Source organism: Neomonachus schauinslandi, chromosome 6 (assembly GCF_002201575.2).
Source record: "Neomonachus schauinslandi chromosome 6, ASM220157v2, whole genome shotgun sequence".
NCBI lineage: Eukaryota > Metazoa > Chordata > Mammalia > Carnivora > Phocidae > Neomonachus > Neomonachus schauinslandi.
The window spans coordinates 16,075,416-16,147,504 of NC_058408.1; the positions used below are offsets into that span (position 1 = coordinate 16,075,416).

At 36.9% G+C, this 72,089-nt stretch overlaps 1 protein-coding gene across 1 annotated transcript; it reads right to left on the bottom strand.

The window, feature by feature from the left end:
* Positions 1 to 40,032: 40,032 nt before the first annotated feature.
* On the bottom strand, positions 40,033 to 40,439 carry LOC110588141 (cytochrome c oxidase subunit NDUFA4-like). Its single transcript, XM_044916306.1, has one exon. It carries the CDS (start codon positions 40,437 to 40,439, stop codon positions 40,191 to 40,193), a length of 249 nt encoding a protein of 82 aa, XP_044772241.1. The 3' UTR covers positions 40,033 to 40,190.
* Positions 40,440 to 72,089: the final 31,650 nt, after the last annotated feature.

Below are 72,089 nucleotides of genomic sequence, written 5' to 3' on the forward strand. Positions count from 1 at the left end.
TCAATCCTCAGTAGTTGAACTCTTCCTCCCAGGTATCCTATGGTACCTGATGTTCCCAGTTCCTAAGCCACCTGAAAAATGTGTGTACAGGTTGAGTTGTTGCTTGGCTGCCTCTTCCCAGTCATCATTGATTTAGGGTTTGGCTTTATAGTTTTGTTTTGCTTTGCTTTATTTTTCCTGTCAGGTTAGTTAGAACTTGTATATTTCTTTTCATTTTCTAAAAGTTTGTTGGTGTTTATTCTTCTCTATTCCCTCCATCCTTGTGGGTTTATGTCTAGTTAAAAAAAATCTGTTTACTGTCGCTTAAGTGGGGTTTATAGAGGGAACAGATCAGATGCACAGTTAAATCTACCACCTGTATTCAGAAGCCCTTTCTTTGAACTTTTTGAAATCTGCCTTTCTAAAGCACAGAGTGCATTCCTGGTGAGACCCAGGTCTGCACCTGATGATCATAAACTCTGCAAGTGCATGTTCATCACATCCCAGAGTTCCTGTCATTTCCACTTCACAGGGTCAGTTTTCTGCGTTTGCTTGTCATTGTATCCATGGTTACGGTTCCCCTTGTTACTCAAACTTCAGAGATGATAAAAGAAATAAAAGGAAGTCATAGCATCTTTGTGCAACATATGCTGCCTTTTCTGGACAAAGGCTTGCTTCAGAAGGCAAGACAGAGGTGATTGGGGCGGGGGGGATAAAAGGAAATGGAAGAGTATAATTGATGCTGAGAGTGTCAAGAACCCTGTCCCCTGCCCCTAGCCAACAATTTTGCTGGTAAATGCTGACTAATGGTTTTCTTTGGGGCTTAATCTCAAAAAGTGCTTCTCACTGTCCAGAATTGAGTAATACATATTTAAACAATTATAAAGATATGTGGGTCTGCTTGTATCCAGATTATACTTGAGGTGAAACAAAAGTCCTTCCTTAATTCCCAAGACTTAGGAAAGGTACAGAACCTTATTTCCTTGAACCTTAAAAGAGGAAAACAATCCCAAAACATTAAAAATAAATTCTAATAGCATTTCCTCTACTACAGTACTCTTGTAACCCACACCTTCTCACTGGTGTGGAGCATGAAAGTCCATTGAGACTTGCATCCAACTCTGAGCTGTGCACGTGCCTCCCTCCTGCTGAGTCACAACATCAACAATACATGCTGGTCAACCCTCCAGGGCCTCTTAATATTCCTCCTTATCTTGTCCATTTTTTCCTAATGGACTCTCTTACCACTCTCCACACAGACTGTGAGCAAATTCCCCCAGTCCCAGTTTCTGTCACCACCAAGGCAAATTCACGCCTCTTGACCTCTTCCACTGCACAATCCCTCTTGTCTCAAGCCCCTCATGTTCTGCAGATAAGGATCCACCAGCATTCCAGAGCCCTTGTCCTATAAGGTCATAAGGACATTTCTTAGCCTACAAAGAAATCAGGCCCATGGATGCAGCAGGAGAATTAATGGCTTTGAAGTCAAGGTTTTTAGCTCGCTCCTGTAGGAGGAAGCATACTAGAAAATGCCCTTGAACAAGTCACTTCCCACTCCTGAACCTCAGTTTCTCAGTCTATACACAGGGGATGATACTTCTTTCTACAGAAGTTCTGAGATTTAGTAATAATATTAGTAAAACATGTAGCTCTTTGCTTAGCAAACATGGATGGTCAATTAATAATATCTAATGTAGGCATTTATAGATGCTAATATAAACTGAGAATTAATTATGATAAAATATTTTAAAGGCAAAGAGCCTCCATATGTTCAATAAACCAAATAGTAGGTAATATTTTTATTTCATCTTCATACGCTAAACTGGCAGACATTACATTTCAGTCTCTATGACCAATGTGTCGAATTGTTTGCCTTGTGAAATATGACTATGGTTTGAAAGTTACATGTGTCAAAGAACACATTCATTACTGCTAATGGAGTTCAAACTAAGTACCTTTTTAATGGTCAGGCTTGAAGCCTTTTCATTAGAAGATTTACTGTCTCATCAGTTGTAGAGTGAATAGCTGTGCATTGTTTTTGAATAACTAATAATGATAAACATCTTAGACAAAAATTTAGACAACCTAATGTGCCCAATAATGAGAAAAGATAATATTAGCATTTAACTTTAAAATGACCTTTTATTCTGTCACTAGCAGTTCATCACAGTTAAAATTCAATTCAATTCTTACTTGCCCATGGTGAAAATGTAACATAAAGAGCTATAAAGTGGACAGCCACAGTGGAGGAGTGGGGAGCAAAAAAGTCAGAGGGACATGTAGGTGCCTTAGAGAATTATATTGAATATTTTCTTATGTTGTTTTTTTAGTTATTAAGTAATTGAAAATGTTGACTAATCTGGAGGAAAGAAACCCTACATAGATTGAACACTTAACTGTATCTCATTCATGAGGATAAAAATCATAGTAAGACTCAGACCTTATCCATAAGAACACTCTATTTTTCCAGGTTCATTGAGAAATAATTGACACACATCACTGTGTGAGTTTAAGGTGTACAACATGATTGCTTGATTGACATGTGTTGTGAAATGATTACTACAATAGATTCAGCTAACATTCATCTTTTCATTTAGATACAATAAAAAGAAAAGAAAGAAATGAAATTGTCCTTATGATGAGAATTCTTAAGATTTACTCTCTTAAAAACTTCCCTGTATGTCATCCAGCTGTGTTAGTTGTAGTCATCACGTTGTACCTTACATCCCTAGTACTTATGTATCTTATAAACAGAAGTTTGTTACTTTTGGACATCCTTCCTTCAATTTCCCTTCCCTTACCCTCCTCCACCTCTGATAACACAAGTCTGATCTCATTTTCTATGAGTTTGTTTGGTTGGTCGGTTTGTCAGATGGTCAGTTGGTCAGTTGGTTGGTTGGTTGATTGATTTAAGATTCCAAATATAAGTGAGATAATACAGTATTTGTCTTTTTCTGTCTGACTTATTTCACTTGGCATAATGCCTTCAGGGACCATCATGTTGTCATGAATGGTAGGATTTCCTCATTTTTTAAGGCTGAATAATATTCCATATATATATACATATACATACCGTGACTGCTTTTTCCCTTCATCTATCAATGGACATTTAGGTTGTTTCCATGTCTTGGCTACAGAAAATCATGCTGTTTATGAATATAGGGATGCAGATATCTTTTTGAGCTTATGTTTTTGTTTCATTTGGATATATTACCAGACATGGAATTGCTGGATTATATGGTAGTTCTATTTTTAATTTTTTGAGAATCTTTCATCTTTTCCATCATACAGACAGTACACAAGGGTTCCTTTTTCTCTACATCTATGCCAGTATTTGTTATCTCCTATCTTTTTGATGATGGCCATTCTAATAGGTATGAAGTAATATCTTATCCTGGTTTTAATTTGCATTTTCCTAATAACTAATAATGTTGAGCAGCTTTTCATGTACCTATTGGACTTTCATAAATCCTTTTTTTTTTTTTTTTTCATATATCTTCTTTGGAGACATGTTTCTTTAGGCCTTTTACCCACTCTTTAATTGGGTTATCTGTTTTTTTGCCATTGAGTTGTATGAGTTCTTTATATATTTTGGATATTAATCCCTTATCAGATATATGATACAGAAAGTTATATATGATTTGCAAATATTTTTTTTCACAATCTGTAGATTGCTTTTTAACTTTGTTGATGGTTTCTTTTGCTGTGCGGAAGATTTTTAGTTTATTTTTTATTTTGTTGCTTGTGTTTTAGGTGTCATGCACAAAAAAATCATTACCAAGACCCATGTGAAGAAGCTTTATTCTTGTTTCCTTCTAGGATTTTCATGGTTTTAGGCCACACATTTAACATTTAAATTACATGTAACTTCTCTCTTTTCTCTTACTGCTCTTAAAATTTTTTCTTTGAATTTTGACAATTTAATTACAATGTGTCTCAGTGTAGTCCTATTTGGGTTCAACCTATTCAGGCTTTTTTTGATCTACTGGATCTGGATGTTCATTTATCTTTCTAACTTCAGGAAGTTTGCATCTACTATTGTTTTAAATATACTTTCTGTCCCTTTCTCTTTCTCTTCTCCTTCTGGGGTTCCCCAAATGAAAATATTGTTTCTTTTCATTGTGTCTCATAATTCCCATAAGCTTTCTTCATTTCTTTTTCACTCTCTTTTCTTTGCTGCTCTGAGTAATTTCCCATGTCCTATCCTCCAGGTCACTGATTCTTTCTTCTGCATGCTTACATTTACTTTTCAAACTATTGACTTCCTCGGTTCAGTTATTGTATTTTTCAACTCTAGGGTTTCTGTTTGTTTTCGATGGTTGCTATTTCCTTGTTGAACTTCTCATTTTGTTCATACATTGCTTTCCTAATTTTGTTTAGCTGTCTGTTTGTGCTTTTTTGTGGTTCACTAAACTTCCTTGAGGATTATTCTGAATTATTTTTTTGACAGTTTATATATCTCCATTCCTTTGGGGTCAGTTATTGGAGCTTTATTAGTTTCCTTTGTTGGTGTCATATTTATCTTATTTTTCATGATCCTTAATTCCTTATGTTGGTATCTGCGAATTGAATAATCAAGCTTCTCTTCCAGAATTTTATAAGTTTGCTGTAGCAGAGACAGTTCTTCATCCATCAGCTTAATTTTTGTTTCTCTGTGTGTCCCTTGATAAGTCCTTGGGCAGTTGGGGCCTGCTACTATGGTCTATTTTGGGGGAAGGCAACTGTTTGCGTTCTGAGGATGAGGATCGTGGTTGTGCCACTGGCTGAAAACAGTTGGGTGAGACTTGGTTCCCTACACCCGCGAGGCTCTAAAATGGGGTCCATGGTTGCCTGGCTTCTCTGGTCAGGCTTACTAGATGGTTGGGACTGGGTACTACATTCAGTAGTAGATGAGACTGTGAACTAGCTTTCCTGCCCTGGCAAAGCACAAAGGCAAAACCCAGGACCTTTACAGTTTTTTGCTTGTGAACCCAAATCAACCCAGAGTGTGCACTAAATTTGCTGGCCAGGTGAAGCCACCAGTTTTGCTCTGTGGATGAGGGAAGCCATGAACTGTACTCTCTGTTCAAGTGCCACTGTACATAGGGCGGTTGAACGATCTGTGAAGCTTCCCATGTGCTCTGGTTCGGGTCCCTGGTTGGACAAGCTGAAGGATGAATCAAGCGGCGAGCAGGGCTATGAATTAGGTTTCATTCTCAGGCGCAGTGGAGGAAGCAGCTTTAAAGCAAGTAAAGCTTTTTGTTGTCTTAATTCAAGCTGACCTATACTCTAAGTTTCCTGACTCAACAGGGCCACTGGTTTTGCTCTGCAAACTCTCAGCTCTGCCTGTCCAGATTCAGCTTGAGGGCTGCTGGGCTGCACAAATTCCAGGAGTTGTCTCCAGCCCTACTGGTCAGATGGGGCTGGAAAATGCTCTCCAAAGTGGGTGGGGCTATGTCTCAGATCCTTTGCCTAGGCTGGAAGGGGAGAGTCCTCTCTAGGCAATTCTAATTTCCCAAATATGCTTTCTGGTTGTGAGGGGAGGGGAGCTACCTTCAGCCTTAGCTATGAATTAATCCCCTGCCTGTGTATAACATGGGAACACTCCATGCCTGGTAATGGCTTTGCTCTGGGACTATCAGCTCTGCTCATCTGCTTCTCAGGTCAAGCACCTCTTGGGCTGCACAGCTTCTAGGAGTTGTTATTAACCCTTTTGGTCAGATGGTGCCGAAAGGCAGTCTCCACAGTGGGTGAGGGTTTGACTCACTGCCTTGCCTGGGCATGGGAAAACAGGGCTCTAGGGTCAGCCAAACTTCTTGTTTGAGGTTCTGAATCAGCCAGATCTGCCCTCTGCAGAGTTCTCTGAACAGAGTGCACCCTCAATGTGGTTCTACAGATGATCAAAACCTCTAATTAGAATTAATACTTGAGAAATGCTGATACAAATTTGGTCCGCTATGGTCTGTGTGATGGTTGTTGTGAGCCCCTCCCCCCTTCTTCACAGTCGGATTCCCCATGGTTGAGCCCAGCACATTCCATTGGGGCTAGTTGTTCTTTTTACCCACTGGAGGAAACTGAGGCTCAGGGGAGACCTCTCCTCGAGGTGTTGTGCTGCCTGGAGGAGGAGCACCGTGGTCATCATGTAGCCACTTCTCTTAACTTTCTATTACAGTCTGTCCTGGTCTCTGTGGTGCAGGAAGGGCTTCTGTCTCACCTCTGTGTTCTAGGATTCTCTCAGTGGTATCTTGTTCTCGAATCATGTCAGTTGTTCATCTTGTGAGTGGGGAATGAAGTCGGAATAACATATGTCATCATCTTGGTGATGTCACAAGAATTCATTTTTGGTGAAAGAGGGGATTGCAATGCAGGATGCCAGTGCAACAACAGAGGTGAGTTCCAGGTGCTTTGAGGGAATGAAAGAGGGAGGCAGAGCATTCAGGGAGGGTTTCATAATGATTCTGGAAGAATAACATTAAGAAAGCAATCAAATAAACTAATCTGGTAGAAAGCTATGTCAAAAATGTAAGTGGCAGTGAAGTATATGTTTTAAGAATTATCATTATGAATTGCTTTGAAACCGTTAAGAAAAACAACACTGCTGAAAAGGTTTTAGGGATAATAACAGCACACATTTTTATTGATTTCCATTTGACTGTTTCTGCTAGAGGTAATGTCAAACAAAAATTTGTTTCTATTTGGATTCATTGTTCTATCTATGGCTGCTTGGTGCTGCAAAGCTGAGCCAATGACTGGATAGCATTGGGGAAGTCCCCCTGACAGAAACTGTTCATCCCAAATGCTTTATTCTTCAAGCACCGCACTTTCTCCAAACCTGCATTTCCGTCATGTATCAAACACTTACTTAGTCCTTCTTTGTTTTTCTTTTTTTTTTTTTTAAGTCTAGCCCTATTTTTTTTCTCCTCTATGTTTTTTTCTCTCTTTGTTATACTTCTGTCTTTGATGTCTGCTTACCTCCTGCTTCTTGCTTCCAGGATAGACATCATGGGCAATGAACAGAAAGCCATACTGTGTCCTTCTGCTACACCCAACTAGATCTCCCAACTCCACTGTCCCAGCACTCTAGTGTCCCCCAGTTTGGGCTAAGGACCCTAAAAAAACAATTAATACTACCCACATTGTTGAAGGTGGGGAGGAGAGGTAGAACTTTACTTTTACCATTTAGGTGAAACTACAATCTCCCCAGGTCCCTCCCACCCATATATTCAACTCTTCTCCCTCATTGCACACTTTTCTTTTTCTCCCTTTTAGAATCACGGTAAAATATGCCTTTAAAGAAAATCAAAGTAAGATGATCGTCTTCTCACATACTGCTCCCTTTTTGCAGGTCCCCTGACATTAAAGCAAGTGTCAGCATCAATCCCTCCTTCTTGAATCATTGATTTTTTAATCTCATATTCTTTTACCCACAGCTACAAATTGCAGCTGTCACTCTGGTGTGGACAGGAGAAGAAAGGCTATTGTTTTAGTGAGTGAATTTGACGGTATGCAAAGAGATACCACAACTGAACTCTGCATCCAGCCAGAGATCAAATATTAGAGATTAAATATTAGACCTACCTATTCAGCTACATGCTAGCCATCTTAGTAAGAGGAAGATGCACAAAGCACACACACGCACTCTTATTCTATGTCTCTTCTTTTTTCTCTGTTTGTCTTTGTCTCTGGGTGTTCTCTGTTTCTCTCCATTATTTTCAACACTTTAATTCTTTAGTTTAGCTTATGTTTTGCCCAGAAGACATAAAACTTCTTTCAAGCATCACAACTATTGCATAAACAAAGCTGCCTTGAAGCTATTTGGTAGATATGTTTTTCATTTACTGAAGGCAGGGGGTGCTGTATGCAAAGAAATTAGCTTCTGTAACTAGGTAACATTTCCAAAGACAGACACCTGCAGACATTTATAGTGCCACATTATAGGACAGCTTTAAAATGTATCAGTTCACTCAGATGCTGCCAAATGTACTATGATGCATGTCCTTACCGAGATATACAGACAGCAAATGTCACACACATATTCTTCTCATCGAAGAAGCAATGTGTTGTAACTAATAATGATTTCTCTAAATCGCAGATTAATTGGTGTGCAATTAATTTGGCATATCCTAAATGTAGCAGAGTATCCTTCACCTGAGTTCATCTACAGCAATAAAACATTTTTGCAGATTATATTACTGGAATGCCCAGATAACATCCTTCTCAATAAAAACTCCAATCTTCCGCTGATCAGATAAATGAGAAGTTAGAGAAAATAACTAAACATCTCATTGTTTTTCCTTCCAAATAACTGACATATCTTGAATTTGTTTCCTCAAATGGTTAAGATTTTGAAATATCTCCCTATATAACTTGGAAATGGATAAAAGGATAAATAAGGTGCAGTGAACATGATTCACATGAATTACAAGTACTAAAGGTAAAAGGTAGTACAGAGTATTACATAATTTCAAAAGCTTCCTAAAAGAGCTAGAACTACAAACTTTGAAAGGTCAGTGAATATTGAAGTGTTTTGCCATAAGGATAAAAAGCCTCAAGGACAGGCAATTCGACTTGTTCAAAAAAAGGTATTATTTCTCTAAAACATTCACTTTTGATATTTTCCCATATTACAGTTATCTGCAGACTAAATTGTACAAGATAAACATGTAAGACACTTCAAAAACTTCTTTGCAGCAAGCAAAGCCCAACATCCAAAATGAATTATCCAAGATAAAGTATTCATTTCTGTGTTCAAGTCTTTCCAGGCATTCAGAAGATGCCATAGTAAATTTGAATGTTTGGTGAGACTAATAGAAAGTCAGATCAGTAAGAGTGAATCTCTAGGGCCAGTTTCTAGATTCTCAGATTCAACAATCTAAATGTGAGGCAGTATTTTTTTTTTAAGTTCAAAATGTCAAGTAATAAGATAATTAAAACCACCAAATATTAGTAATGATCCAATCAATTTATGTGAAGTCAGTGATGAATAGTAATTTGCGTTTACTGATGCTCTTTGTATTTGGAAGTTTCTCAGTATGGAACATTTGTAAAAGCTACTGTCATATTGAATACAAAACTGAGTCCACTTTAATACCTAGTAATAAATTAGTTGAATTGTTTGCTTGTCAAGGGGATAGCCTGCAGAGAGTAGAGCCACCCATCTGCTGACTCAATACTCCAGAAAATTAAGAAAAAAAAAGTAATAATGATAGCAGAGTAGTAAAGCAAGAGCAGAAAAAAATTAATATGTCTCATTTGTGATGACTATAGGCCAAGGTGTAAGGAAAGGATGCCATGATTGCTGCTGATTTTCATTCTTGGGAGCTTTGGACAGAAGTTCTAATTAAGATAAGTCAAGAAATACAATGTATTATAATATAATATAAGTCAAGATATATCAAGAAATATACATATATATTATTTAAAGATAAATTATATCTTTAAGATATTTACTCGTATGCCATAAGATACATTCCCCCCCCCCCCCGGGTAAGAGATGATTACTTGGGCTTACTTCATGAAATACTGTGTTCATTCCTTGGTGGCAGTAAAAAAAAGGGAAATGGAAAGATAAAGAAGACACATTCTATATCATCAAGAGTGTTTATAGTCCAAAGGAGGAAACCAAGAATCAATCAAATAATACAATTGCAGGGCAGAAGAAGAGAAAGGTCAGTTGCTGGATGTGAGTTGCTTAGAACAAATGCAATCTGGTGGGGGAAAAAAAAAACACACAGAGACTGAAATAAATTTCTAGGTTCAAATATTGGCTCAGCTTCTCACTAGCTCTGTGATCTTTGGGCTGTTCTTAATCCGTCTGAGCCATTTATCTCATCAATAACACAGAGATAAAACTGCCTTTCATTTTGTCATTAGGAGGATTAACATTAACAAGAAAGTGTATGTGAAAGTACTTGACTCATGTTAAACACACGAAATTGGTACTCCTCTCACAGTCTGTGCTCATTAAAGAGGGCACGTATTTCATGGAGCACTGGGTGTTATATGCAAACAATGAATTATGGAACACTACATCAAAAACTAATGATGTAATGTATGGTGATTAACATAACATAATAAAATTAAATTAAAAAAAAAAAAAAGACCAAATGCCAGTGTCCTGGGAAACTTCTGAGTCTGCTTCTGTGCTCAGAGGCAACAAAGCAGACGCTGATTGGCTCCCTTTCCTCTTCAGTCCTCCTCTGCCTTTTATGCTGGTTTAAAGGCAGAAGTCCATTACCTGGATGGGTGAGAGAGAGAGGTTTTAGTGGCCAGAGGGGGTCGAGAAAAACAAGATCTTGCTTAAATCTTAGCTTATCGGGGATATTTCAGTTGAGGGAATAAGTTGAGGGATACTTCAGAATGGCATAAATGAGCTCGGTTTAAAGAAACACGATTAAAAGTCAAACCAAATACCATATTGTTGAATTCCCAGCTGAATTAAGGCTCTTTAGTTTATTTCTCCCCAGATCTCATATGAGAAGCCTACAAGAGTGGGCAGGTGGTCTCAGTTGTGAGGAAAGAGCATCTATGGCAGCTGGGAATCAAAAAGAGCAGAAAGACCCTGACTTGCATAGGAAGAAAGATGTTCACATAAATTCATTCTTATAACCGGTATTTATCGGCCATTCACTGTTTTAGGTTCTGGAGATATAACAGTAAAAAAAAAAATAGATCTGCATTCATGAAACGTATTCTAATGGAAGGTCAGTCAAGAATCAAGGCAACACGTATGCTAGATGGTAATAAACGATAAGGAATAAAATCCGTGGGGAGAGGGAAACAGGCATGTCATTGGGGTATAAAATCTTAGGCTAACCAAGAGAGGCCCCAGGGATAGGTAACATTTGCGTAAAAGTGCAAAAGAGTTGAGGGAAAGCATTGTGAAGACACTTGGGGGAAGAGAATTTTAAGCAGAGAGAATAACACCTATAAAGCCCAGAAGTAGGAGCATGCACGGTTCCTGTTTGAGGAGGAGCAAGGGCATCAATGTTGATAGAATGAAGCAGGTGAAAGCGATGTAAACAGGAGATGTGGTTAGAGAGGTGGCAGCACAAGATCTGCTCTTGCCTTGGAGGCCAGCTCACTCCGGGTGAGACAGGGAGAGGGGCATGGGTAGCTTTATCAATCAGGCACTGTCACAACAATTCAGTGTAACAAATCCTTCCTAAATCTATTAGCTCAGCAACAATCATCTGTTCTCACTCAAGCATCTTTGGCTGGGTTGGTCAGTTGATCTAAGCTGGTCTCAAATGTGTTTCTTTCCAAGACAAAGAGCACAGGTCTGATCTGTGTCTCTCATGCTCCTCTGACCTATGAGCTTACCCCTCTCCCTGTTCTCCCCTCCAGGGTCATAAGGCATATTTAGCATCTCAAGTGTGAGAATAAACCAGTGAACTATGAAAAAAAAATTCTTTTCATAGTGATGCTAGAGGTACATGACAGGAGTTCAAATGCACAAGGACAGTTCAAGTTTCTGCTTGTGTTGCATCCACTAATATTTCATTGTCCAAAGCAAGTCACATGGTTGAGTCAAAGTCAAGAGGCTGGAGGATGCACTCTATCTCTAGTGGAAGAAATGTTAGGGTGCCTGGGTGGCTGAGTCGGTTAAACATCTGCCTTCAGCTCAGGTCATTGATCCCAGGGTCTTGGGATCGAGCCCGTCGCTGAGCAGGGAGCCTGCTTCTCCCTCTCCCACTCCCCCTGCTTTTGTTCACTCTCTCGCTGTCTTTCTCTCTGTGTCAAATAAATAAATAAAATCTTAAAAAAAAAAGAGAGAGAAGTCAGGGACATACAGTCAAGAAGAAACCTGTCTAAAGTTTAGTCACGACAAGAGGAATATTATGGCCATCTTGGTCACAGTCAAGTGCATGGACTCTGGCATGAGACCATCTAAGATAAATTCTGGCTCCTCTACTTCCTAACTTGTGCCTTTAGAGTGGTTACTTAACATTTTTGTGCCTCAGTTGTTTTTTCATTTATAAAATGGACATGATAATGTTCCAAACCCATAGGATTAGGTGAGGATTAAAGTAGTTAATATATATGTACAGCAGCATTCATTCAAGGACGATTCCTGGCATGTAGTAAGCAATAGCTATTATTATTAAGATCAAACTAACAGATTCTCCTAAGGAGTCAGAGATCAGGTATGAGAGGAAGAGAGGAATCAAAAATAACTTCAAAGTTTTTTTGTTCGTTTGTTTTTTGTTTTGTTTTGTTTTGATCTGAGCTACTGCATTGACGCTTACGGAGGTAGGGAAGGTGTAGGTACAGATTTTATTACACCGGAAGTGCTAAGTCCAAAAAAAAAAAGTTCAATTTTATGAGCATTCAGAGGAAGGATTAAATTAGGTAATGCCATTTCTCTTTCTTCCTTACAAAATATATATCATATACTGTATTTTAAGAGTTCTGAGTAGGATGTTAGGAAATTTTCATTTTAACTCCTTCCTTTACACTCCAAATAAGACATTGGTAGTCATAGGGAAAGAGTATTAATGATTGTCTTACTTAAAAAGAACAAAATGCCATGGAAACTACTAGAAAGAGTTTGGTTTTTAACCTGAACAGTATTTATTTGTGTCATTAAAGAATCACCCTTAGTTCAGAAAGCAAAGTATTTCCTTGAATAAATATACAACCTGCAAAATCTATGCCTTGTTTACCACAGTGTCTCCAGTTCCCAGTGCAATCCCTGCCACACAAGTGTGCTCAATAAATATTTATGGAATGAATGAAACCATAAACTGACACTTTAGGTTTAGAGTAGTTGTGTCCACATGAATATTGCTTTGTAATACTGTGAATTATTTGACTTGCAGCATTGTGCTATTCTGCTGGGCTGCAATTTGCCGACTGATAGATCAATATATTAAAATTCTCAACTTGAGGTTTTCATTAGCATTTTTAGATAAAGAACATGGCCAGCAGGGTAAATTTCATCCCAACACTTGATAGGATTACAACACAATAATTGTACAATTGATGACTACCGTAAAAATGATTACAAAATAACAATTGGGAATTCACTTCATATAGATCAGTTTTCCTAATGTGGTGGCTTCTTTTTTCTTTTGGTTAAGGATTAAATAATATGTTTTTGCATAAGACTTTCCTACTACTAAGGCTAATGGTTATTGGATTTATCTTTTGTATCCCTTCCATGCTCCCTCCCTTTCTTCTTTTCTTCCTCTAGTCCTTCCTTCTTTCACTCTTTCTTTCCTTTCTTCCATCATCTTTTTTTAGAGAGAAATTCTGATTTCTGAAATAAGACCCAGATATACAGAGTTGCCAACAGAGAAATATTTTTAAGATTCATAAAGTCAGAGTTGTATTGTGAATATTATTTGCTTATTTTATTATCATCCTGATTCATAAATTCTTGGAAGAAACATAGTTAAAACATTTCCTCAGAGAAAGAGAAGGAGATCCATAGGAGTCTGTTGCAAATGTGTTATTATCTAAAGTATTGAGTAATTGCCTTATGGTGGGATTCTTTAATCATTTGGGACTTTATTAGGCCAATAGTGATTCCGTACTCCATTTAACAGAAGAAATAATTCAGAGGAAAAAACCAAGAACAAATATGAACAAAGTTGAATTACTTAACACAATTACAATAATTATTTTTAGCACTTTTCTTGCTTAGTAGATGATAATTAAAGTACCGCATTTAAAGTCCCTTAAAACAAATATGCAGGGGCGCCTGGGTGGCTCAGTCATTAAGCATCTGCCTTCAGCTCAGGTCATGATCCCAGGGTCCTGGGATGGAGCCCCACATCGGGCTCCCTGCTCAGCGGAGAGCCTGCTTCTCCCTCTCCCACTCCCCCTGCTTGTGTTCCCTCTCTCGCTGTGTCTCTCTCTGTCAAATAAATAAAATCTTTAAAAAAAAATGCAGTTTATTTCATGACTAAGAGAAGAGAGATATTTTTAAAGAAACAGATATCAGATTTAATAATTCCCCCATAATATTAGCATAATTTCCTTTGTGTTTATTTCTCAAAAGCTTCTGCATGAACTGAAGTTTTGCATCCTAACTCATTTTTGATGCCTTTATCAGAGCTGTTTCACATCCATATCTGACTATGCTTTTACGGTAATATACGTCAGTGTTAAGTCATACACTCCTTCAGCCTCTTTGTTAAGTGGCTAATGATTTGTAAACAAACATTTAAAAGCTAATTAAGAAAACCTAAATTCTTGTGAAAAATTTTTCCCTAGTTTGATCCAATTTTTGTAAATTGAATCTGAGCAGGGTCCTCCGGTGGGCAATATTTTATTCCACAAGCATTTGTACAGTCTTCCAAGGGCCTCTGAGGAAAATGTCTTGAGGTATCTTCTGACGGAGTTGTGTGGGCTTGATTAGCAAGATCTATTCTAGGTCACAGTATCTGATGCCATTGTGTTTATTTAAGTTTGTGCTGAAAGCGTAAATTTGAGTTGAGGTCTGATATTGGTGGGCAAAGAAAAAATGAGAATGGATTATATATTTTTATCTTTTATGTGGTATTAAAAATTAGTGAACTTTTTATATATTGAAGAGGTTGGTAATAAAATAATATTTGTGATGAGCAAGGAAGGAATTTCTTTTGTAATTTTTTAACTTTATGAAAGATATATTAGAAAACACATAAGAAATGTACACAGTTATTTTCATTCTGTCTCCTATTATGTTCCATTGATTGCTTTTTTGTCTACCCAAAGATGGCATGCCTTATGAGGGCAGAAATTCTGTTTACCTGTCTTTCCTAATTAGCATTTTATTTCAGTTCTCTAGCTAACCTCTTTGACATCTCATTGCAACCCGGGCGTGAGTTAAAATATTTCAAATTGATTTTTATTATTTTCATATATGCAATTGAACAATTATATTAACATTCATTTCTCCTTCCTTATTATTTATTGCATATTCTTTAATATGCAAGTACTTACAAGATATACATTAAATTTCACTGTATTCTCCAATACACTGGTCAGTCTGGTGAGTTGAGAATTCTCATTCGTTGTCAAGATGGTTGCCATAGTATCATACAGCACCCATGAGTCAATAAACTATCATATTATAGTAAACCCTCCATTCCCACTACTCTTATCATTTATTTCCATGAGGATATTTGGTGGGAGTTGAGTGGTATAGGAAATCAATAGCCTTTTATTTTATTTTATTACCTTTTTATTTTATTTATTTATTTTTTTTTAGATTTTATTTATTTATTTGCGAGAGAGAGAATGAGAGACAGAGAGCGTGAGAGGGAGGAGGGTCAGAGGGAGAAGCAGACCCCCCGCTGAGCAGGGAGCCCAATGTGGGACTCGATCCCGGGACTCCAGGATCATGACCTGAGCCGAAGGCAGTCGCTTAACCGACTGAGCCACCCAGGCGCCCTATTTTATTACCTTTTTAAAACTTTAAAAAGTTTTTAAAGTTTTAAACTTTTTAAAAAGTTATATTTGGTTGCCTTAAAAAGTTACAGATTTTCTAAGATTTTTAAAACTCAGGTTTGATAAATGGGACATTATCCATTTGTGTGTATAACGATATCTAGATGTTTAGTTAATTAATATATTAAGATATTTTTCAGAGTAAAGAATTGCACCGTTAATGCTGTAGATGTGCTTTAGAGAACGAAGTAAGATTAAGATGCCTTGCCACACAAATTCAGTTGTTTACATCTACTGTAGCATGTGAAGACTGAAGTAATGCATTGACCTCCATGGGTCTTTAGGCACCAGGGAGAGTTTAACTGAGTATCATTATGTTATCATTAAAACATAAGCTAGTTTTACAGAGAAAAAGTGTTTCCCTTAAGAGGAAGATAAAACAGAAGTTTAATGCCTAGTTTGGCTGTTAGTACACAGGAAGTATACACAAATAATCAAATCTTACACATGTAATTCTTATATTTCAGTAGCATTGATTCTGAAGAACACAGTGGATTACATTGAAGTGTAGAAGTCTTTTATGCTTTCATTAATTAGTTTTCTTTTTAAATTCAACCCATTCCTTCTTTAATTTATTGAATGAAGAGCTGGGATTGTAGTTATGAACATACTTTTTATGTAACTCTTTAAATTTGTAAGTATTGTAAATATAAACTTTTCTCAATATTATTTGATTAATATGTAAGAAATCTGAAAATGGATGGTTATTAATCACAAGATTGCCAGAGTGGGGAAATGGATCAACCAACAAAGCCAAAGTATTTTTTAAATTTCTAAAAGTTTTTTTTTTTTCTTGATGATTGACTCTTACTTGACTAATGGAAACAATTGAAATAGAGGCAGATGACTAGGTAATGTGTTGTATGATAGATCATTTAAACCTCATATTCTTTTTTGGAGCTCAAATCCTTTGGCCATTATCTTGGCTGTCTAGTCTGGCTTTTTTAGACATGTGCTTTTAATGAAGCATTCAATTTAAAATGGGCTATAAACATAAGCATTACTGCTTTTCAGTGTATGTATGTTAATTTAACATATGACACGTTATCACCACAACATTTATGTTTCTTCACATATAACTAAGATTCCAGAGGAGGAAAATAGAAATAAAATGGTATTGGTATGTGGTCAAGCATCTTCAAAAAATACATGGGAAAATAAATTTTTTAAAACAATGGATTATTTTTAGATAAACAGAATACTTACTTTTACTCCGTACACATAAGGTACTAACAAAAGCAATTCTTTTTTTTTTTAAATCACATTTTAGAAGAGTGGAAGTTTAAGGTATGATTCTGAAGGGAAAGTTATTTCAAATTATGTTTCTAAAAGTATAATGAAAAGAAAGTAATCATTTAAAACATCAGGATAACCAAACTACCAGTTGTCTACTGTTGACTGGAGGCCTTACTGTTAACATAAACAGTTAATTAACACATGTTTTCTATGTTATATCTAGTATATATTCTTACAATAATACCTAATTTTTTCTTAATTTTTTCAGTATTTCTAGGCTGTGTGTTTCCTCTGACAGTTTTTCCAAATCGTTGCAAATGTCCAAAAAATTTTCCAATATATTTATTTTAAAAAATCTGTGTATAAGTAGACCTGTGCAGTTTAAACTTGTGTTGTTTGAGAGTCAACTGTATATACACTTATGTCTATGTAGATGTTTCTTGAATTTGGAATATGACTAGTTTTATCTAGTCAAAATATATTTTGAAGTCAGACATGGAATTGGGGATCGTTCTGAAAACCAGACTGAGAGAAATATAGTGACTTTATCAAACTCTCTTTAGGACCCATTCTGATAAGGAAGGTCTGTTTTGGCAGATTCATTCTTAGAAATATCCAACAATTTATGTGATATAAATGAGCATATAAATAGATATATTCATACTCACATGTATTATTTTCAAATTTTAGGTTTGGTTTTCCACTGTTGAGTTTTTTTTATGGCTTATGCAAGGTTAATTTGAACATGGAAAACAATATAATATCATTTGTTCTTGGGATCAATACTTTTTGAATAAAATAGCAGTTTAAGATCTAGGAAATTCCCTTGGTGTGGTGGTTTAAGTAATAGCCATCAGGAATGTAATGCAGATTTCTGTGACAAAGAAATAAATTACTTGAAGTCCCAGGACTCCATTCTTGAAAACCCTTACCCTCAAATCTCCAACTGATTTGCAATTATAGGATGAACAGTTGTAAGAATTCTGACTACTTAATTTTAAGAGATGAAATGAATGAAATAATATGAACCGTCAACAACTTTAGCTCAAAAGATGTATTTCCTTAAAACTAGTAGTTTCTGCCGAACACAGTTCTGAAGATAAGACTCAGACGTTTCTACTATTGCTCTTGAAATGCTACCTGTTTTTCTTCGATTGCTTCCAATTGTTAGCATTTCCCTCACATCAGTGTGCTGTCTGACCACATTTTAAAAGACCAAGGCGACAACTACACTGTATTCCTGTTGATCAGGCTTCTATTGATTAGATGGTTTGGGAAGAATGTTGAACTACAGGAAGTTTCTGCACTGTCAATCCCTAATTTGATTTACACAGTAACCATTTTGAGGACTAGAGTAGTTTTTTTATTTTATCAAGTTTCCAAAAGCTAAACTGTCCTTGCTCAAGAAACGTAATATCCGTCAGTTGGAATTTTTCTCTGGCTCAAGATTTCACTTATGTTATTTATTAACTATTACAATTTGAAGTAATAATAAACAGCCTGAACATTTCAAATATGGAATTTCCTAACAACTAGAAATTTATTAATTTGAAGGTAATGTTAGAGTGGATTAACATTATGTATGTGATCCTAAATCAGATATTGGAGGACCCAGTTGGAGCATCAATGAAATGAGTTAAATCCTAGCTTCCTACTCAGAGTTTATGTAAATACAGAATAAATATGAAAACTAACTCCACACAATGATCTGGTACTGTTTAAGAGAGCACTCTTCCATACTTCCTAGGACTCAAGAGTGATGGTCCACTGAAATGGTACACTGTGCCCCAAAGACATTGTATGAGAACAATAGTTCTGGCAAGAATCTGCTCCGGTTTTAGAGAACTTTTGCTAGGAATCAACCATATGTAAGTATCTTGTTTATTGAAAATGCTTGGAGCTGTATCAGGCTGTCCCTTTGTTATTTTTTTGCCATCTGTCAATTATATTAGTTTTATGCCCTGGCTTTATTTCATAAAACAATTTCACACTAAAGCAGATAGAACAAAGGGCAATTGTCATTGAATTTGGTTCCCCATTTAGTAATTTCCCTAGAAAACCTGGCTTATTATTTTATTAGAAATTAAATGATCATCCACCATTGATTTGATATAACTAGTCATATTCCAAATTCAAAATGTGTTTAGTTATTAACTTGTAATGTAAAATAACCTATATGTTATTGTTATGTTTATTTTTAATTGTGATCAAACCTATATATATATTATATATATATATATATATATATATATATATATATATATATATATATGCATGTGACAGACATCAACTGAGAAAGCATTCTTTAATTCTTTGGAAGAGCATTTAAATGCACTGGAAAATACATGCTAACTTCTTTGAAACAGAGTGTGGTAGGCAAAATAATCCCCTAAATGTCCACACTTGTGAAAATATTTCCTTACTTGGCAAAAGGGACTTTGCCCATGCGATTAAGAATGAGGACCTTTAGTTGGGGAGCTGATCCTGGATTCTCCAAGTAGGTCCAGTCTACTCATGCAACTGAGAAGCAGAGCACCTTTCCTAGCTTTGGTCAAAGTAAAGGATGTGGAAATGGGAGAAGATACAGAGAGCTGTAGTGGTGCCAGTTTGGAGAAGCAGGCTGCTCACCAAGAAACGTGGGTGGCCCCTGCAAGTTGAAAAAAGTGAGGAAACAGAATCTCACTGAGAGCCTCCAGAGGGTAACCAGCCTGGCTGACACCTTGATGTTAGCTTTATGAGACCTGTATCAGACTTCCCACCTGCAGAACTACATATATTTGCACAATATATTTGGGTTGTTTATTTCACCAAGATTGTGGTCATTCCTTCTGATGCAGTAGAAAATTTCTACAAGAATACTCGGTTTTAAAACTTACTGCCTTTCTGCTTCCACTCCTAAGTCTCTTATTATCAAAAGCGCTGTGTTTAATCAGGTTTTACAGTGCTGTATCTATCCACGTCACAGAAAACTTGTGACTTCCTAAATAAACTACTTGTGTATGTTTCATCAATCCTTCAAAACTTAGGGAGATGAAAAACACCTCTTTTCAGTTGTAGTTATGTTCTCTTTAATAACACTCTTGTTTTGGGACGCCTGGGTGGCTCAGTCGTTAAGCGTCTGCCTTCGGCTCAGGTCGTGGTCCCAGGGTCCTGGGATCGAGCCCCGCATCGGGCTCCCTGCTCGGCGGGAAGCCTGCTTCTCCCTCTCCCACTCCCCCTGCTTGTGTTCCCTCTCTCGCCGTGTCTCTCTCTGTCAAATAAATAAAATCTTTAAAAAATAAAATAAATAACACCCTTGTTTTTTCATTAAATGAAGAATACCATAACATCAGTGACAGACTCACTGATCCTTTAGATTTTCCCAGTAGTTATAAAAGGCTCCACCCATGATCTGAGTTTGCTGGGAAGAACTTTACCCTGAGACTTCTCGGTTAATACTTGACCTTCTTCCTCCAGATGAGACAGTCAGATAAAAACAGACTTGGAAATGCACTTACAACTTTTCATTTATTCTTCTTCCTTCTTTTCTCTTTCTGTAATGCCCTCTACTGTTCCCTTAGGAAGAAACAGTTTAGAAAAACAAAATTGATGCTACCAGTGTCCAGTACCCACCACCCAAAGCAACACAGGGTGAGAGTGTAGATATTTTTCAATGCCTAAGGTTGTTTCTAGAAACATCCCGAAACCCTCTTCGCTACCACTGTCAGTTCTACCTGGGTCGGAGACAATGGCCCACAGGTGGTTCATTCTGCAGCCATACAGATGGGCATTTTTAAATGCCTAGAATTCCTTTTCTTGCCTATATAACATTGATCCACCTAAGTCACTTAAATTGTTTCATTTTATTTCAAAGACAAAACAGAAGAAAGGGGTGAATTTTGTCTGACATTCATTTCATTGAATGGAAAACATCCATTTTTATGTGACTGATATCATCAAATTTAAGTCTGTAACCATGGACCTGTCTAGGTAGGGATATCCTTTTTGCAGAAATGAATGTTAAACTTTTAGCATATGCTTTCTCTAGATAATTATGAAAGTCTGTTCTCTTTTGAAAAGTTCTGAAATGACTTGCAGATAAATTTAAAATGCCAGCATTTTAGATTTCAAATACAGTTCAAATATTTGGTGTACTAGTAATTATGCAAATGATAAAAATCAATGCATGTCAAGAATTTGTGTCTGATTTCCTATCAGATAAGTCTGTCGTAAAATGTCATTACCAAAGCAGGGAAAGCTCTACTATGAGAAACAAAATTAATTTAAAAGTATCATGAGCTATTAAATTCTCTCTCTTTCTCTCTCTCTCTCACTCTCTCAGACACACACACACATACACACAAACACACACACACAAGGTTTTGGGGAAAATGTTTCAGATCTTTCCACGAACTAAATGTTGTGTTAACAAGACTGTTCAATGTGTTAAATGGCTGTCATCTATAATTAGTTCATATTGAGCAACAAGATAGGAGTTACATCAGGTGTTACATCAGGTGATACATCAGGTAAAGGACTGTGCTAAAGAAACTTAATGACAATTTCTATTGTGAGCAGCGATGTACGCTGAATACAGAAAGCCCAGCTTACAATCTTTTGCTAAAATGTTAACTTCATTTTCTCCTTCGCTTTTCCCAGAATGTGTGTGTTTTATCTGGAAAATGATACATGCTTTTAATTTTACCGACATGCTGCATTGATGCAATGCCATGTAATTGAGCATTTCTCATTGTTATTATGCTGCAGCACTTTAGGTGATGCATAGAAGCCAGCTTGTTTCCAAAATCCTCTGCTTCCTTATTTAGATTCTTGACATGGTGCTTCTGTTGCCAAATGCAAAACATATTGTACTGTCTTGTGAGTGGCTTTTTTTTTTTTTTTTGCCCTTGTTAATAAGGTCACTCAAATGTAGCATTGAAGAATTGTGAATTGTGCTTAATATCTTAACTAATGGCTAAAGGCAGAGAAATTGTTTTTAAAAAAACTGTCCTTTACATTACTCTAGCTTTTTAATTTTTTTTCTCTTTTTTAAAAATTGTTATTGGTTTTTATTCAACCAGGAAAATATTCCTATATTTTTATTCTTGCTTTTCTCATTTTAAAGCACTGTTGTTTTAAAAATAATGATATTTTACTACCAATTCTAGTCATAATATTCATAGCTCACACTTATATGGTACTTTTTATGGCCCACAAGCTATTCCAAGCAATTTCTATATATTAACTCAGCTTTCATAACAGTCTTTTCAGATATTACTATTATTATCCCCATTTCATAGGTGAGATTGAGGTGTAAAAAATAAGAAAAGCTTGCCCAGCTACTGAGTGATAAAACTTGGATTTGGACCCCAGGATTCTGGCTTTAGGCCCATGTTCCTAAACTCTATAGTAAACCTGTTAACGAAGTTTATTCGAACAAGATTGACAAAATTTATTGATCAAGAATGTTAATAATTGTTAAAGCATTTCTCTCTAGTGTTTATTTGAAAAAAAAATTCTAATAAGTAAATGCATTTTATATAAAATTTTGTGAAAATACTTTTTAAGTCTCTAAATAAAATCACGCATTTTCTTTTTATTCCTTACATACTTTTGTCGTATTCTAGTACTGTTTATTCTGCAGGTACTACTTTATCCCACAGACTCCATATTGTCTCTCAAGGAAGGTTATATTTGCTGAAATGTTACATGGTCTTAAACCAGATCAAAGTTCATATCAAATTTTCAGTGAAGTGAAATGTGTTTATCCTCTGGAGTCCCAAAGTTGGGTAAGCATCATGTCTACATTTATAAGTTTTCTGAAATTCTTTCAAAACTCTGGATGGACATCATCTAGGTTAGATGATTCACTTAACAGAGCTTATTTTTCACTATAGGAAAGATTTTAAATGGTAAAAATAAATTGGGAAAACTGTCATAATGCAGACAGTTTTCAGTTTCACTTAATGAACTGTGTTGGGCACTTGTACATAAGTGTTTACTGGAGCATGTCGGGATATCAGCTGTGGAATAAAAAGAAAACTGAGGCCACACGGTGACCTCACTGGTGTTCAGGGCAGGAACCGAAGTCAAAAAACAGTGGTGCAAAAGCTTTTCCCACCAAATACAGCCAGGCAGTTGGAGGCCCAGTACTCATATTAGTGCTGATATCATTTGGCGTGATTCAGCTACTCATCAAGGCTGAGACACCTCTATCTGAGCAAAGATAATGTCTCCAACTCTAATAGGTGGCAGTTATGGGCCTGGGACTATAGTATATGCTTAGAAGGTGATAAAAAAATACAAAAAAGCTGAGCATAATATTAGTGACCCAATGAAACGTTCTGCTATTTAGAACAAAGTGTGTACTGAAATATCCCATAGGATGATTAATCACAAATTGGAAGAGGGATAAGCAGACAAAATCACCCTGATGGAAGAGAAAGAGAATATGTGTCCTGTTCAGGTATCTTTTCTTCTCACCACCCAAACACCAAATCTTTACTTCTAACACCATCATCCTACTAAGTTCTAATAATCCAGAATATTGAGCTGAGGAGAAAAGAAATGTAAAATCAAAGGAGGTGGTCCAAAAATAACTTCTAAAGCAACATAACATTTTACACTATTAATAAGGGTCACAGGATTATGCTTGCATTCAAGACCTGGTTAAATGATTAACACTCGGCTTAGGAAAACGTATCGCTAAAATTTTTGGTGCTTAATTTATTATAATTTAAAAAATAAGCTAAACATATTTGAATTAAGATTAGATAGGCTTAAGAGAAATGCTACAAAATTGTTATGAATATAATATATATCTTTTTCCCCCCTAAAATAGGTTGCAGAGTATTGATTCATTTTTGGTGGGACACATCTTGTTGAAGACTACAGAGAAAAGGTCAGTTTTCTGCAAAATTGCTTTCATTATGTTGTCCCTGAAGGTACAAGGCAAGTTAATTTAAAATTGTAATTACATCTTCACACCAAATATATCTGGATTAAAAATAACAAGAAAGTTTTTTTTAGTTAAAATTTTAAACAAGTGAAATTAACTTAAATGTCATTAAGTCTGTCTGTTAAGTAAATATCCAACAGGAGCTAGGTTATATGAAGTTAAAATATAATACTTTTGAGATAGCTGTAAATTTAAAGAATTAAATTTAAATAATTTTAATGGAAATTCAATGTGAATATTTTTAAGGTTTATCGAGTTGTAATTAACATACAAATAATTGGACATGTTTAATGTATACGTTTTGATTAGTTTGGACAGATGCACACATCTGTGATACCATTACCACAATCAAAGTACTAAACATATCCATCCCTTCCAAAAATTCCCTTGTGTTCTCTTGTGGTTTTGTTGATAACTGTTGTTTAGTTTTGTTTTTGTGGTAAGAACATTTAACATGAAATCTACAATATTAGCAGAGTTTAAAGTGCACAATACCACATTATTAACATGGATACTATGTTGTACAGCAGAACTGTAGGACTTCTTTGTTTCATATAACTGAAACTCTATACTCATTGAGCAACAATGTCCCATTTATTGCAAATTATTTTCATAAAACTCAATGTCTATTTTTTTTAGTAGGCATACAATTGTGTTTATGGTGGAAATAATACTTGATTACTCAGTAGAACTCTACATCTCATTTTAATATATAATTGCTACTAAATAAATTATAATACCATGTTTTAGGTAATTTTCTCATTAGTAGATAGATCTACAGGAAAAAGAGAAAAATATCTGCTGGGTTCTATTATGTGCTAATATCTTAGGTTTGTTGTCTTATTTAGAGTAGAACCAGAAACCCAGTGAGGTTAAATAATTACCCAAACCACAAATGTACTAAATGGGTTTCTAGAAAAGATTTAAGTCTTCTCTAAGATTTAAGTCTGTCAGACTTCATATGTGACTTAGCCCCATGCCCTCCTGCGACAACATTTTTCCTCAGGTTGTTCCTGCTGGCTTGGGTCACCAGGGCCTCCTGCGTGCCAGCCTTGTTGCTATCAGCGCAAGATTTTGAACCCGTCACAAAGGAGAAGCTCCAACAAAGCCTCCAGGCAACACAGCTTCTGAAGCTAAAATGGACACAAGAACTCTATCTAGTCAACAGCAGTTACTTGGTCTGCATAGCTTGGTGAAGCAGCTCACAACTGGAGAACCAAGACTATCTATCTCCACAGTCAAACTGGACACTGAGACAGAAACTGCACCCACCTGTGTGTAACAGTGGGACTTTGCCATTTCACTGTCTCCATTAACATGACTTTACTTTTCAGGGACCCTTCTGCCCAGACAAATGGTTTGTTCATTTTATGTAATCACTTCTCAAAAGACTCACTTATTCCTCACTGGAAAATATTAATAGACACCAATGCTTCCAAGGTCACTTTTTGCAAAATTACTTTCATTATGTTGTCCCTGAAGATAAAGACAGATTAATTTAAAGTTGCAATTTAAGGGAAGCCTGGGTGGTGCTGTTGGTTAAGTGTCCAACTCTTGGTTTCAGCTCAGGTTGTAATCTCAGGGTCCTGAGATGGAGCCCTGCACTGAGCTCTGTGCTGAGTGCTCAGTCAGCTTAAAATTCTCTCTTCCTTTCCCTCTGCCCCTTCTCCTTTCCTGGAGAGAGGCTTGTTAAGGGGAAATATTTGGAGAGAAAGATCCATAATGCAAAGAAAATTCTGTATGAACTGGTACAAATCGAGAGGTGGTAGAACTTTGAGTGTTCATGTTAAATATTGAATATGTGAGGTCAGAGGCTGCTAAGTCTGAGACATTCAGTTTTGTACTAGGCCACATTTGGCTTGTGTAATGATGAAGAGTCTCCTTGACCAAACTTTGGTCAAGTTCTTCTGAGTTTTCTTTATGACAAGGCCTGACCTTGGGTTCCTGGGTTCTTCCTTATAGAATCCAGTTTTAGCAAGAATCCAGCTTAGTTAGTTTAAGTCAGAATCCCCACCTTTCCCTGAAACAAATAATACATTATATGTTAATAAGAAAACAAAAAAATCCCCACCCTTGATGATAACTGATTATCTCAACATCTGATAACTGATCACCTCAAATCACCCCCAGGTGATGTCTGATCACCCTGACTTGCCACTACCAATAATCCCATTAGGTCATTTAACTACAATTCCTCTTTCCCCTAATGTGTCTTCTTGGTAATTTTCCATCCTCCAACCTCCTCATCTTGTTCCCTGCCTGTAACTCCCACTTTTTCTTTTAGAAAATGGTCCCCTAGTTATTAAGTGAGATACTGGCACTCCTTATTTCTTGTATTTCTTTCCAGGTTGTAATCTGTTAATACCTTCCTAAATTGAAACTCCCCTTCAAACCTCTGTAAAAACAAAAACAACCGGTTTCTCCCCTTGTCCTTACCCCCATTTTTGCTTTAACATTCTTAGATTTTTTCCCCCTTGATTTATCGCTTGAAAAATTCCTGGCCACTTCCATAATGCCAATGACTATTCCTTTGTAAATTCTCCTGTGATCACTCGTTCATGTTTAAATTTTGCCCTATAAATCTGAAATGCATAAAAACAGTACAATAATTGATATCCAGTACTCACACCCAGAAGTTTACCTCTTATTCTTTTTCTATCAGTAGTTGTGTTCAAATTTATTGCTTAGTATAGCCTACCAAATTTCTGCAAAGAGATCAAATGGTAGCATTAAAATTCACCAATAATAAGAAGCGAACATAAACACCTCTCAAATTTGGATATAAATCTTCTCCCATTATCAAAATCCCTGGAAAAAATATAAACCCAAAATAATACCCTCTACCAATTTTAAAGTTTATAGCACCAAATTTAAAGTAAATTTTAAAACTTTTAAAAATTTTTAAAAAAAAAAAATTTTTTCCCTCTGTCAGCACAATGAAATAAAATATATTTTGAATGTCTTATTTGCAGTCTTAGCTAAAGGGGTTATGGACACCCAGGTGGAGTTGGGGATTCCTGTAGCAATATGAGCTGTCTTTCATGGAAACAGCCACCATTCTTTCAGGACCTCAGAAGATCTAGATCAATGTGAAATCACATGTCTCATTTCCAAGAGTGTTCAAAGAGTTGGAAGGACATATAAGATTATTATTATTATTATTTTTAAAGATTTTATTTATTTATTTGACAGAGAGAGACACAGTGACAGAGGGAACACAAGCAGGGGGAGTGGGAGAGGGAGAAGCAGGCTTCCCGCCGAGCAGGGAGCCCGATGTGGGACTCGATCCCAGGACCCTGGGATCATGACCTGAGCCGAAGGCAGATGCTTAACGACTGAGCCACCCAGGCACCCCGGACATATAAGATTATTAAATATTAAACTTTCTACCCCCTCACCAGTCAATAAATTTAGGAAACAAGATGATATCCAGTCCCTGGGAAAATAACTGTAGCAGAAATGCAGTGGTAGTTGAGGGAAGCAGGGAGGGAGGGACTGAAATCTTCTAGGTATCAGCTTTATCAAATGTTAGTCTGTGAGATCAGATATCAAGAAATTGAAAGAAAATATACAATTAGCAGAAATCTCCCACAAATCAGCTAAATTTTACCCTGCTTGGAGGAAATTGATCATACGTGGTAGTGGTGGTGATGATGGTGGCAAGTAAACAACATAAATTGCCATTCCATCGGGCGCCTGGGTGGCTCAGTTGGTTAAGCGACTGCCTTCGGCTCAGGTCATGATCCTGGAGTCCCGGGATCGAGTCCCGCATCGGGCTCCCTGCTCGGCAGGGAGTCTGCTTCTCCCTCTGACCCTCCCCCCTCTCATGCTCTCTGTCTCTCACTCTCTCTCTCTCAAATAAATAAATAAAATCTTTAAAAAAAAAAAAAAATTGCCATTCCATCAGAGTGACATGAACTATCACCAACTTCTTGCAAAGCTCAGATATCCAGTATAGTAGTTGCTATTGTCACTAGCTACTTTTCTTTATCACCCGCTATTCAAAACCTTTCATTTCCCTTTTTTGGAACCTCTTTCACTTAGCATAACATTTTTGAGGTTTATTCATTTTGCTGCATGTATCTTTAGTTCATCCCTTTTTATTATTGAGTAGTATTCCATCATATACCACATTTAGTTATCCATTTACCAGCTGATGGACATTTGGATTGTTTCCAGCTTGGGGCCATTTTAAATAACTGCTATGAATAGTTAAGTTCAAATCTTTGGGTGGACTTGTTTTCCTAATGGAATTATTGGGTCTTACAACTTTTTAAGAAACTAAAGAATTGTTTTTTCAAAGTAGTTATAACATTCTATGTTCTTAGTAGCAATGAAGGTTCCCATTTCCCTCCATCCTTACCAGTACCTGGGATGGAAAAGCATGTCTATTTTAGTGTTATAATAGTTATGTAGAGGGATCACACTGTGGTTTGAGCTTTCAATTCCTTAGTGAAAAATGATGTTTATGTTCTCTTTAAATGCATATTTGTCATTTGTCTATCTTATTAGGTGAAGTTTCTATTCACATTTTTTTTTTCATTATTTTATTATATTGTCTGTCCTCTAATGGTGATAGTTGAGTTGCAGAGTTTATTATATATTATGGATGCAAATCTTTTTTTTTTTTGAGATTTTATTTATTTGACAGAGAGAGACACAGCAAGAGAGGGAACACAAGCAGGCGGAGTGGGAGAGGGAGAAGCAGGCTTCCCGCAGAGCAGGGAGCCCGATGTGGGACTCGATCCCAGGACCCTGGGACCATGACCTGAGCTGAAGGCAGACGCCCAACAACTGAGCCACCCAGGCGCCCCTGGATACAAATCTTTTATCAAAAATGTATTTTGCAAATACTTTGTTCTTCTATTGCCTATCTTTTTTAGTTTAATGATGTCTTTTGAAAAGCAAAAGCAAGAAATTTAAATGTTTATGAAGTCTGTTTTATGTTATATTTTCTCTTAGGGCTTATGCTTGTTGTGTTATAGCCAAGGAAGCCTTTTCTATCCTAACGTTGCAAGAGTTATCTTCTATGTTTTTTCTAGAAGTTTCATAGTTTTGAACTTAAATTTAGGTCTATGATCCATTGTAAGTTATATGTGCGTGTGTTTGGTGTGAGGTAAGGGTTTGAGTGTATTCTTTCCTTTCTCTGCCATGTGGATTTCCAGTTGTTCTAGTGATGGGGGAACAGAAGGCAAGCTGAGGACAAAGCAGAAGGTGACACTCCCCCCATGGGATCTATGTGACATTCCTCAGGCACTCCTGGCTGCCCTAAAGGAAAAACAAATAGTCAACTTGTAGAGATTACAATTCTTTGAGACTCGAGTCTCCCTCAGTTACAAAAGTCTTAGCAATCTACAAGAACAAAGCATTTCTATCAATAACCTAGCTTCCAGAAGGGAATGTAAATACAACCCATCCACAGATACTTGAAGAGTGTAATGTTCCTCGAGGAAGTTCCCAATTATCTTAATGTTAATGCCTTACTAGAGGGAAAAACAACCTTAACTTGACAATGGCAAGGCCTCCAGGATCCTGTGAGTCTTCCTTAACATATGAAAGTACTGTCTGGAAACCTCCCTTTTCCTTACCTCCCCCAATCCCATAGTATATAATCAGCCACCCCTCACAACCCTGGGGCAGCAGCTCTCTCTGCCCACGGGTCCTGTCCCTGTGCTTTAATAAACCCCCATTTTGCACCAAAGACATCTCAAGAATTCTTTCTTGGTCATCAGCTCTAGACTCCACCCCACTGAACCTCACCTATATTCCAAAATCCCATCACTAGAACAATTTCTTTTTTTTTTTTTAAAGATTTTATTTATTTATTTGACAGAGAGAGACACAGCGAGAGCGGGAACACAAGCAGGGGGAAGGGGAGAGGGAGAAGCAGGCCTCCCGCGGAGCAGGGAGCCCAACGCGGGGCTCGATCCCAGGACCCTGGGATCATGACCTGAGCCGAAGGCAGACGCTTAACGACTGAGCCACCCAGGCGCCCCTAGAACAATTTCTTGAAAAACTATATTTTCCTTTTGAATTAGCTTGGCACTTTTGTTGAAAATCCATCTTATATGTAGATTCTGTTTGGACTCTCTTTTTGGCTTTGTTAATCTATATGTACATTTATGCCAATACTGTATTGTCTTGATGACTACACCTTTCAAATAAATCGTGAAATCAGGTAGTTTGTCTTCAACTTGTTCTTTTTCAAAATTGGGTCTTCTAGATTCTTTATATTTCTGGTCAGTTTATATTAAATATACACATATATGGCAAAAAAAACCCCCTGCATTTGGTGTTTGTAGTAACTTTATTCATAATTGCCAAAACTTGGAAAGAATCAAGATGTCCTTCAGTAGGTGAACGAATAAATAAACTGACACATCCAGACAATGGGATAATGTTTAGGTCTAAAAAGAAATGAGTACAAAACCAGGAAAAAATAAAGGAAACCTATGCATATTACTTTGGGTTTTTATGGAGGTTTCATTACACTGGCTTAAGTCACCTCATTAACATAACAAGGACAAGCTTATCACTCTCATCATTTAGGAAATTCCAAGGGTTTGGGGAACTCTGTGCCTGAAAAGGAGAAAGAAGCCAAATCCATATTTGTTATATAATTCACAATATCATATTTGCTTTATGAAGATCAAGATCAGATTATGTCAGCTCTAGATGTAAGGCCTGTGTTTTTCCTGTAGCTTGGCATCATGCTCAACTCAGACAATCCCAGGCTTAACACAGAACTGCAAGTATTTTCTGAGACTCATTAGATTGAGGATGAGCTAGTTATATGCAAGCACTATTAAACTTGGGAAAGCATTATCTTCCGTGTGGCCTAGATATTCAACTCAGGCTCAGCTGTTAAACTCAGAACCATAAAAATAAAACCAAATTGCAGAAGTACAGGACTCTGCAAATTTCTCATGTAACCTGAGTTAATACAGTGTCTCCAAAACTTAAAGCCTCTTGATCAAGACTCTGCCAGATGCCTTTATTCTCATTTTGCTCCCCAAATGTCCATCTTATAATTTCCATTTCTAGTGCACCAAATCTTAACACTTCCCTGAATTGAAACTGCTACTTTCACAAACTTCAGAATCTGCCCTCCTTCCTTGCTCCACTTTCCCAAAGGGGGAATTCATGCTTTAGTAAGTCTAACAGCATGGAAAAGCGAAGCAGAAAGCATGCATCTCAATAAGCATGTAGTCACATCCCAAAGAAAAAGAAAAAGGGCAGGAAGAGAATCATACTAATTTATTCCTTTCTGTATCAAGAGGAGCAATTGAGCTAGGCATGTTTTGCAAATGAAACTCTATATGGAAGAAGGCATTAGGTCTGGGAAAGAAGCATTTCCTAACCTAAATCCATAATCACATAAATTCTCAAAAATAATTTTACTCTTACTTCTCTTTTTGAAATGTTGCCAATCTTTGATTCTGGGGAAATCCTCCTATTGACATTTTCAGTTCTTGTTTTCAGCTTGGCAAATTTGCCAGGAAAATGAGCTTGTGAATATACTGATTCATTAACTGTATATATTTTTGTTTTTGCTGTGATAATGTTGTATTCTATAAAAGATGTTTAAACTGTGATTATTGTTAATTGCTAAGTGTGATGTAGGAAATGGCTGTGGTTCAGATCCATTGGCCAAGAAAGAATTCTTGAGAAGTCTTTTGGTGCATAAAGATGGTTTTATTAAAGCACGGGGACAGGATTTGAGGGCAGAAATTGCTGCACTGAGGTTGTGAGGAGTGACTGATTATATACTTTCAAGTTGGGAGAGAGTTAGGGATAACATAAGTCTCTAAGGAATTTTGGAAGCAAGGTTTCCAGGGGGCTAGCTATTGTTAGGAAAAGGTCATTTACTACTGTCTAATAAAATCTTAGTCATGATGATGAGGGAACAGAAGGCAAGCTGAGGACAAAGCAGAAGCTGACACCCCACAATCCCTCCCCACAGATGGGATATTTGTGACATTCCTCATGCACTCCTGGCTGCCCTAAAGCTAAGGAAAGGAAAAACAAATAGTTAAACTTACAGAGATCACAATCCTGCAAGACAGGAGTCTCCATCAGTTTACAAATGTCTTAGCAATCTACAAGAACAAAGCATTTCTATCAATGGTCTAGCTGCCAGAAGGAAATGTAGATACAATTAAATGTCCTTATAAACTGTAGCCCATTGACAGATACTTGAAGTGGGCAGAATGTAATGTTCCTCCAGGAAGCTCCCAACATTAATGTCTTGCTAGAGGGAAAAACAACATTAACTTGACAATGGCAAGGCCTCCAGTATCAGATGAATCTTCTTTAACATATGAAAATCCTTTTGAAATCTCCCTTTTCCTTACCGCCCCCCAACCCCAGAGTATATAATCAGCCACCCCTCACAACCCTGGGGCAGCAGCTCTTTCTGCCCACGGTCCTGTCCTGTGCTTTAATAAACCACCATTTTGCACCAAAGACATCTCAAGAATTCTTTCTTGGTCATCAGCTCTAGACTCCACCCCACTGAACCTCACCTATATTCCAAAACCCCATCAATGAAACCCTTCAGGTATATATTGGGGGGTCAAATGCTTGGGGGATGATTGCCAACATGTATTTTGGGGGGTAGAGACAAAGAAAGTTTGCAAAGGAATTTTTGTATGTTAAAGGAGACTTAGAGGATCCTGAGGGGGCCATGGCGGGGGGGGGGGGGTTATGATAATGTTAAGGTAAGATTGCCCTTTGCCCTTAGCAAAGTATTAACGTTGAGGTAGTTGAGGTCCTAGAAGAAGGTCACTCCACCTGTTTCAAGGACTGTGGGAAGTAAGGAAATTTCATTTTTTCTTTTGTCTTTGTTTCCCACATCAAGTGTAACCCAAATGTGTTCTTTTTTATCTTGACTGATGTTGTCAGTGTTGCTCAGTCCTTACATTACTCGTCTTCCAGTATTAGTTTGCTACAGTCATTGGAAACATGTTCCATTTTCCTCATGTACCCAGGTATTGAAATGCATACCTCAAGTGACTTTTTATTTCCTTGGAAGTCTTCACTCTTGCCCTTTTCCTCTCTACAGAGGAAGGTTATCTTTCTCTTTGTAAAGTCAACATTTCCATATGTATACATCTATGAAGGACAACCATTCTACTGTGCTAAATTTGTTTACAAGATTATACATTTCTTATGTAAGTGGCATTTAATTAGATAACCACATTCACTCCCTGTGAGTGGTGCTTGTTGCTGATGTTGTTTCTGTCTAAATATCCTGAAAATCTAGAGAACATTCAAATGTGCCCTAAAGATTTTTCTATTTTAAATATGTACATCTTCTATGCTGTTAGAGTAAGCTTTAATATATTTGAAATCTTGTCATAAAATAAGAATAAAATGAGAATTCTTGACAGTTCACAAAAAGCTTTGGTGGTTAATCATTTAGAACATGAAAAGGGCCACAGATTATTTTTCTTTTCATCCTCTCTGTTTCTTCTTTTTTTTTTTTTTTTAAAGATTTTATTAATTTATTTGACAGAGAGAGACACAGCGAGAGAAGGAACACAAGCAGGGGGAGTGGGAGAGGGAGGAGCAGGCTTCCCGCGGAGCTGGGAGCCCGATGCGGGGCTCGATCCCAGGACCCTGGGATCGTGACCTGAGCCGAAGGCAGACGCTTAACGACTGAGCCACCCAGGCGCCCCCATCCTCTCTGTTTCACTGTGGGTCCATTGTTCCCTGCCTTGTAAAAATGCTCAGTGGTTTTGATAATCACTTTCAACCATCTCTCCCTGCTGCAGTGGTTTCTTCTAAACATGCTCCTGGCAATCTGGAAACCTAAATACAATGCAAAGTTTTCATTATTCTTCAAGAGAGACTGCCTGAAAATGAAGCCAGCACCAAGGAAAGCAGAGCTCAGTTTTCGGGAGAATGGAGGTGGGAAGTGAGGGTCCTGTGGGTCCTGGCTAATGTGGTCAGTCAGACCTACGGCCATATTCTTTTTGTTATCTTTCCAGTTAATCCAGTGAATTAATAAGTTCACTATATTTGCTAAAACTAGCTTGAGTCAGTTTTCTGATACTTGCAAGTAAAGTGTGATGAAAACAAAATTGGTAGTGAGAGGAAATTTTTGCAGTTGAAAGCCCCCAAACTATGAAATCAATCGATCTAAGGTAGGGTGAATGGTTTCCCTCAAGCTGGGAAGTTAATCTTTTTTATGAGGAGCAAAACCACTGATTAGGCTGATACATGTTGTATGTCTAGAAAGAGACACTTGGTTGAGTAATGTCAGGAAGTAGGGCTATCCTGTATAACGTGACTGGTGTTTCTGCCACAAACATTTTCACCACAAACATTTTTGTTGCATAACTATTGGCTGTCAGACAATTTTGCTGTAAAAGATAAAATCACAAGAAAAGGGGGCTGTTCATTAAAAAAGACATAATGAAACATGATAAATGAATAATAAAATTAAAAGACTATTGCAAAATAAAAAAAAATATTTGTATACATTTAAATGCGTGTGGATTTATGGCAATACTGCATGAATAATAGGTTTTATTTTGTGGATTGTACCTAAGCACTTGTCTTCCCAGGCTTCACAGTACTATACATGTTTTTTGTTTGTTTATTTGTTTTTTGGCTTTTGTTTTTTTGTGTTTTTTTTCTTATTGATTTTTTTCCTCATTTAGCATCCCACTTTTTCTTTTTGCTGAAATTTCTTCCTCCATTAAGAGAGTTATCAGTTTCCAAATATGAGGATGCGTGCTTGTGACTGAGTTTTGTACTGTGTTGTGAAAGCCTTCTACACAGTAGTCTGTTTTTGGCATATGTCACATGTCCACTGATAGATGTTCCAAAGCCCTATGGGACATGTGAGTTCACACTCTATGCCCCTGTACAGACCGTAATGAGGTCTAAGCTTTATATACTATAGGAACAGAAGTACTAAGTCAACGGAGAAATGAAACTAAACTGTCAACCAGTTAATTTTTTTATTTTGTGGCCAATTGCCTTATGGCCCATTAGGGCAAAAATGTGGAAATGCTTACTGCAAAACTATCTAGAACTATTGTCTAATGCCTGCAGCCTAGAGTAAAGTATCGGGGTTGGGGCGGGGGGAGAGTGGGTTAAACTTTGGTCTCACTAGCCTGACTAAAAGAAGAGAGGTAAGAGAAAACAGTTTTTTTTAAAGATTTTATTTATTTGACAGAGAAAAACACAGCGAGAGCAAGAACAAAAGCAGGGGGAGTGGGAGAGGGAGAAGCAGGCTTCCCGCCAAGCAGGGAGCCTGATATGGGGCTCGATCCAGGACCTGGGATCATGACCTGAGCCGAAGGCAGACGCTTAATGCCTGAGCCACCCAGGCGTCCAAGAGAAAGCAGTTTCTGATGGCCATTCATCCATGATGACTGAGTCGGATAACTGCGCATAGTGGGAGGTTGCACTAGCAAGATCCTCTGCCCCTGGCCAGGTGGGGAGCAGGAAACAAATCAGGAATGCCACTGGGAAAGGAGGACGCTAGATTCTTTAGTTTTATGTGAAAACTTCCCACACTATATTCTCTTTCTGATCAAATTAATTGCCATTCATATGGTATAGATTCATCAACTGGGATTTAGCCTTATGGCATCAGGTAGAATACACATAGGGCATATTTTAGCCATTAATTTGGAGGCAGAGGCCTGAAGGGAGGCTATCAAAATACAGACCAAGGTTCTGCATAGAGAACCAAAGCGTGTTGCTAAGAGACAGAACTGCTGAATCCAGATTAATCAACTTTGAACAAGACCTTAGGTTTGGTTACTTGACTGGGGAGTAAAGAGAATGCAAACTTGCCGGCTTTTTATTGTGATATATATATATATATATATATATATATATATATACACTTTATATATATATATTTATTGTGATATATATATATATATTTATTGTGATATATATATATATATATATATATACACATAATTTTAACCAGGAAAACACCAAGCTAGCTGAGAAAATACTCATGATTGTTTACTCCTAAGGTTTGAAACCAACCCCACAAAAGGAGAGTGTTAAAGCAGAATAGCTGCCCAATTTCCCCTCGCACATGTAAATAGGAAGGCCAATAGAAGGGCAACTGTTCCAGCGAGGAGAATCAGGGGTAGTGAGATTGGTCAACCAAGGAAGTCATTTCACTGCCTTGGCAGGGAGTCTTTGCGTTCCATGTCCCAGAAGTACAATAGATGCCTTACGTGTTGTTTCTCTTTCTTTCCCTTTCTAAACTGGAGCTTTGTTGGATGCTTATCTGTTTTATGTCATCAGTGTGCAACCTTTAAATACGGTGCCCTTGTGCAGTGCACAAACTTTATAACTAAATAGTCTGGCATCAGTTATGACAATATGGTGCTGTCACATGGACATGAAAATTGGAAATCAGCCTGGATAGTGCTTTGGATATGTTAAATAGTTCGGTACAACAAAGTTACATGGAAAGGCTTATAACATCTTCTTTCCAGACAAATGAGATCACATTGGTAAGGACCTTGTGACTGTAATCTGAAGTTTGGACTCTACACAATAAGCAGGGGTGAGTCACTAAAGATTTTAAGATAGGAAGTCAGATAATCAGAGCTGTGATTCACAGAGAAGTGAGCTTACAATGAAAATAGAAGAAACTAGAATCAGTGACCATTGTTAAGGACTTGGGGTATTGAGGACAGTGTTGAAATACCCACAGGTTTTGCTTGTGTGGTGAATAGCATCTGTAGTGTTTATCTAACATTCATCTTGCTCAGGATTTTAATCCTTGATTCTCTACCAGAACAAAAGGGGTTTTTTTTAAGAGGAATTTTTAAAGACAGATACTATATATCCACAGAGTTTGTAAAAACATTTTATAAAATTTATTTAAAAGATAGAATGGAAGAAGACATATGAATATGATATAGTTACATATAAAAATAAGAGGAAATAATTTAAATTGAAACCTTGGTGATATGGACTTTGGTAGCAGAAAATTCAGAAAGGATAGAAAAACAAGTATCCTGGAATTGTCAGGTTTGAGATTTAACCCACTGTCAGACTTTACTCCACAATGTCAAGATTGCAGGCAGTCAACAAATGCACATGTAGCAGAGAGGGGTCGCCATGTCAAGGACAACTTACCAGGTCCTGCTTTCCCACATTGGATGTGTCTTTTTTGGTCAGCGTAGATGGGGTCTGTAGGTGTGACGTGGGGGATTTTTCTTACTGTAGAGAGTCTTTCAGCTGTTCTGTGTTACAACCCAGAGTTTTATGGCTTTCATAATATTCTCCAGGGAGCCCTACATCATCAACCCAGGGTTTTATTTACTCTAGGTAATCCTTAGCCAGAACCATCTTTCTAAGCACATTTTAAAAACAATGAATCTTTCTCTGAGCAAATCTCATTAGTTTCCTTACTTGAAAAAGTCCAACTGGCAAGGAAATTATGTTATCTGCCTCTTCTTCCCAGTACCTTTCCCGTCTCCCACCCAGGAATGACTGGATGCTGGCCTATTGCCTTTACTCCTTTTCCCCAGTAATATTTTAGAACCATTCTGAATTATACATGAAATAAAATGAGTTTTATGGTCAGGAAGTGTCCTACAATTATAGCAAACTGATACTGGGCATGAAAGAAGTTGTGAAGAACCAGGTGACACGAAAAGTAAGATGGCTTTTGTGGTTGGGAGTGAAGAGGAGGGTTTTTTTAATCCTGGGAGAACTGACTGAAGGCAACATAAGGAAGTAATCTCTAAGGAAGTAATCTCTTCACTTCAGTAGATTGACTGCAGCTTGATTGACTGTACTGAAGGTATTAGACAATTTTAGAATCATTATATAAATCAGCATGTCTCTCACATGTAAAAATGTTTTCTTTTAAATTGAATGTTTGCTTTCTTTTTCAAGAAAAAATTAAATATCTACATTCTGGGCAAGCATATAGTATGCTTTAAAACTGCTAGCAAATAGCCTACATAATTGGACAGCCCATTATCTTGATTATTATTATTACTTACCACAGATATAGCATTTGACTAAAATGGTATTCACTCAAAGTAACTGACAAGCATTAATTACTTAATGTGTTCATGTTCTCTATGGGTAAGTTAAATATAGTTGAATATACATGTGAGTATAAACACACACTGCCCCAGGATTAGTATGGAGTAAAAAGAAAGATTTGCTGCCGGTTGAATGTCTATATATAATAGTGTCTATAAAATTCCCAACAAATGGATATCAGTCTTCTTTTCAGAAATAATACTCTCAATGATAACACTTAAAATCACTCTTAGACTTGTTTTAGCATAAAAATATTTTAGTCAGGATGTTCTCTGCAGTTAAACTCCTGTGGTAATTTTTTCCAGTTTCATTGAGGTATAATTAACAAATACAAATTGTATATATGTAAAGTATACAATGTGGTTTCTTTAAAAAAAAAAAGAAAAGAAAGAAACTGCATTTTCTTAGAGCAGTTTTAGGTTCCTAGCAAGACTGAGGAGAAGATTTGGAGGTTTCTGCTGTACCCCTTTCCCCCACCCATAAATAGCCTCCCATGCTACCTACATCTCTTACCAGAGTGGTAAGTTTGTTACAGTTGATGAACCTACATTTTTGATTCAGTGTTGGTATTTCTGACACAATGTACCAAGTCAGCCATTCCATGTCACATATATATTCGTGATAGTTTGACTGAGTTAATTTTATCTTTTAACTGATCAACACTACATTAACTTTCTGATTTTTTATCTTTTATTACATTATTTATATTACGTTACATTATCTTTTACACTTTGTAAAGGATAATAGAAAATATGGCACTTTTCCTTCCATGCCTCACCTATTAGAAAAGTAGAGCTAGATAAGGAGTGAACCCTGCAGGCAACTAGAAAGGTGGGAACAAATCAGAGTGGTATGGCCAGTCCCGGAGGACAGGCTTTCATAATGTGGGAAGACAGGGTTTTGATAGGAATTAAGCTGTTCCATAATCTATTCCAATATACTCTGTTTTACTCCTGTGTTCTTTTAGGTACCTTTTGCTTTAAAGTGAGTCTTTTATTTTTTAATCCTAATTACAATTTGAAAAGCAGCCAGGCTTATTCTTTTTTTTTTTTTTTTAAGATTTTATTTATTTATTTGACAGAGAGAGACACAGCGAGAGAGGGAACACAAGCAGGGGGAGTGGGAGAGGGAGAAGCAGGCTTCCCGCGGAGCAGGGAGCCCGATGCGGCACTCGATCCCAGGACCCTGGGATCATGACCTGAGCCGAAGGCAGATGCTTAACCATCTGAGCCACCTAGGTGCCCCAGGCTATTCTTTTCTTTGAAAATCTGATGAGAAATATGGATCCTCTACCCAGATAATACACATACACACATAAGCACAGGATTTTAAGGACTTACCTATAATGTCCATCTGAAGACCACATGACTGTTTCAAAAAACAAATGTTAAGAATCCCTCTATTTTATAAAATATAAGAGAAAAGGGTTTACAATTTCATCTAATAGTAAGTAGATTAGAAAATTTATAGTTGAAATAATTATTCTTTAATGAGTTAGTTTATATACAATACCTCTTGCTTTTATAAAGTTTTAAAGATCTAAAACTTCGGGTGCCTGGGTGGCTCAGTTGGTTAAGCGACTGCCTTCGGCTCAGATCATGATCCTGGAGTCCCGGGATCAAGTCCCGCATCGAGCTCCCTGCTCGGCGGGGAGTCTGCTTCTCCCTCTGACCCTCCCCCTTCTCATGCTCTCTCTCTCTATCTCATTCTCTCTCTCAAATAAATAAAATCTTAAAAAAAAAAAGAAGGAAACTTAAAAAAAAGATCTAAAACTTCAATTCATGTGTACGAATCTACAATTTTTAAGTTTTCTACTAATATTCATATATCTGCTTATAAAAACTGGTAAATAATTTTGAGTCAGAATTCTTTCTGACTTCTTAAGTGAATTCTAATATTTTGTAACAATATAACCATCTTCATATCTCATTAAAAATTTTCTCACGGGGCGCCTGGCTGGCTCACTCGTTAAGCACCTGCCTTCGGCTCAGGTCATGATCCCAGGGTTCTGGGATCAAGCCCCGCATGGGGCTCCCTGCTCCGCGGGAAGCCTGCTTCTCCCTCTCCCACTCCCCCTGCTTGTGTTCCCTCTCTCACTGTGTCGGTCTCTGTCAAATAAATAAATAAAATTAAAACAACAACAACAACAACTGTGATTTAAAAAAAATAAAAATAAATAAAAATGTTCTCACATTTCTAAAGTATTATTAAGATCTTTGGGGAATTGACATGATTGAGAGCCAGTGTAATCTTCTCAGGTGAGGCTACAAATACAATAACAGCCTTTTCATGTCATGTATACATACATAGCTTAGATGCCCTAACTTTATAGAGTCTGTGATGGGTCTACTTTGCCTCTTATATGTTTGGCTTTCTTGAATTCCTTATTTAAAAGAACTACTTTTTTTTTTTTCAAGTTTCAGATATTTATTATTCAGTGTAAACCCCAACACAATACACCAACATGATTTCATGCATTTAGAGGGGAAATATTTCCTGGATAAGTGGAAAATTATGTGGATGGCTTCTGGAAGACCTTCATTCTAAGCAGCTTTATAGTGAAACATTTCATTTAGAAGTCTGGACCTTCTTTCTTCAGTTTGCTGTAATCTACATTCCCTGAGTAGAACTTGAATTGATCATTGGGTCCCAGTTTGTTCCAGGGTTCTGGGTTATTCTTCCTATCCCAACTGACATCTGGATTGAACAATGCCAGGCGCAAGACATACAGCGCTGCTCCAGTACCTCCTGCCCCAATAAATACGAAGAGGGGGATCAAGCTCGGATGCTTCTTGGCCTGACCCATGACCTGGTGTAACATAGTTGCTGCAGAGGCCTCCTGTCCAGGAGAAAAAAAACCAAAAGTGCAAGGCCCAGCACTAAGTAATCCCTACACCGAGGATGAATGGACGTCCAAAGTCACCCAGAACCTCCCACCTAAAAGTAAAAGAACTACTTTATAAATGACTGCTAGTCCTTCCTCTGAGCTGTGTGGTTATCAAAAGATACACCTACTGAAAAATCTGAATAGAAATACAAGAGTTTTTAAAGATATTGGTTAATATTGTGTGGCGGTATGAGAATGAGGAAAAGTATCTGACCCAGTTATCCCATTGTTGTGCAACAAGCCAACCCAAAACTAGTGGCTTTAAAAAACAATTTATTATTCCTCATGGTTCTGTGGTTTGGCTACTTTCAGTCTGGCATTTTTCACTTGGAGTCATTTGAGGAGTTGCAGGCAGATAACAGCTGGTACCAAGGTCATCTGAAGGATAGACTGGGATGATTACTGGCACTCCTTGTTGGCTTGTTGCTCAGCTAGAGCTTCCAACTGAGCACCTCCATATAGTCTCTCTGTAGGACTCCAAGGGAGTCCTCACAACCTGGGTAGTTGGAATTCTTACATGGAGTCTTAAGGTTCAAAGAGAAATGGTGGAAGCTTCCAGGGCTCTTATAAAGGCTAGGCCCAGAACTGGGATCGTGTCATTTTGCTATAGATAAAGGAAACCATGAAAGCCAACCCAGATTCCAGGGGAGGGAAATAAGACTCTACTCTTAGTGGGAGACGTAGCAAAAAATGTACTTGAATCTATCACAGTATTCATTGAGATAATCCCCAGACATAAGCAGGGTTAATGAGCTATATGAACAGGGTTATCTAATATATTTTCAATTGCTAATGTTGCTGTTATGTCCATAAGATAATACTTAATACCCAAATTTTTATTAGTCTACCAAACACATATAGAAAGGCTTTGAACAATTAGGGACAAGAGTATTAAAAGGAAGCATAAGTTGTTTCATATTTACCACACTGTATAATAATAATAATAATAAAAGAACAACATCTTATCTAAGAGATTGTGTCCAGGGCATTCAGATAATGAGAATAAACTGATGGTTACCAGAGGAGAGGTGGGTGCGGGGTGGGTAAAATAGGTGATGGGGATTAAGTAGTGTACTTGTGATGAGCCCCCAGTGTTGTATGGAAGTGTTGAATCACTATATTGTACACCTGAAATTTATATTACACTGTATATTAACTAACTGGAATTTAAACAAAAACTTAAAAAAAAAAGAATTTAGGAAAGGAAAAAAAAAAGATAATGAGAAGCAGCCCAATGAACATGATAGAGTTAGTATTACCTCTAAATCTTCATCATATAAAATCTTAATCACAATAAAAAATGTTTGAGTGTTCTGAAGTAAAGACTCCAGATTGGTCTTATTTATCCAATAGTTCCCAAACTTATTTCAACCTAGATTGTGTGCTTGCCTTCTCTCTCTCTCTTTCTCTCTTGTTCTCCTTAACAACTATTAATAGTTAACAGCATTGGTGTTTACTAGACACATTTTGGAAAATGCTTCATAGCAAAATATGATAGTGTGTTGAGTTGATAAAAAGGAAAAATATCTTTGGATTATAGCTCTCAAGGTAGATTAATGAAGGAGGTGAAACTCTAGTACAATCATTAATGAAACTTGTTTTAGAAGAGAGGAAAGAAAATTTTGTTAGAAAGAATATTAGAGATCATGCAGGCCAGGAGTTTTCATATTTTCAATGAAGCCCTAAGGTTTTTTTCTGAAGGTGTTTCAGAGAAGACCAGGAAGGGAAGTGGCTGTGCAAGCCAGTGGGAATCTAATATTTTGCCAAGCAACATCCAAAACAGCTCAGTTTATACTTCTTCTCTATGAGGAGTTAAATACAGATTTTACTTGAAATAGTAATGTTGATTAAAAGTTGAAGAGCAAAAGAGAGGAGAGGAAGGGAAGGAGGAGAGTTAATTCAAAGAGTTAGTGGCACAATCAGAAATCAAACAAAGATGCCCTGACTCTTAGACAGGATATTTTCAGTTTTCTATATCATCCCTGAGGAGGGGAAATCCTGAGACTAAGAAAGTTAGGTTGTGGTCAGGTTGTGAACAACCTTGAGTTCAGTATAAAAATTTTGTCATTATTCTTATAGGTTTTGAAAATTCCACAAATATTTCTTAGCAGAAAATTAGATTGCATTTTTAGAAGATAAAGCATGAGTAGTACAAGATAAAATTGAGGAGAAAAATATTGCATTTGAAAAGGAAAATATATGAAAAAAATTTGACTAGTTGCTTACTTAATTCTGACAAGAGGTGGTGAATTCTGACTCTATTAATTCCATGCTAATGGAAAGGAAAACAGAAAAACAATACATTGTCTACACTGAAGTTAAGAAACTTCCTTAATTTGGATGATTTTGATTTTTAATTCTGTATTAAAAATTTCTAACAATTTTAAGTCATAATTGTAGCAGTTTGGTTCAGTTACTAATATTTATGTATAAGCATCTTATCTCTAAGATGAGAGAATTTTTTGTTCTTTTATTTTTTTTATTTTTTAAAAGATTTTATTTATTTATTTGACACAGAGAGACATAGCGAGCGAGGGAACACAAGTGGGGGAGTGGGAGAGGGAGAAGCAGGCTCCCCGCCGAGCAGGGAGCCCGATGCAGGGCTCGATCCCAGGACCCTGGGATCATGACCTGAGCCGAAGGCAGACGCTTAATGACTGAGCCACCCAGGTGCCCCTGTTCTTTTATTTTAAAAAATAGCATTAAGACAAATTTTTTTCATCTTCTTAAACAACTTTGAGGTGGAATCAGCTGGTGTTATTGGATTGTTTACTGAAAAAGGAAATTAACAGTAGTTTAATACATTTAATTGTGTGGACAAAGGGCATCACCACAAGCCACTATCTGAAATACACCACTTAAATTGTCAATTGCAAGTTTTTGTAATTAAGCTAATTCTTCAAGCCCCACTAGGACAGACGTGTTTGTTTTATTTGCTATCTTTTTCCCAGTGTCTGTCATCTAGCAGATACTCAAGTAGTAGACACAGAATGAATTCTGTCATCTGGTAGACACTCAGAGTTATCTGTAGAATGAACACAAGGTAATACATGAAGCTACTTATTTTCATGTTGTTAAACATTTTGTATAATACACCATTACATTTTGAAAGTTTGTATAAAATTTACTCAACCCCAATAATACAAGTTCTGTGAATAGATATGATCAGATAAGACAAAAATGGGATTTTATATAGAAATGAACATGTTGTAATTGAAAATTACTTAGAAACTCTTCAAAGAAAATATGTATGTAATATACTGTTCAAGGTCATCACTCCTTTTCTGAGAACACATTCCTGTTCAGCCTAAATTAGTTCTTCCAATCAGACAAACTGATGAGGCAATTTTTACCACACTTAAATTTTCTGCACAACTATAAAGATGGAATAATGCATAATTAGAAAGCCTGGAAGAACATTGGTAAAGCCACATCTGATTTCTTTTATATTTTTTGTTTATCCTTCCTCCTCTCAGCTGAAAAAAAAAAAATTATCAAATTTATTTAATGCTTAAAATGAAATAATAATTTATTGTGAAGTAGGTCTTTAAGTCTCCCTAAGTAATTTCTCAAAATTGAGTGTAATTTGAATTTTTTTGAATAAATACACACTTTCTAATATTAGACATTAAAATCAGGGCAATTGTTTTCTGTAAGAAGAACCCATATCAGGACTTAGATAATTTCTCATAATCTTGGCTACGTAGGATCTGATTGCAAATAGCCCATCAGAAATTCTGATTAGCAGTTGTACATGTGTTTGATTAATAAAAGTGATAAAGTCATCATTAGTTCATAAATGCAGTTTGTTTCACAGAAAACTTCTCTTCCAAATGCATTGCTCATGGGGGGGCTGGAGTCTTTGTCTCTTAGGTGGCAAAAATATTGGGACCCAGTGAACTCAATCTGGTTAGAGGAATTAGTAGCTCTTTGATAGGGAGTGCGCTGAAGTAATTAATTTGCTTTTCCTTCAAGGTTTTTAAATATCCAACTTGATCTTTGTCCACCTGATTAACCAGTTAATTAAATTTTTATGTAAGTCTTCTGACCTAGTTAATTTGCGAGGAGCATACATTAATGGAGAATAACAGATGAAGTTCATCCTGACCCCTCTGTACAAATTGTTGCACCTCATCAGCTTCTACCAGAGGGAGCCCCTGCTTTTACTAACGTATGAGCCATTGTGGAGACAAATAAGCAAAAAGAGCAAACACTAAAACTGGGAGATATTTAGAGTCTGTAAGGTTCTATAGCAGAGTCAAGACACTGAAAGGAGAAGAGCAATGTTGGCAAAACTGACAAAACACAGTGCCCTTCAAGGGGAAAGCACTTAAATGTTTATTGAATAAACAGAATGGGCGAATGAATATATAAATGGCTTATGTGCCGTGTCAGCTTACTTTGTGGGTACCTTCCTCTATCCAAAGACTTACTTATTTTTTTTTTTACAATTGCAATGCTCTTTTTTTTTTAAAGATTTTACTTATTTGAGAGAGAAAGTGCAAGCATGAATTGGGGGAGGGGCAGGGGCAGAGGCAGAGGGAGAAGCAGACTTCCTGCGGAGCAGGGAGCCTGATGCGGGGCTCGATCCAAGGACCCTGGGATCACGACCTGAGCTGAAGGCAGATGCTTAACTGACTGAGCCACCCAGGTGCCGCTGCAATGCTCTTTTTAAATTTTTTTTTAAGATTTATATCTTTCTTTGGTGGGGGAAGGACAAAGGGAGAGGGAGAGAAAGAATCTCAAGTAGACTCCCCACTGAGTGCGGAGCCCAACATGGGGCTCAATCTCATGACTCTGAGATCAAGACCTGAGCCAAAATCAAGAGTCGGAAAGGTAACTGACTGTGTCACTCAGGGGCCCCTATAATTGCAATGCTCTTTTAAAGTCACTGATTTTAAGACTTTATTGGGCCTTATCTTTTGGAGGTGTATGATCTGAATAGTTTATTTTACTTTTTAAAAAAGATTTTATTTATTTATTTGACAGAGAGAGACACAGTGAGAGAGGGAACACAAGCAGGGGGAGTAGGAGAGGGAGAAGCATGCTCCCCCGCCAAGCAGGGAGCCCGATGTGGGGCTCGATCCCAGGACGCTGGGATCATGACTTGAGCCGAAAGGCTCAAGTTAAGCTTAAGCATAACGACTGAGCCACCTAGGCGCCCCTGACTGTATAGTTTAAAACTAAACTTGGAAGTGGCTGGAGGACAGTGGTGATTAGAGCAGGGGAGTCACTTGAATGCCTGAGAAAATGGGCAAAGGGATCAGAGAAGAGGCAGGGGATAGAAATAAGAAATTTTAAATTGCTTCTTAAGGTTAGGCCAACATTTAGGAACTGGCAATTAATTTTTCCTCCACCTTATCCTCTGTCTCCTCTCCCTTTTCTCACATCCCCCTCTTCTTCCTCTTTCTTCTCTCTAAAATTCAAGGTTCTTATTTCCCAGGCTACAAACCCAGGCTGGAATTATTTATTCTATACTTAAAATATGTTAATGGTTAAATATAGTTCAGAGACTTCAGACCCTATCATAATAGTTTCTTTGGGAAATGTTGCTTCATTACAAACTTTTTTTTTCTTTTTTTTTCTTTTAATAACTACAACAAAATCCCCAGGTTGGGAGCTACTTATATTTAACAGATCAATGGACTACCTATCTGCTTTACTTTTTTCCTCATTAAAATAAAAATCAAGGTGTTCTAGTAAATTCCTTTCACTTACTACCTCATTGATAGTTGTAACTCTCAAATACCTGTGAAGAAAACTAATGAGCTTCTGCAGAATACTAACACTGTGAATATCCTTGGAAACTAATGTTGTATTTAGCTTCAGGCGTGATGGATTGATGGAGTGCACTGTTGTACTTTGCAGTTTCAGAAAAATGATTTGTAAGAAGAAAAACAGGCGTCATTTTGTTTATGATTTATGGGCTTTGATCTTTAATCCTGAATTTTTATATCATTAGTCCTGAGAAAGGGATATTATAAGAGAGGTGCAATGAGATTTCAAATATTTTCATACGTATAAATCAGTTTATTATCCATACTTTCGTCATGGGCTTTATGATAGAGAACATAATCATGAGGGTGCACACAATCCTTAACCTTAGTATAATTTCTCAAATATATAAATGTGCTAAATTGCATAACTATATGTATATTCACATAGGTATAGATATGTGTGTGTGTGAAAAATCAATTAAAGTATAAGTAAAGATTACAATAGAGAAATAGTTTATTCAAATAAATTTAATGATTGAATACAAATAACCCATGTAGAAAATAAATTCTTTTTAATATGTGAGGTCACCTATGTTTTATAAAAGGGAAAGATTTTCAAGGACTTATTGACCTAAGTTCAGGAGAATTGCCTTTCTCCTTGCCAGGCCCCAAATAAATGAATAGGTTAGTTGTTACAAATGAATGAGTAAAAGGTCCAGAACTCTATAGAGACATCAGTCAGGAAGATTTTTCAAAAAAGTTCCCCCTTTTTTCCTCAAGATAACATTGAAAAATTATTAAACATTACCGACTATTTTTTTTAGTCTTCTAGTGTTCTTTCTCCTTGAACAGTTTCAAGCTAAGTTTCAAGCTAAGCTTGAAGCTCCATGTTAAGAGGCAAAATGTAGTTTGTCCTATGTTAAAGCCCCTGGAAACCACCTGATTTTTTCCGGGAGATGACGACTTCTTTTCCTCGAGGTGACTGGCTTCCTCCTCTACAGCCAAGATAACAGAGAATCATCAGAGGTTCAGCCAGAGAAGCAGAACCAGTAGGAGATATATATTAAAAGACTTATTGCAAGGAATTGGCTTAAGCATTGGTGGGGATTGACTGGGTATGTCCAAAACCCATAGGGCAGGTTGAAACTCTTGTGTATGGGCTGAAACTGCTGTCTGCATATGAAATCTCTTCTTTATCAGGGAAGACTTGGCAATGATTTTAAGGCATTCCATTGGATTGAATCAGGTCCACCCAGATTTTCTAAGGTAATCGCTGTGTCATGTTTGACTTATATAACATAAGCAAGTAAGGAATTATCTAGGATAATCTCACTTAAAGTTGATCGATTATGAACTGTAATTATATCCACAAAATACCTTCACAGCAATACCTGGATTAGTATTTGATTCAAAACCGCAGACTGTAGTTTAGCCAAATTGACACGTCTAAAGACTATCACATCACAGGAATGATATACAATTATAGCTTTTCCTTTCTCCTTTGGGGCACCCAATATCAAATGCTCTTATGAGTTGGTGCAGGATCAAGATTCTGAGAACATTTTTATGCTTTATGTTTTTTTTCCCCCCGTTACTATAACAGAGCCTTGTCTCACTATACTTCCCTAGTAACAATGCTGCCAATTCTATTTACTTACAAATGGAAAAAGCATTGCCAGGAATTTCTGGCACTGGCACAGAATGATTCAGATTGGAAATTTTACTGTTTAAGTTAGTTGGCAATTTTGTCATTTGGATTAAAATATAAAGTATAGGTTCATGGTTTAAGATGTTTTATACTCTATATAACAATTATTAAGGAGATGGAATATTACATGGATAGGGTAGAGATTAAATTAATGTGTTCACCTAACATACTATTATATCATAATATTCTTTAGTTTCGAATATGAGGATACAGTCTACAAAGAAAATAGAGGTTTGTTTTGGTTTTTTTTAAAGATTTTATTTGTTTATTTGACAGAGAGAGACACAGCGAGAGAGGGAACACAAGCAGGGAGAGTGGGAGAGGGAGAAGCAGGCTTCCCTCTGAGCAGGGGGCCCAATGCGGGGCTCGATCCCAGGACCCTGGGATCATGACCTGAGCCTAAGGCAGACGCTTAACGACTGACCTACCCGGACGCCCCGAAAATAAAGGTTTTGTTGGAATATTTCAATTAAAGACGCTTTTGGAAGAGAAATCAGTATTAAAATCATTTTGTAGGGAGAAACTTTTGTTATGGGCTCGGGTCCTTTTATGTCTTGAAATGTTTCTCCTCACGTCACTTGAAACAAAAGTCATTATGTTAAATTAGTCTCTAGTCAAGATATGAAATCTAAATTAGGAGGAAAACATCTTATCATTTTAGTCAGAGCAAAAATAGAGTCAAAACAATAAAGTCTTGAGAAACTGAGGATTCCTTAAGAATTAGAGAATACATGTTTACTCTGTTTTTCCCTCCTCTATTCAATTCCCTTTTGTTTGTTGTATGGCTACTGCATTAATCAGCAACTTTGTGAATATCTCTGAAGGAATCTGGGGTAAACCAACCATAAAGCAATTTGGTCTTTTAATTTTTTTTTCTAACATCATAGATTGCCTATACCCAAGCCAAATAATTCAAAATTTTGCATTAGTTTCCTATTTAGGATTAATTAGGTCTTGTCTTTTCATTTCTATATTATTTTATCACAGAGTGGGAGCATGCACATACCTAATAGCTGTTCTGTAAATATTTGTTGATTGATGACAGAGGCTGGTTAGAAGAATTTTAATGAATCATTAGTACATTAAATTAATAAATCATGACAACAATATTAATGTTGGCTTAGCTATTTCTAGACTCTGCTTTCATAAACAAATAGTTCGTTGGTAGCTTTGAGTTCACTGCTTTCTATATGTAATTAAACATAATATTCTGACCATATTAAAATAAAATATTCTCACAAAATATTTAAAATTTATCTTTCTATATGTATTTCTGTGTACTCATCAAAATATTACATTTGTTCAGGGAAAAATAAAATGTAACCTTAGCCCATTCATTTAGGACACATGCGCACTTGAATCTAATTTTTTACCTTGTGAGCATCACTTCTCCAATAACCAAGGAAAATGATTTATCACAACAAAGGGAGGTGTCAAAAGAGATGTTTTTTGTTGGGGCAGAAATGATTGTTTCCTAATTGACCAGCAATTTTGCTTCTCCAGCATTTCCCAATCATAGTTTTCCCTTCCTTATTTATTTGTTTGTTCAGTTGTTTGTTTGTTTCAAGTTTTTATTTGAATTCCAGTTAATAGTGTAGTGTAGTATTAGTTTCAGAAGTAGAATTTAGTGATTCATCACTTACATATAACACCCAGTGCTCATCACAAGTGCCCTCCTTAATGCCCATCACCCATTTAACTCATCCCCCCCACCCACCTCCCTTCCAGCAACCCTCAGTTTGTTCTCTATAATTAAGAGTTTGCTTTATGTTTTGTCTTTCTCTTTTCCCCCCAATGTTCGTCTTTCTTTTCTTAAATTCCACATATGCATATGAGTGAAATCATATATTTGTCTTTCTCTGACTGATTTATTTAGCTTAGCATAATACACTGTAGTTCCAGCCATGTTGTTGCAAATGACAAGATTTCATCCTTTTTTATGACTGAGTAATATTCCATTATATACATATGTATATAATATATATACCGCTTCTTTATGCATTCATCAGTTGATGGACATTTGGGCTCTTTCCATAATTTAGCTATTGTTGATATTGCTGCTATAAACATCAGGGCACATGTGTGCCTTCAAATCAGTGTTTTTGTAATTGCTGCATCATAGAGTAGTTCTATTTTTAGCTTTTTGAGAAACCTCCATACTTTTTTCCATAGTGGCTGCACCAGTTTGCATTCCTGCCAACAGTTTAGGAGGGTTCCCCTTTCTCCACATCCTTGCCAACATCTGTTGCTTCTGCATTGTTAATTTTAGCCATTCTGACTGTTGTGAGGTGATATCTCATTGTAGTTTTGTTTGCATTTCCCTGATGATGAGTGATGTTGAACATCTTGTCATGTGTCCATTAGCCATCTGGATGTCTTCCTTGGAAAGATGTCTGTTCATGTCTTCTGCCCATTACTTAACTGGAGTATTTGTTTTTTGGGTGTTGAGTTTGTTAAGTTTTTTATAGATTTTGGATACTAACCCTTTATCAGATATGTCATTTACAAATATCTTCTCCCATTCCATAGGTTGCCTTTTAGTTTTGTTGACTGTTACTTCCGCTGTGTAGAAGCTTTTATCTTGATGAAGTCCCAATAGTTTATTTTTGCTTTTGTTTCCCTTGTCTCCAGAGATGAATCTAATAAGAAATTCTGTAGCCAGTGTCAAAGAGGTTACTGCCTGTGTTCTCCTCTAGCATTTTGATAGTTTCCTGTCTTACATTTAGATTTTTTATCCATTTTAAATTTACTTTTGTATATGGTATAAGACAGTGGTCCAGTTTCATCCTTTTGCATATGGTCCAGTTTTCCCAACACCATTTGTTGAAGAGACTGTCTTTTTTCCACTGGATATTTTTTACTGCTTTGTCCATGATTTGTTGACCACATAGCTGTGGGTCCATTTTTGGGTTTTCTATTCTGTTCCATTGATCTATGTGTCTGTTTTTGTGCCAGTACCATACTGTCTTGATCATTACGGTTTTGTAATATATCTTGAGGTCCAGAATTGTGACGCCTCCAGCTTTGATTTTCTTTTTCCAAAATTGCTTTTGTTATTCAGGGTCTTTGTGGTTTGATACAAATTTTATGATTGTTTGTTCTAGCTCTGTGTAAAATGCTGGTAGTATTTTGATAGGGATTGCATTGAATGTGTAGATTGCCTTGGGTAGTATAGACATTTTAACAATGTTTGTTCTTCCAGTCCATGAGCATGGAACGTTTTTCCATTTCTTTGTGTCATCTTCAATTTCTTTCATCAGTGTTCTATAGTTTTTGGAGTACAAATCTTTTACCTCTTTGGTTAGGTTTATTCCTAAGTATCACGATTTTTGATGGAATTGTAAATGAGATTGATTCTTTGATTTCTCTTTCTGCTGCTTCATTATTGGTGTATAGAAATGCAACAGATTTCTGTACATTTATTTTGTATCCTGTGACTTCACTGAATTTGTGTATCAGTTCTAGCAAATTTTTGGTAGAATCAGGTTTTCTACATAGAGTATCATGTCATCTATGAATAGTGAAAGTTTGACTTCTTCCTTACTGATTTGGGTGATGCCTTTTATTTCTTTTTGTTGTGTGATTGCTGAGGCTAGGACTTCTAGTACTATGTTAAATAACAGTGGTAAGAGTGGACATCTCTGTCTTGTTCCTGAACATAGAAGAAAAGCTCTGTTTTTCCCCATTCCCCATTCTCAAAAAGAATGTGTATTCTGCTGCTTTAGGATGAAATGTTCTAAATATTTCTGTTAAGTCCATCTGGTCCAATGTGTCATGCAAAACCATTGTTTCCTTGTTGATTTTCTGCTTAGGTGATCTGTCCATTGGTGTAAGTGGGGTGTAAAGTCCCCTCCCTTCCCTATTTATGATTTATAAAAGGCAAACATGAGAAAGCATTTTTTTTCTCAGAACACATTTTTTAAATCTTTTATTATTTTTTTCATTTTTTGTAAAACATAGATTTGTTCCATCTTTTACATAACCAAAAATATAGCCAGCAATGGTTTAATTGTACATCATTAATTTAGTGTTTGAAAAAGACACTGACATTAGCCTTTAGATAGCTTTTGGCACTTCTTGAGAATGGTGTTGTGTATACTGCTGAAGAATCACAGACCTGCCCTATTTTCCCTGTGGCTGCTTTCTGCAACAGCATGTGACTGCACACCTAAAGACAGCTGGGTGGGTCCACAGGACAACAGAGTCAAAAACCATGAATTTCTGATTAACCATATTTACTGTGCTCCTCTTGTGTATCTTGTCATGGGGTTAAGAAAGAGATGGTCCTTTGGAAATTACAAACTTGTGAGATAGGCAGTCATTCAACAAGTAATTGTAGAAAGAAAATAGAGCTAGGGAACAATGAGGTAACAGTAGAAATGGAAGAATGGAATGTGAAGAGCAGAGAGCCTAGGACTGAATCCTAAGAATTTCCAATGTTTAGAATAAGAGGAATCTGCAAAGGGGACGGAGAAAACAGCAAAGAAATTCCAGGGAAAAAAATTTTCAGGAAAACAATGGCGGGGGGGAGGGAAGATTTTTTTTTTTGAGAAGAAAAAAAGTGGATAATTGAGCCAAATAGGACTGAAAGCCGGAGAACAGAACACCAGGCTGCCATATTGTTTCCTAAACTATTGCTCCTCTATTCTTGATGTTGTGAGGTTTGGTGCTCCTACATTTGTGTTACTCCATTTCTGCCAACAAGTTGGTGGTGTTAAGAGCGATGCCAATGGAGTGCTTTGCCTTGAACCCAGGTTGAAGCAGTCTGAGAGCACAAAGAGCAGAGCCCTACTCTTAGGCAGGGCATGTTATGAGTTGTTTAGGTTTTTGGCTTTGTGCCTTCTCTCACGCTGTGAGGGCCACTGTACTGTTGAATGAGCAAGCATGGCTCTGCATTTCAGAGGAGTTACCTCCCCCAGGAGAGCCCTTAAGCTCTGGGATGTATGAGCTGGTGGAAAAGTGTTCCAGCAATTCTTCAGACACAAGTTTGAAAAGTGTTCCCTTTACTTCTCAGAAGGTCCCATAATGGTGACCATGACACCATGCCCTTTTGTTGAACTTTTTTCCTTTCCTGCTCACTGACTGCCATTTCCTGAAATCACCTCTCAAATAAACAGTCTGCATCTGCTTCAAACTCAGCTATCATGGGAACCCAAGTTAACACTTGCTGGCTGTCAAAGGAAGATTTAGAGATTCAAGGAATTGTGTTGTTCATTTATTTGTTTTAAGATGGAAAAATTATAAATGCATACAAAGTCCAGAATGATCCAGGAGTTCAAAGAGAGTGAATTCAAATTAGACAAAGAATATAGTCAACAGAGCGAGTAACCTTGAAAAGTAAAAAGTGATAGAATTCATGATACTGAGTGATTACCTTAAATGAGAAGAGGGACACATACGTTCACACACAAAGGGGGGGAAATGGGTGTGGATTAATGTTAATCTTGTAGAGTTTATGATGAGGCTGCATGGCGTTTTTTCTGATGGCTTCTGTATTACCCATGAGATCCATTCACTTGTATTCAACATGCACTTACTGAGTGCCCACTACAAGCCAGAAACTATGCTAAGTACTTGATCCAGAGAACAAGGTAGTGACCACTCTCTCAGAAAAATAAATAAATAAATAAATAAATAAATAAATAAATAAATAAATAAATAAAAGGAAAGGCATTTTTAAATGAATTTTAAACGTTTATTTATTTAAAAAAATTTTTTACAGTCTTGGGCGCCTGGGTGGCTCAGTTGGTTAAGCGACTGCCTTCGGCTCAGGTCATGATCCTGGAGTCCCGGGATCGAGTCCCGCATCGGGCTCCCTGCTCGGCAGGGAGTCTGCTTCTCCCTCTGACCCTCCTCCCTCTCATGCTCTCTGTCTCTCATTCTCTCCATCTCAAATAAATAAATAAAATCTTTTTAAAAAAAATAAAATAAAAAAATAAAAAAATTTTTACAGTCTTAAGAGAATCTGGACAGCGTTCTGCTTATTGTTTCTTTGAGTTTTATTTAATAAATGTGCAGCAATCAAAGTGGAATTTAAGTATGTATCTTTGGAAGTTTATATTATATCATTATTCAAGAAAATTACAAAAATGAAGAAAAGCAGAATTCAGAAAAAATCTACCTGTGACTTCACTGAGATAATTATTCTCATTTTTCATTTATCTTCTCCCAGTTTTGAATGCACAGATTTAAACATATAGTTATATTATTCACATACATATGTAGTTTATTTTATTCACTTAACATACTTATTTTTCTGTAATTTCACAATCTTTACAAAATAATTTTGGTTACTATATTTAGAATATGAATACACTATAAGGTACTTAACCATTCCCATCTTTATAACATGTAGATTTTCTCCATACCATTTGAATGTAATTTAATACCATTCAAATGTAATTTTTGAATAAGTATTAGATTCATATGGCTCAAAATCCAAAAGATTCATAAGACTAGAATAGCTTGAGCAAACTGGCACCTTTGGTCGCCTTCTATATAGCAGGGGGTCTCTGCTCAGCAATATTAGATTTATTTCCTTGATTGCTTATAGTCTGGTTTCTCGAAGACCTCAGGAAAAGTCCAGCTGAGTGAATGAAAAGAAAATGTTAAGATACTATGTAGAGCTAAATCCACCCAAACCATCCTTCCATACTGACAAGGACTTAGCACCTATGGCCCACCCTGAGTGGGTATGAATTAGTGTTTGCTCGCCTTTTGCCAGTCTTAATTACATTGCTTTGGTTTTGTAGGCTGCCAATAGTTCTAGAACAGCTTTTCCCTTTTTCTGTTGAGGGACTTCCGCCAAGCTTGTACAAAGGGAAACTGAAAGCTTCAAGGAAAAACCCATGGTGAGCAGGGGTAGCTTCTAGGACCCTGAGATTACAACTTTTGGTTTTCTGTTATACGTCAATGAAAACTAGAAAGAGGTGGGGTGACAGATGCCTTGGCTATATATTGTAATTATTCTTTATTGTTGTTTAGCATTATATTTATGGATCATAGATAAGAGAAATTTGGTTTGGTTTATAACATTTGGTTTATAACATTTCATAATATATAAAGGGTAACAACATTCAATTAGCCTAATGTATTAAAGGCAACTTCAGCAAACATTTTGAGACCAGTATGTTTAAACAAAGTTTTCATTTAATTATTTTTATCTTTATTTTATATTCATGCATAATTCATAGAAGACATTAGAAATCATGGCTTTAAGGGTCTGCCTGACATGATTCAGATATTAGCAAATGTCTATTTGAAAGACATTGATCAACTAAATCCAAATATTTTAAGTATCTGAAAAGTTAAATTGGAAACTGAAAAGCTAGTCTCGTCTCATGTCTCACTAAGATGCCCAAGCATTGGATTCTTTAATGTGGAATGATTTCCCAGAACTCTCCTGAGCTCTCAACTTTAGGCAGTCTACCACATCTAAATGTTATAATCAATTCATAGATGAACTCTTAAAGAAAACGAATGTTCCCAAATTCCATAAAGATGGACAGTGCTCCTAAAAGGATGACATATATTTTGTGATGGAGCAAGATTTCTTATCTGTCCTGGGAGCCATTGACTGCAGACACATTACTATTCAAGCAGTGGTAGTTAATGATTTAATCCTTATTAATAGGAGAAAAGATTCCATTTGTTTAATATGCAGGTTATTTGTGATGCTAAATGCAATGTAATTGATGTAATTTAAAAGTTCCAGGGATAATGTCATGATTAATTCATCTGTAAACAATCTGGCTGAAATGTGGGTAAGAACATTTATGACAACAATTATCATTTAAAAATATAATGTGGTATGAAAGATGAATGTCTTACAGGGCATTTTGCATTTGCTGTAAGGTCTTAAGAGCTGTAATTCGGCATGATTCATTGTCTCTGTGTGAAAGAAACATGAGGGCCGCATAACTAGCTTCGTGTCTTTGGGCTGAATGAGGTTTTAGACTTTTCATGAAAGAGGTTACTGAGCATATTTCAAGGGTCAATTTCTTGAGAGTTTTGCTGCCCCTATGCAACTATTCATTCGCCAAATCACTTATTCATCCATTCAATAAATATCATCGAGTGCCTTTTAAAGGACAAGTGCCTTAGAAGGGACTGAGGATATGTATACATATTAATATTACAGTGTTTCTGCCATCAAAGACATCTAAAGTATTAAGAAGATAGTTTCAGTAAAATGCAATTAATATGCCAAGGCATACATAAAATGGATACTTCAGGGGCAATGAGAGAGGGCATTTCATCCAAGCTTAGGGAATAAGCTGGAGGAATTTATATGTGTCTTACTTAAACTTACTTAAAACTGCATCTTACTTACAGGATGCAAGTAAGGTCTAGGAAAATTTACTCCAGGCAGGGAAGATGGCATGTGAAAGCATGACTTTTAAAAACAAAACAAAGTAAAACTGCTCCTTTGTGAGAATATGCAGAGCTGTTAGAAGGTAATATGAACAGCAAGGGATATTTGTGGAGTGAGATTGGAGGGATGGAAAGATGCTACAATGTGGAGGGCCACGTGGGCTCTATTACAGAATTTAGACCTCATTGCATAGATTGTGGAGAATCATGGCAACACTATTATTTTAGATAGATCACCTTAGGGATTTGAAAGGGACCAGACTAGAAGCACAGAGAGCCTGGTTAGGGTTCTGTTGATGTAATCTGACGAAGAGATTACGAGGGTGTGATTACCATTGGACCATGGCTGAAACTTGAGTGTGAATGGGACAATTCAGCATAAACTTGCTCTTGCAGAAGCATAGTCAAATGAGGATTATGTAGGGGACCCAGAGAGAAGAGCCTGCAAAAATGACAAAGAAGAACTGGTGAGAAAAACTTGGAAAATTAGCAGTGTTGTCATAAAATCCAAGGAACAATCGAGCAACATGCAATGATGTTATAAGAATAAGAAAAGTGGCTTTAACAATGATGTTATCATCAGTGACTTTGGAAGAGTAGTTTCAGTGCATACTATGGGCAGAACACAAATTTCAGTGGGTAAAATAATGGATGGAGCTGGGAGTTCAGGAAAGGGAGGTGGCGTATTGATAGTTGTGTCTCTGAGAGCATATAGCCTGGATACCAAATCCTCTGATTCCCCAACTTGCCATTGACCACGACCTATGTTGCAGGTGAATATATGCACAAAGGACAAAACATAGTCCAATGGCTACTATTATTGGCTAAAGCTTTTACCTCAAACTCCAGTGTAGTCTTCTATTGAAATACGCTGAGTTAATGTGGCAAACTTTTCAAATGCAGGGCTGCATGCAAACTGGGTCAATGAAGGAGGGAAAAAGGGGGCATTAACTTCAGGGGCTGCACATGTAAAGAAAAAATAAAAGTGGAATAGGGTCACACATCAACAGAATAGTCCACGCAGGTGGGTTCTTTGGGGTGTGGGTGGGTTAGAGGATGTCTATTTTATATAACAAGTGTAATACTGCCTAAGCTCTTTTAAAATATTAACTGTTTAAATGTTTTTAGAATTTGATGAGAAAAAATCATTATAGATGTGTAAGCAGAAAGACAGAGTAAGTAAATTGCCCAAGGTCACACTGTTGTGAGTAGAAGAGTAAGGATTTAAACTCAGCAGTCTGGCTTCAGAGTCCCTGCTCATCCATGCTCTAAATATGCTGTATTGTATAGTTTCTTGGATTTACCAATAAGGGCATAGAGTAATGATTTGAAGATATCATTTGAAAACTTCTGGATTCAATCTCACCTAATAATAACTAAAGAAGTCCTTATATTCAGAACTGTAGAAATATGACAATGGTTTAATTATGAAACTCATATCATGTAAGGATTCTAATACCATTTATATATAATAAAAATAACATACAGGTACACTTATACTGAAATTTATTCATTGGTATTCTTAGCTTTGAGTTTCTAAAATATATCATCTTCAAGAATGAGAAATCCAGGACTGTAAGAGAATGCAAATGTTTTGGAATGGGCATTATGAAAAATAAGACAATGAGATGGGGATTCAACTGGAGACTAGTAAAAGGCATGTTAATCAGCTACAAAGCCTGACTGAGTCTGAATAGCATACATTGGCAGTGAACCAACTGGTTTGGCTTTATGACTTGACTTTCACTAGCAGCAATCAATAGAGCAGGAAGATATGTGTCAGGGGTTGGGGAAACAAATGATCCTGTCTGCTCAGGGTTACTGAAGGGAAATGTGGTAAGGCAGATGGAAAAGAGAGCAGTTGGATTTTTAGGAATATATATTTACATAGTTCTGTACAGTTCAGTAATAATCCAGATAAATTGCCCTGGCCAGATGGTTGGTTTATCCAGCCATGCTCTGTACCTTTTTGTATGCAAATGAAATGTCTACATATCAAGAGAGCTTTGGGGAGAGTCCAAATTGAAGCCACCAATTCAACCTAAAAGGTGATAAATTTAGGACCCAGAGAGTAGAATATTGGAGGTTGACAATATTGTTTCCTGATATGTCCTAGTGATTTAATTTTAATAAATGAATGGGGGAACTCACTGATCACCTAACTGTTCTCTAATAGATGTATTGTGTCATCTTTTGTAGAAGTCTGTTGCAGAAGAGGCCAATAAAACTAAAATGTTCTTTAATTTTTGGTATATTCAAACTGTTTCAATTTCAGTTTTCCAAAAACTAATCACTGGGAGAAATTTAAGAAGCCCCTAAGTGGTTAAGAAATTGCAAATTCTCACAATAGCCTTGTGGAAATGCCTGTTGGATTCAAGTTGGGGAGGAAAGCAGAAAGGAAGAGAGGCCTGGAGTCATGATGAAACCAATGGCATCCATTTCACCCAAAGACCCTACCGCCCTCAATAACTATGTTCTTTATCAAGTTATTCTCCCTCCTCCCCAACCCCCCTTGGATTGGGGGTGTGACTCTCATAGGTTGGCCCGTGCCTACCTCCCTTAGAAGAGCTGGAAAATCAAATACTGCTATTGATAATTTAGGATTGGGAAAGTGTGTTACTGAGCTACTTAGGATTAGGGACTAAAGCAAAATTTGAAGGAGAGAGAGATACGGCAAAGTAGCATAAATTATGGGTAAGCAAAGGATTCCTCTTTGAAGAAAGAGGAGTCTAGAGCAGTGCTGTCAGAAAGAAAAATTTTAGCACTCAAGACTTGAAAATGCAGCAGCTTTGAGAGATGGTGAGATCTAACAGAAACAATGGCAGATGAATGTTAAGTCATGTTCTACTGATGTCAACTTATTCTTCCTAAAGGTCATGAAAATGATGGGTCAGAGGCAAGGATGGAGAGCGCCTTGCTGTTTCATTTAGAAAATCATCCAGAGGGAAAGCCCATTGGAGGTTGACCAAGCCCAACAATGAGGATTTCGAGACTATGGTGTATGGAGAGTGTGGCAGCGTTAGGGCAAAAGGCTGTTGAGCCACAAAACCAGATGAAGCAGTGATAATATAATACAACCTACTAACGCACTGAGTGTCAGGTACAGGCAAAGCATTAGATTGTGTCTGTTCTAGATTTTATGGTTCAACTGGAAGATATTTTGTCCGTTTGTTTTGCTATTTGGGGTAACAAGGAACATTTATAAATAAGATCGAAGAAGACTCCATTGGGAATAGAGTCTGCAGAAATAACACAATTTATGTCCAGAGAGAATTTTGCGCAAGAGGACTGCCTACTTAACGAGTGTTATTTTGTGGTTAGCACTTTGAATTTCCACAGGGACCAGACAGATATTCCAAGGCCAGAAGTGCGGCTGAATATAAATAGGCTCTCCAAATTAAAAATAATCTCCACTTGGTGGCAGCACCTTATGATTTTTATTTAACACTAGTCTTTAAATATGTTTGTAGCGTGTTTAATTATCTGAATTAAAACGTTTTTAATAATCTGAAATCTTAAGAATTTGACATACAAATTGTTTTTTTTTAAGATTTATTTATTTATTTTAGAGATAAAAAGAGAGTGCAAGGGGGAGGGGCTGAGGGGGAGGGAGAATTAGAGAGTCTGAAGCAGACACTGTACTGAGCTTAGAGCCCTAGGTGGGGCTCGATCACATGACCCTGAGATCACCACCCTGAGATCACGACCTGAGCTGAAACTAAGAAACTAATTGACTGCACCATCCACGTGCCCCAAATTGATATTTTCAACATGTGGATATCTTAGAGAATCATTTACTGCAGTTTCCTTCTTTTATAGATGAATCTGTGCCCAGGACCAGCAGATGTTGCATCCTATACAAAAGCTCCTGACCAGCCAATCTATGTGCTCCAGCATTGGCTACCCAGAGAAAGAACATTCTTTTTAAAAAACTGATCATTCAGGGGTGCCTGGGTGGCTCAGTCGGTTAAGCATCCGACTCTTGATTTTCACTCAGGTCACAATCACAGGGTTGTGAAATTGAGCCCTCCATTGGGCTCTGCACTCAGGGGGCAGTCTGCTTGAGATTCTCTGTCTCTGCCTCTCCCCACTGTGTGCACTCTCTCTCTCAAATAAATAAATCTTAAAAAAAAAAAAAAACAACCCTGATCTTTCAAAAGAGAACATATTTATGAAATTTGTTCCAAGGTGTGTATAAGCCTATGGTTGACCAACATCTCTCACCCTGTTAGCCTAGGCAGAATGAAAATGCTAGACGATAATTTTCCAATCCACAGTGTTTACTCAAGTATCACACTGGTGTATTTTTTTTTAAAGATTTTATTTATTTATTTGAGAGAGAGAGAATGAGAGACAGAGAGCATGAGAGGGAGGAGGGTCAGAGGGAGAAGCAGACTCCCTGCCGAGCAGGGAGCCCGATGCGGGACTCGATCCCGGGACTCCAGGATCATGACCTGAGCTGAAGGCAGTCGCTTAACCAACTGAGCCACCCAGGTGCCCTCACACTGGTGTATTTTTGACATAAAGTCACTTGATTTGATTAATAGCTCTCTCCAACATACCATATACCACGTGATGGCAGGGGCGATGTATTTTATTCCAGTTGTATGAACTGCAGATCATAATAGGCTCTGGCAGATAGTAGATTCTATAAGAATATGTTTGAGTAAATATATAAGCACAAAATATTTTCTGTGATGACATATCCAGTATTCATACATAAAAAGCTAACATACCCTCTTTCACTAGGCTTAAGGAAAACTTCCAGTGAATAGTTCTTCAGAAGGACACAAGGAAAAAAGAAAGAGGTAACCAAATTAAAGTCTTAGACATACCAAAAATGAGTGATAACAAAGAATGTAGGTAGTGAGAAGCTGTGCTAACTGGTTTCCAAATGAGGTAAAGAATATCATGCCGGGAACACACTGTATCTCAAAGGGTAAAACAATAACATCAAAGCTCGCTCTTCTGCATTACAAATGCCATTTGCATTTCAATGATACTACACTCCAAAGAATATGTTCTACTAAGTTTGTTAGATAAGCCATATGTGTTCTGTTTCAAATCATATAGTAATAAAAGTGATCTAGTTCTTTGATAGATTTGCATAATTCCCTAACTGGACTTCCACTGATTCCCCTTAAGAAATGTATATAGACTTTATGAAAAATAGAGTTTCTAAAATCCAACTTCCTAGTGGATTGTGTTATTACTTTACAGAAAAATAATTTCTAGCTGTTTTCTTGTTATTTTCAGTAGTCTTTCCAGTTCCTTTATATATCTATCCTAAAAAGTTCAATTTTCTCAAGCTCCTTAAAAATTGTTCATGCCTTTCTACTCATTTTCACTTGTTAAGCTTGACCCAGTTTTCTCTTGGTCTCATATTTTTACCTTTTTACCTTTATTCCATCTCTCCCCTCTCCAACCTCCCCAAATAAATTTTATTTTCAGGTCATCATACATCTATCTGTTTTCCCATCAAACAGCTTTTTCATGAAACTCAGGAGGAACATTGAAGGGTGGCAGGCATTATTTTTTCCTAGGACACAAAGTATCTAACAAAGATTAATTCTTCTTATCAAATGAATTAAGTTATATTTTAGTGACATTTTAAATTAGAGCACAGGTTATGATTGCAATCCCAGAAATGTTCCAATTCTCTGTTTAAATTTATGTATTAATTCATTTATTCATTTTTTTCAGTATACCACAGGGGTTGTGCATCTCTTTTACATTATACTGCTCCTAATTTTCTTTCTGGTGGGCCTGAGGCATTCATCTTTCCAGCAGTGTGATCAGGAGATTAAGACTGTTACAAAGAAATGTAAAGACAAAGAATTGCCATTCTAAGTAGAATTTTGCAATAGGTAACACGTTAAAGATTTCACTAAAGAATGCCAAGAACCAAACCCAGAGATCTCAGATCAAGATGTTTCTTCTTTAATGCAAAGATTTTACCCCTCCCATCAATAAGCATTAGGCTTAAGACAGATTTGCTGTGCTAAGGAGTGAGGAGGATGGAGAAGAGGAAGAGAATGTTTGAAACTCTCTCTGTGGAGCTGAGGGATTTTGAAAAGAATGAGAGAGGCAATAAAAGAGGCAGAAAATCAGAACAATGGGTCCTCTCTCCAAGTCAAATGGGTTAGAAAGGCAATCTGGAAATGCCAAGGATGGGCGCTCTTGACCAGAATAGTGTTTGGGACTCTGGGAGGGGTATGTGCCTCCACAAGCTGATGCTATGACATCTTGAGGGTGGCATAAGAGGGGGACCATAATGGCACAGTCACAAAGAGGGCTGACACTGAGTATCCTGAGTCACTCTTCCTTTCTATGCATCATGGAGAAAGCCTCATGTTCTAAGAAGGGACTTGGAAGGTGGCTGAGTGGAGAGAGGGCAGGTTTACCATGTGGCCCACTTTGTTGAGGGCTTGGTGATTCTGTAGATGGATGACCTAGACCAGAGGCTCCATGGAGGATATTATAGAGACAGAGAGAGATCTACAGCGTAAACAGGAGTCAAAATGAGGTCAATTCAGCCATTGATCACTACTAGACCCTAACCAAGTCACCCTGTGAGTTAAATCATCCTCCCAAATGAGCCAGTTACCTTGCTGACATGTTTAGTGATGATTAAGAGGACAAAGGTACTGAGTGAGGATTAAAGGAGTAAGAGAGCTCTGTGTAAACTCTAGAATGACTCTGGTCCACAGCCACAAGGACATACTAACCTAACATACCTTGTGGGTAAGAGAAAGAAGATCAAAGAAACTGAAAGTCTAAACAACTCTCTTAAAAACACTAGAAAAGACTTAATTGTTTAAACTAAGTTTTAAGTCAATTTTAAATTCTTTCCCAGAATGGAATTTAATTTGAGGTAAGAGGTGGAGAGCATCTAAGTAGCTCTATGAGAACTCTGCCACAAATACTGTGTCACAGTGGGCAAGTCATTTCAATACTGTATCAATTCACATTTTCATTTGGAAAAATACATGAATTGGGCTATATAAATTTTTAAGGTATTTTCCCAGTTGAACGAATCTATATGTATGTGTAGTCTGTCCTTTTTATATAGAAGACACCAATGTCCTATTGTTTTAATTTTTTTAATGAAGGAATTAAACTGATGTATTGAGCTGGCCTCTTTCAGCCATGCTTGTGACCAAAGTCATCAATTTTGAAGACAACTAACCAAATCAAGGAATGTTAGGTTACAGCTGTAAAATAGAAAGAGATGTCCAGTCTATAGAAATTGAACCTGTCACTGTGCTGATTAGTAAGACGCTCTAGCCAACTTTAAACTAATATTTCTCAGGGGCAGATTCATGAGTCCCTCATCACCTCCCCATGCTCACCATGCCCAGCACAGCTCCAGCTGGGTCACAGAAAATGTTCTTCCCAGAATATACAGTCCTTTATTTAAATCCATAATTTTCTACATGCTGTTTCCATTAAAATTTTTTTCTTACCTTCCTGATCATATTCCCCTCTTGCTTAACATTTGACAATTTGGTAAATTCCTAATTTTCCTTCTGAATTTACCATAAAATCTACAGTCTTTGTGACATTTCTGGACTCCCTTGGCCTGGCTATCTCCATAGCTAAGACTTCTTCAGCTGTTGTTCCTGACTTCTAGAATCTGTCTTTGTTGCCACATATGTGCATTCCAAAATATTAATGGGTTCCCCTACTCATCTGAATTCTGGGGAGCTTAAACCATATTGCATTCTAAAATATTATCATCAGATAATATCTGTCCCCAACTCTGACCACAAACACAAGTGTACTAACCTATGACCTTCTTGAGGTCAGAAATGGCACCTTAGTCATCCTGTACTGGCTACTATTCCTGGTTTCTTGAGGTGTGGAGTAAATGTTTTACACATAACTGGATAGCTCTTGGTCAGCATTCAGACCTCCTCTTACAGTTGGATACTCCTTGTTCATTGCCTTTCCGTGTGTTCTCTTTAATTTACCCATGCACCGGGGCACCTGGGTGGCTCAGTCTGTTAAGCGACTGTCTTCGGCTCAGGTCATGATCCTGGAGTCCCGGGATCGAGTCCCGCATCGGGCTCCATGCTCAGCGGGGAGCCTGCTTCTCCCTCTCCCACTCCCCCCTCTCATGTACTCTCTCTCATTCTTGCTCTCTCAAATAAATCTTAAAAAAAAAAAATTTACCCATGCACCCCCTTGAATTCTAATTTCTCACTTTCAAAGCAATCCTTCCTATTGAACATTAAAGGTGCATTCCATTAAAAACATTTTTAGACAGTTTGTAGACATGGTCCGTAATAGAGGTCAACATTAAATAAATGCCAGAAAATGTTAGAAAATTACATTGTAAGTTATTTGTGACCAGGTGTTTTTTTTTTTTTTTTTAATTTTGCTCTAAGGTAGTCATGCACAGGTGAATATTACTTTCTTATTCTAAGTAGCAAAATTTAATGATTTCATCATGTTCACAACTATAATGTGCTGTAGTTTTAAATTTTAAATAGGAAAAAGGGGGGCAAGATACACAAATCTTGAGTGTGCAAAACTTTACTTCCATAACCGAACCAAGGATAGAACATAAGTCAGTTTTATTCCTCACCTGGGAAAGCTAATATTACTTCCTCTGTATCCACTTTTGTTATATTCAGTAGAATAAGTAATAAGAAAGTGACTCTATTTGTAAAGGAGAATGGTCCAGAAAACCTTAAACAGAAATTTCAAATAACATGGTAGTTACAAGCTGAGTGACTTATTTGTCATGGAATCAATAAAGCTGTATGTGAGAGGTGATGGCAGAAAACTAGACAACAATTGTAAAATACAGCAATAGAAATACACCTGGAAATGCTAAGAAATGAATTTGAAACCTATTTCATTGCTTGAATGGAGTCTGTGTTCTGAATGATAAGAGAACGTTCCATTGTGTATTCTCTATCTGAATGATCTTTTGTAATTTAAACCACAAGAATATCATGTGAAACTGCCCAGCAGAGATTATGTTATGCACTATGTGTATTCTGAAACAGGCCATGGGCTTAGAATTAGTGAGGTAATTGATAAATACAAAGCTTCAGCATGACACATAATTTAATTTTCAAATGCTGAAACGGAAACCCGGCATCTCAGAGATGCACTGCTATTTTAGCGGGTGTTTTTTTTTTTGGCATCACAGTGCGATTACAGATAGAGATGTGATTCTTTTCCTTCAAATTAAATAACTTCCTGATGCTATTTTCTGAGAGATGCTGTTTTCTGACAAAGTCACTTTGTGCATGGCCACTTTAGGAATGAGCATTGTGGTGGTGCCTCAAATCCTGTAGGCAGTTGATTTCCTTCCCAATTTATTTTGAGCAGCAGTTTTGTATTTAACCCCAGGGTGAAATCTAGATTTCCACATATGAAGAAGATCCCACAAGTTTGTAATGAGTAAAGGCACTTGAAATTTGTAACAAATCAGAGAGGGATAAAGGTCACCGCTTCATATTACAACTTTCCAAAGCAACTCCTTAGTTTGTCAAATGTAAATAGGAAAACCTGTCTCCATATCCATACTGTCTTTTTATGTTGATTAAGGAATAAGAAGTCTGACAGCATTCTCTCTCTTTCTATCAGGGAAAAGACTTAAAGGAAGCTGCATGCAGTATAACTATAATTGCGTAGTTTCAATATATACTCATATACATATCTACATATGCATGTGCATAGTATATGCATGTATGGGCACACACACACACACACACACACTTCTCAGTCCACTCCAATCTTCACAGTCAAATGTTTTTTGAGAGTTGGAAAACAGGTACAGCCATCAAAATTGGAATTCGGGAAAGATGAAAGCACAGATGTAACATTAAAAGCCCTTGCTCTATATTCTATACCATCTGTGACATAGTTTTGCTAATTCAGTATATAATAGCACATCTGTGTTACATATATGTATATACATCTTTTTAAGTTTCTTCATTACATTTTTGATCATTTTTAATACAGTGATAAAAGGTGGTTTCATAAGTAATATTTTTTTCATGTGAAATTATTGACAAACCATCATGAAAATAAATGTTTATAATGGGAGAAGAGAGCATTACATTGTAGGTGTCATCATTAATGATGCTTGCCTTAAGCGATGGCTCGGACAATGAATATGTGACAAATTAAAGTCAGCCATGAATATGTGGGGGTTTATTCTAGTATCATTCAATATTAGTACCTTTGTCAATGTAATTAATCACATCTCTAAGACAAAGAAGAAAACTCATAACTCCACCTCCAAATGGGAAAGGGATTTGTAAATGTTGACATTTATTCCTTATTTTTAAGATATTTCTTTAATTTTGAAAGTCAGTAGTTGGATCTCTCCTTTACTGGGACTTCTTTCTTCACTCTATGCCTTCAATTGTACATCCTGCCAGTACTAACTCTTGAAAACCTCTCAAACCTGCCCATCTTTCCGGCTCCACTGCTGCTTAGCTTTGTCTTCCATTATCTCTCACCTAGACTATTAAAATCACCTCCTAATTCTTCCTCCTGCTGTTTTTCTCATTCCCTTTCGACAGTGCTGTCATAGTAATCTTTCTAAAATGCAGCTCTTATTTATTTCCCTACTTAAAAAAATTCAGGGTTTCTCAGCACCTGTTGAAGAAATAGACCTGCTACACCTCCCATGTTCTGGTTTCTACCAACCACCCAGCTTGCACCTTCTACCTTTGTCCCATGCACAGTAAAAGTTCTGACTTTGCTCAGCCAGTTTTCTGAATGTCAGCCCTCTCATAGCTTGTGACACTTTTCATGTGTTGTAACTGTGGTTTGGAATGCTTTCCCTACTATATTCATCCTCAGAGAATCAAGATTTAATGAGAGCATCAACTCCTTTGAGAAGTCTATTCACATCTCCGGTGAGAACCTTCTCCATGATTTCACAGTTTCCTCTTTTAGTCAGTTATCTAGCACCTTTCATAGTATGAGGCATGGTGGTTATATCTCCTTGAGAGAGGAATTATATTTCATTCAGTTTTGTATCCTCGGAACCTGCACTCTGTCTAGGAAATAATAGGCACGTGCTAAGTATATGTAGAAAGAATCAACTTTTTTTTTTCTTGAAACGTTATAGAATGTTCACTATAAGGATCCATGGGAATAAGAGCACCACCTAGGAATATAGTATGCTGTTTAGAGCTTCAGTTTGTGGACATATTTCCTAGGTTTCCCAGATTTTCTATCTAAAATTCAGAACATTACCCTTTTGGGTTCCTAAGTGTATACTCTGAAACTACATAGGAAAAGTCCCTAGTGTCACTTTAATCCCTGGTGCTGTTTATTTCAATCAAGATATGCCTTAAAGGAGCTCGTGGGTGGCTCAGTCGGTTGAACAGATGACTCTTTTTTTTTTTTTTAAGATTTTATTTACTTATTTGACAGAGAGAGACACAGCGAGAGGGGGAACATAAGCAGGGGGAGTGGGAGAGGGAGAAGTAGGCTTCCTGCTGAGCAGGGAGCCCAATGTGGGGCTCGATCCTAGGACCCTGGGATTATGACCTGAGCTGAAGGCAATTGTTTAATGACTGAGCCACGCAGGTGCCGCAAGCAGCCAACTCTTGATTTCAGTTCAGGTCATGATCTCAGGGTCCTGGCATTGAGCCTCATGTTGGGCTCCCTGCTCAGCAGGGAGTCTGCTTGAGTATTGTCTCCCTCTCCCTCTGCACTCCCCCATCTCTAAAATAAATAAAATTTTGGGGGCGCCTGGGTGGCTCAGTTGCTGGGAGTCTGCCTTCGGCTCAGGTCATGATCCCAGGGTCCTGGGATCGAGCCTCACATCCGGCTCGCTGCTCGGGGGGGAAGTCTGCTTCTCCCTCTCCCACTCCTCCTGTTTGTGTTCCCTCTCTCGCTGTGTCTCTCTCTGTCAAATAAATAAATAAAATCTTTTTAAAAATTAAAATAAATAATTTTTTAAAAAAAAGATATGCCTTAAAGATGATCTGCCTGCCATATTCATAATTCTCACACAGCACCAAAAAAAAACAAACAGATTACCAATGCCAGTTATCTCTTCTATCCACATCCTCAAATTTTTAGCTTATTTAACTTCAAGATCTTAACCGTCTCTGTAAGATACTTTCTCTCTTCACTCACATCACTGTACTGTCTTATCTCTTCTCCTATTTCCCTGAATTCTCCTGGTTTAGATGTCTTCATCTGCCCATGCTTCAGCTAATGACTGTTTTTCAGAATTCTGTCATTAGCCATCATTTCTCTTTAATCTCTATTTAAGAATAATCTTAGCCATGTATGTGGTTTTGTCTTTTATTTCTGTTATTTATTTATTTATTTTACTAAATACATATTTCTAAATGAGATATCCCTCATATTTTCCAGGACAATCTATTTAATCAAAACTAACTTCAAAGATATCTTACTAACACCCCAAACTAAACATGTACAAAAAATTTTGTCTTTTCTACAAATATGTTCCTATTTGTGTGTTTCCTAACATTGTTGTTAGAGATACTATCTTTCAAGGAACCCGAAATTTCAGGGTTATTCAAACTTTCTCATATTTCACAATGTACTGTGAAGGTTCTGAGATTCTTATCATATCTACAAGCTAAGAAAATAGCCTGAGATAATTTGATGAATGCTGACAAAAGACTCTAGAGTCAGAGCAAAAAGACTTCCTTCCTTAGGGCACAGTGGACAGCATGAACTTCATGTTTGACTCCTCAGACCCATGGATGTGGTGCAAAGGATATCCAGGTGGAAGCTCCAACGAACCAATGGGTTTGTTTCACAGTGGAAGAACACAGACCTTTTTTATAAGGGATCTTCAAGCAAAACAACCAAACCTTTGCTATGTAGGGAGATACCATCTCTATCTTCCAAGAAAGTAGAAGATAAAAACATTCTTGAAAGATAGGGACAAAGGAGATATCTCTGCTCCCAAACACACAGGAACCTAAGAAACCCATGAAAGATTGTCTCCCAGTATCTGTCTCTCCTATTGTATCTTCTTTGTCTCTTATGATGTTCTAGTGACATTCATTCATTCTTTCAGAAGTTTTTGTTGGTCCCAAGGTGCATACAGAATCTGATACCATATGTAGTCCCTTCTAATATGACTTCATGCTGATGCTCTAGGCTCTTTTTCTTTTAGATTCCCGTAGTTTTGACTTTTTGTGAACAGGTCATGCACATTTAGGCCTCTATATCTTTGATCATGTTGCACTGAAATCCTTTAACTCTTTACCTATGGAAATCCTTATAATATTATAATATTACAATATTATGCCACTGCTTCCTTAAAGCTTCCTTGCAAGTACATACTGTATCTTGCTCATCATCAGTGTTCCCTTGGTTGTAAAATCATTTCTGGCTATGTGATCCTTGTACTCATAATGCACCACAATCTTTATAGTCTTCTACTTTTTCTACCCATCTAGTTAACTTGCCTTTGCCTGTCAACATATTCCAGTAATTTTCTTTAGCCTTATGAATTGATGTAGCAGGCTCACTCTCTTACAGCATTAGAATCCACCCAACTGGCTTCCTTTTGGACATGTGATTTGGGCTGATCCAGCAACAAACTCTGCCCTCCACTACTTTCCCTACTGTACAGCTGAGTCCTTGTAGGCTTGTGGCCCTACAAGTCTAGAAATAAATCATCGATGCTTCATAATCTTATCTTCTGCTATTTTTGATCTAATGCACGTTTTTGTATAGATGTTTGTCATCTTGACAATCAAATGAAAAGATAAGCATCAAAAAATCACGTATAGCTAAAACCACAAATACTAAAGAAATGTTTTGATAATCATAAAGAAAGAAGCTACATAACCTTCTCAAGATAGTCTGTGTCAATTAAGAATGTGTAGGAGGAGATTTATTGCAATTAAATAATTTAAAATATTATATGTAATCATAGTTGAATAAAAATATAATAGGATTCAAGTGAAAAGAACAAGAAAAATCAGCACAAAATAAAAACAATACATCTGCTGATCTGAACTTATAAAGGAAATTAAATCACAGCTCTAGATTTATTTAGTTTCTTATCTCAATTGTACATCCCTTTTATTGTTTTTATGGGATGTGTTAAAAATGTGAGATTTCTTAAAATTCATAGGGATATGTTTTTTTGTGTCCCTTAAAAAAACCAACTTGTAAAAGATGATCAATAAATGGCCTTTGCTGCATTAAAGACATAGAGATAAAAAATGAGCCAAAAATCTGTCACCTCACTATGTGACCCTTCTTTCATTAATATACAATGCTAAATCTGTAAAGGCAATGATTGAAAGATTAGTTAGGATAATGTAAATTAGTATAGTGTATTAAAAACCTCTCAAAACAGTTTGATGTCAATCAACAAAATGAAAAAAAAACATGATAACTAACATTAAAATAGAGGTTATTAAAAGTCAAAACTAAGATACATATGATCAAAGAGAATATTTGCTACAGGGGGAAAGTAGATGACATATGAAGGAAATAATGAAAATAGAAAACATGTGGATATTGGAGATTATGAAGTATTTTTCCAAAATGTGCCTCCCATGTATTTGTACAAAATAAAAGGTATAAAATATGCCTTTTCAATATATGAAAAAACTTGCCTACCGTGCCCTGCCTTTGTAACCAGAGCAATTGCCCCAGTTTCTGCCAAGATACTGGCGTGGTATCTTAGTATAAGATAAAGAGCAGTGATAGTTTTCTGCTGGCTACTCTGGCACTCAGATGAGGCATGTTACTACTTTTCATGAAGTATGTGATGTCAATATTCTAATGGTCATAGATGATCTCAGATTGTCCTACCGGTCAACAGCTCATCCTATTTGCCAGTGACCGAAAGAGGATCTGTTTCACGTTTAGATGAACCAATTAAGCAGCCAGAGTCAATGTGAGTCTTCTCCTCTAGCTTCCTTCTTTCCCAGATCCCACCAACCATCCCCATCCTCCAGCACAGTTTTCCATAAATTATAAAACTGGGCCACCCAAAGGAGCTGTTGGGAGTAACTGAATCACAAAAGAGATTTACCTGGCATCAGATCAGCTGAGCACCTAGCTCTGACTTTCTCTTCTTGGCTACATTCACTTTAAGAATTTAACTAGTGTGTTCCTACTCCAGTTGAAGTTATCTTTCTTTCCCTCTGGAAGCCTTTCCCATAATAATTCATTCTTTTTAAAATCCAAGTCAGTGGTCCACTAGGTTTCTTCAAAATTGCAGGCCCTGGGATTTTCTTAGCCGTATGAAGCCTAGGCAGGAAATAGGCACATTTGCTCAAAGAAAATGGAATGTTCAAATTTTGATGAGAGAAAAAGCAGTGCTTCAATTTATAAACAAAAGGTTAAACTTTTTTCCCTCTGCATAATATTACTTTACTTATATTTATTTCTAATGACTTTATGTAAAAATGTACAGTAAGACAAACACAGGATGAGAAAATTCAGTGTTCTTACCTTATTGTCACTGGCTAGAGATGATTGAGTTTATTCCTAAATCAAGATAATCAGGTCTCAGAATAACAATGTGTTACTTAGCCTAGAAATAGTCACTTAAAGGTCTTTAATGAAATCCCATTTTAGTCCTTTGTTCATGCTTCTTTGCAGAACTTGACTATGTACATTTAATTGTGCTTTTAAAATATTTTCTGAGATTAATGCAAGCCTGTTAAAATTTTCCGCAAGTTAAGCTTTATTTATTCATTATATTGATTATCTTTTAAAATCATTTTCATACTTGATTTTGAAAATTATTGATATATTCTGGTTGGACTATTCCATCTCTCAATGATAAATCAAACT

Excerpts from the sequence above, each read along its gene's own strand:
- LOC110588141 (XM_044916306.1), bottom strand. The coding sequence starts at position 40,439 with ATGTTACACCAGGTCATGGGTCAGGCCAAGAAGCATCCGAGCTTGATC.